The 70,191-nt window shown below is 46.3% G+C and overlaps 1 protein-coding gene across 1 annotated transcript; it reads left to right on the forward strand.

Annotated features, from left to right (window-relative positions):
- Positions 1-14,569: 14,569 nt before the first annotated feature.
- On the forward strand, positions 14,570-44,623 carry ATP6V1B2 (ATPase H+ transporting V1 subunit B2). The gene is made up of 14 exons (XM_077262133.1): positions 14,570-14,759; positions 28,436-28,491; positions 29,217-29,315; positions 29,417-29,510; positions 29,600-29,677; positions 29,770-29,909; positions 30,017-30,118; positions 39,219-39,316; positions 39,420-39,543; positions 39,926-40,076; positions 40,152-40,234; positions 40,320-40,424; positions 41,359-41,488; positions 43,699-44,623. Exons 1-14 carry the CDS (start codon positions 14,636-14,638, stop codon positions 43,839-43,841), a joined length of 1,527 nt encoding a protein of 508 aa, XP_077118248.1. The 5' UTR covers positions 14,570-14,635; the 3' UTR covers positions 43,842-44,623.
- Positions 44,624-70,191: the final 25,568 nt, after the last annotated feature.

Below are 70,191 nucleotides of genomic sequence, written 5' to 3' on the forward strand. Positions count from 1 at the left end.
GGTTTTCACAGATAGCACTCGTACATATGATATTCTACAGGGCTGTGCGCACGTCCAATTTTTTTCTCGGACTGAGTGGCAACAGAAAATATTGGAAACACGTTTGATTTTGATCCAAGTGTTGGAGTGTTGGATAACAATCGGGGATGCAAAAAAAAAATGGACTGCACTCAGATGACGTCCGAGTGCAGTTCAATTTTAATAGACTGACAGAATGGTGATGCTGGAGACACTTTTTTTTTCCTCTCAACATCCGAAAAAAAAACTGATGCCGCTCTGATCAAACTCCGAGTAATCGGATAGTTTTGCCCAAAGGTGGAGAAAACAATGGTGTGACCGTACTCTGAGCCCGAGCGCTGAAACACAGAGACTTCTGCTTTATTGGACTTAGCACCAGGGTCGGCGTTTGGGGCAGGCAGACCAGGCAGACACCTGGGGCCTCCACCTATAAAGGGGGCCCCCTGCGTCTGCAGCCCCTTTATGAAATGCCCAAAGGGTGTACAGCAGTGAATGATGCTGTGCATTGCTCTGTAGTCCCGGAGCGTCTCTCGCAAACCCCCCTTGACTGTGGTCCTGGAGCTCTGTGCTGATTGCTGTAGGATCAGGTTTCACAGTCACATACATCAGCATTGGCTCTGACCAGTCACTAAATCATTGCTTGTAATCTGACAGGGCAACCTCCTGTCACTACTGTCTGGATGACACAAGACAGGAATATTGTCTGCTGAATCAGGGCATTTATTATATAGAAATAAATGAATTCCCACGTGAAATAATAAAAGAGTAAACCATACACATATATAGTACAGGTGTGCATAGGAATCAGCGTTTTTGGTGCATTTTTTTTGCAGCCAATGCTTGCTCTCTTGGCAGTAAAAACACCCATTTTTTTAGGGTATGTGCAGAGGATCCGGAAATGGCAGCCCTTTGGATGCAGCGGACATGTGCTGTGTCCAAAGTGCTGCCATCTTTTGAACACAGGTGATTCCGCGTGTGTTCATTGAGACGTGCGGAATCACCGCGTCCTATACATTGCACGGGTGAGATTTCTCTTGTGGAGGCTCGCATCTACGCAAGATGAATTGACATGCTGGGGTCTAGAGAGACGCGCCGCATGTCCATCTCTGCGGGTGAGGTGCGGGTGTCAGTGCACGCATAGTAGAGATGGAATTTCTTGACATCCCATCCACTATACTGTAACATCTGGCCGCTGCAGGTTGGACGCTGTACAATTCCACAGCAGCCGACCCGCAGCGTTTACTGATTGTGGGCACACACCCTTAGAGCTTTTGTAATACAGTGCAGGGTTGAGTATGTCACCACGGAACAGACAGACCAACTGTTGAGGGGAATTTATTAACAGGAGTAAGATTCTCCTCGCAGGGAGTAAACGGGGTTAATCGAGATAAAGCAAACAGTAAACAGTTAAGCAGAATCGAAATGGTTAACGAGTGTTCTTGTAACTTATCAGTCCAGCGAGGTCCTGACTGGAGGGTCCTTATTCCAATGTGGGTACAGCCACCAGCAGCACTTGAGATCCTGAAGTCTCTCCTCTGTCTCCTGGAAACTGGAGACTCCAGGGTTAAGTCTTTGCAGTCTTTTTTCCCAGTGAAGCTGGAAGCAGGAAGTAATTCAGCCACTCTGCTGCAGGAGTCTCTGTATATTAGCCTGGCAGTCTCTCTGCAGTAGCAATGCTACACACACTGAGCAGTTTACTTGTCACACTCAGGGGTCCTGGCTTGTCACTGCGGTCACCGGGGATGCGCGCTCAGGTCACTGTCAGAAAAAGCAAACAGTAAACAGTTAAGCGGAATCGAAATGGTTAAAGGGAACCTGTCACCTCCAAAATCGATGGTGAGGTAAACTCACCGTCATCAGGGGCTTATCTACAGCATTACAGAGTGCTGTAGATAAGTCCCCGATGTGACCTGAAAGAGGAGAAAAAGACGTTAGGTTATACTCACCCAGGGGCAGTCCCGCTGTGGTCCGGATCCGATGGGTGTCTCAGGTCTGGTCCGGAGCCTCCCATCTTCATTCCATAACGTCCTCTTCTGGTCTTCACGCCGCAGCTGTGGTGCAGGCGTACTTTGTCTACCCTGTTGAGGGCAGAGCAAAGTACTGCAGTGCACAGGCGCTGGGCCTCCCTGACCTGTCCCGGCGCCTGCGCACTTCATTACTTTGCTCTGCCCTCAACAGGACAGACAAAGTACGCCTGCGCTGTAGCGTGAAGACCAGAAGAGGACGTCATGGAATGAAGATGGGAGGCGCCGGACCAGACCTGAGACACCCATCCGACCCGGACCGCAGCGGGACCGCCCCTGGGTGAGTATAATCTAACGTCTTTTTCTCCTCTTTCAGGTAACATCGGGGGCTTATCTACATCATTACAGAATGCTGTAGATAAGCCCCTGATGACGGTGGGCTTACCTCACCATCGATTTTGGGGGTGACAGGTTCCCTTTAACGAATGTTCTTGTAACTTATCAGTCCAGGGTGGTCCTGACTGGAGGGTCCTTATTCCAACGTGGGTACAGCCACCAGCAGTGCTTGAGATCCTGAAGTCTCTCCACTGTCTCCTGGGAACTGGAGACTCCGGGGTTAAGTCTTTGCAGTCTTTTCTCCCAGTGAAGCTGGAAGCAGGAAGTAACACAGCCACTCTGCTGCAGGAGTCTCTGTATATTAGCCTGGCAGTCTCTCTGCAGTAGCAATGCTACACACACACACTGAGCAGTTTACTTGTCACACTCAGGGGTCCTGGCTTGTCACTGAGGCCACCGGGGCTGTGCTCTCAGGTCACTGTCAGGGGATACGTCTTCTCTGATTACGGAAGCTTCCAAGTCCACACTCTCACATCCAGCCTCCACTACGGCTGGTATCTCAGCCTCATTGCCCTCACGGGGAGCACTCTCTCTCTGGCGCACTGTCCCCTCTGTCTCCTGCGCTCTGCTCTCCCGCTCTTTTCTGACCACACCCCTCTCTCTTCCTCTTTGCCCCCAGCAGTCACATGGTCCCCTCTGTCCAGGGCAGAAAGTCCTCCCCCAACAACCCAGCTGTCCGACTAAGTGGTTCCAGGTAAGGAGCAGGGAAAGCAACCTCCTTACACTTTTGCTGTTTGTTTGTTTTTTACAGTATGCAATTTTGTCTACAGTACATGCTTAATAAAGTTAGTTTTATTCACCAAAAATGCAGCAAAAAACAATGTTGCAACATTTGCAGCATTTTTTAAACTTTTTCATTGCTGCATGCTGCAGATTTAAAAAACTCTGCAATTGTGAAATTCAGTCAGGAGAAAATAAAAGGGTGTGCAAGAGATTTCTGAAAATCTCAGTTTTTGCTTGTGCTGTAAAATACTGTAAACTTTATTTGCAGAATAAAAAACTGCAAAAATTCTGCATATGAACATGGCGAAAAGCTGCTTTTTAAAGTGCCAGCAAAACATAGGAGATTTCCGAAATCTCCTGCAGGCGCTTGTTTTTTTTCTGACTGAATTTCAGAACTGTAGCGCTTTTTAAATCCGTAGCGTGTCACTTCTTCTTTCAGTGTGTTTTTACAGCGCCCCAGAGTCCTGGTCGTTGCAGTAATGTCACTCTTCCACAAGGGGGAGTGATGTTACGTCTGATGGCACTAAAGGAGTTCACCCTGCCAGGTATCAGTCACACACTACGCTTCACACTCCGGCCACCAGGGGGAGCAAAGGTTCTATGTACTAGGCCACTCCTCACACACGGGTAAAACTGGGGGCTGGATAGGAAGTCAGTCAGAAAGCTACCTGGGTTCGACCCAGGGAAGACCTGTCAGGCAGACAGGGGGAGAAGGAGAAACATCTGAGCTGCAGACAGAGGGTCCCTGTCAGGGGTGGGATCCTGGCAGAGACTGAGCGAGAGATAGAACGTTACTACATTATCTGTACTCAGAGAGTTATCACTGATATCTCTGGTGTTACATAGGACTGCAGGTGACATTTAATACATTATCTGTACTCAGAGAGTTATCACTGTGTTATCTGTGGTGTTACATAGGACTGCAGGTGACATCTACTACATTATCTGTACTCAGAGAGTTATCACTGATATCTCTGGTGTTACATAGGACTGCATGTGACATTTAATACATTATCTGTACTCAGAGAGTTGTCACTGTGTTATCTGTGGTGTTACATTGGACTGCAGGTGACATCTACTACATTATCTGTACTCAGAGAGTTATCACTGATATCTCTGGTGTTACATAGGACTGCAGGTGACATTTAATACATTATCTGTACTCAGAGAATTATCACTGTGTTATCTGTGGTGTTACATAGGACTGCAGGTGACATCTACTACATTATCTGTACTCAGAGAGTTATCACTGATATCTTTGGTGTTACATAGGACTGCAGGTGACATTTAATACATTATCTGTACTCAGAGAGTTATCACTGTGTTATCTGTGGTGTTACATAGGACTGCAGGTGACATCTACTACATTATCTGTACTCAGAGAGTTATCACTGATATCTCTGGTGTTACATAGGACTGCAGGTGACATTTAATACATTATCTGTACTCAGAGAGTTATCACTGTGTTATCTACAGTGTTAAAAAAAATAAGGGGTTGGGGGGCAACTCTTTGTCTTGGGCCCCCAATCTTTTCTGACCCTAGCAACGCCCCTGCGTACAGCTAATAGTGGAGGACCCGTTGGCTCATTATAAAGCCCCTAAATATGGGGGCCACAGTGCGAGCACTGGCTCCAGGCCCCTCCACCAAATGTATCTGCATCCTGCTCATGTAATGTAACCTAAATGTTTGTGTGATTTTACAATGTTAACATTTGGGGCCCCACTTTGTCTAAAACTGGCCCTGCTTGGCACTACCATGTCTTATATGGTTACCCGTTCATTTGAATGAGAGCCATGTAAGACTATATTTCACAAAAGTCTGCTTAAAGGGAATCTGCCACCAGACTCACCCTTTAATAAGGATTACCGTACATGCTCCTAGTACTGTGTTTCCATGTGTTTTAATGCACCTGCTTATGATCTACCTAAAATCCTATTGGGGGCTCCATTTAAAATTCTGGGCTGTAAGGACATCCATTGGCTCCCACAATAATTGGTAGAGGGGCTCCGCTTGGTCTTGGCACCATCTCCTTGTGGTACACAAAGTCCTCTCCGCTGTATTCTTTTATTGCTCCTATTAGCCAGCTGGCCCTTACATGGGGCATAAGTTTCAGATGACAAATGTGCTTTTCTTTTGATTGATTTACCATATTTTTGCGCTACGAGTTGTACTTTTTAAAGGGTTTTTTTGGTGTTCCTAGCTTCAGGAGCGTACCACTTCCACCTTCTTGTAATTGTCCAAAATCACACCTGAGCAATGCCTGCGACTAGTTTCTCCATACAAGAGGCATCTAGAAGCTGTCTGTCATGGTTCCCAATGGCAAGGGAACGTCAGAGAACTTAAATAACAGACTAGCTCTTGGGTGATGGAATCTCGAGCTGACCGTGAGCTAAACCTACCACACAACTAACAGTGGCCGGGTGACGTACCTACGTTTTATCCCTAGACGCCCAGCGCCAGCCGGAGAACTAACTAACCCTAATAGAGGAAAAAACAGACCTGGCTTACCTCTAGGGAAATTCCCCCAAAAAGGAGACAGAAGCCCCCCACATATATTGACGGTGAGTTCAGAGGAAAAGACATACGCAGTATGAAGGTAGGTTCAGCAAAACGAGGTCCGCTTACTAGATAGTAAGAAGATACAATAGGGAACTTCACGGTCAGCTGAAAACCCTATTAAAATACCATCCAGAAATTACTTTAAGACTCATGTGTCAACTCATGACACCGGAGTGGTAATTTCGGCCCACAAGAGCTTCCAGCTACAGAAATATAACATAACTGTGAACTGGAACAAAAATGCAAACAAACTTAGGACTAAGAGTCCAACTTAGCTGATAGTAGTCTAGAAGCAGGAACATGCAACAGAAAGGCTCTGGTTACATTGATGGCCGGCACTAGAATAACTGAGCAGCAAGGCTAAATAGGATACTCCCACATCCTGATGGAAACAGGTGAACAGAGAAAGTGAAGCACACAAGTCCAGTACCACCAGCGACCACCGGGGGAGCCCAAAAACCAAATTCACAACAGTACCCCCCCCTCAAGGAGGGGGCACCGAACCCTCACAAGAACCACCAGGGCGATCAGGATGAGCCCTATGAAAGGCACGGACCAAATCAGAGGCATGAACATCAGAGGCTGTCACCCAAGAATTATCCTCCTGACCGTAGCCCTTCCACTTGACCAGATACTGAAGTTTCCGTCTGGAAACACGGGAGTCCAAGATCTTCTCCACAACGTACTCCAATTCACCCTCAACCAACACCGGAGCGGGAGGCTCAACGGAAGGCACAACCGGTACCTCATACCTGCGCAATAATGACCGATGGAAGACATTATGGATAGAAAAAGATGCCGGGAGGTCCAATCGAAAGGACACAGGGTTAAGAATCTCCAAAATCTTATACGGGCCGATGAACCGAGGCTTAAACTTAGGAGAAGAAACCCTCATAGGGACAAAACGAGAAGACAACCACACCAAGTCCCCAACACGAAGACGAGGACCAACACGACGACGGCGGTTAGCAAAATGCCGAGTCTTCTCCTGGGACAACTCCAAATTGTCCACCACCTGTCCCCAAATCCGATGCAACCTATCCACCACAGTATCCACTCCAGGACAATCCGAAGACTCCACCTGACCAGAAGAAAAGCGAGGATGAAACCCCGAATTGCAAAAGAACGGAGAAACCAAAGTGGCAGAACTAGCCCGATTATTGAGGGCAAACTCCGCCAACGGCAAAAAGGCAACCCAGTCATCCTGATCCGCAGACACAAAACACCTCAAATAAGTCTCCAAGGTCTGATTAGTTCGCTCAGTCTGGCCATTAGTCTGAGGATGGAACGCAGACGAAAAAGACAAATCAATGCCCATCCTAGCACAGAACGCCCGCCAAAATCTAGACACGAACTGGGTCCCCCTGTCAGAAACGATATTCTCCGGAATACCATGCAAGCGAACCACATTTTGAAAAAACAGAGGAACCAACTCGGAAGAGGACGGCAACTTAGGCAAGGGCACCAAATGAACCATCTTTGAAAAACGGTCACACACCACCCAGATGACAGACATTTTCTGAGAAACAGGGAGATCAGAAATAAAATCCATAGAGATGTGAGTCCAAGGCCTCTTTGGAATAGGCAAAGATAACAACAATCCGCTAGCCCGGGAACAACAAGGTTTGGCCCGAGCACAAACATCACAAGACTGCACAAAAACTCGTACATCTCGAGACAGAGAAGGCCACCAGAAGGACCTAGCCACCAAATCCCTGGTACCAAAGATCCCGGGATGACCTGCCAATGCAGAAGAATGAACCTCCGAGATGACTCTACTGGTCCAATCATCAGGAACAAACAGTCTACCAGGCGGGCAACGATCAGGTCTATCCGCCTGAAACTCCTGCAAAGCCCGTCGCAGGTCTGGGGAAACAGCAGATAATATCACCCCATCCTTAAGGATACCTGTAGGTTCAGAATCACCAGGGAAATCAGGCTCAAAACTCCTAGAAAGGGCATCCGCCTTCACATTTTTAGAACCTGGTAAGTATGAGACCACAAAATTAAACCGAGAGAAAAACAACGACCAGCGCGCCTGTCTAGGATTCAGGCGCCTGGCAGACTCAAGATAAATCAAATTCTTGTGATCGGTCAATACCACCACCTGATGTCTAGCCCCCTCAAGCCACTGACGCCACTCCTCAAAAGCCCACTTCATAGCCAAAAGCTCCCGATTACCAATATCATAATTTCGCTCGGCGGGCGAAAATTTTCGAGAAAAGAACGCACAAGGTCTCATCACGGAGCAATCGGAACTTTTCTGCGACAAGACCGCCCCAGCTCCGATCTCGGAAGCATCGACCTCAACCTGAAAAGGAAGAGTAACATCAGGCTGACGCAACACAGGGGCGGAAGAAAAGCGGCCCTTAAGCTCCCGAAAGGCCTCCACAGCAGCAGGGGACCAATCAGCAACATCAGCACCCTTTTTGGTCAAATCAGTCAAAGGTTTAGCAACATCAGAAAAACCAGTTATAAATTGACGATAAAAATTAGCAAAGCCCAAAAATTTCTGAAGGCTCTTAAGCGAAGAAGGTTGCGTCCAATCACAAATAGCCCGAACCTTGACAGGATCCATCTCAATGGAAGAGGGGGGGAAAAATGTACCCCAAAAAAGAAATCTTTTGAACCCCAAAAATACACTTAGAACCCTTCACACACAAGGAATTAGCCCGCAAAACCTGAAAAACCCTCCTGACCTGTTGGACATGAGAATCCCAGTCATCCGAAAAAATCAAAATATCATCCAGATACACGATCATGAATTTATCCAAATATTCCCGGAAAATGTCCTGCATAAAGGACTGAAAGACTGAAGGGGCATTTGAAAGACCAAAAGGCATTACTAAATACTCAAAATGGCCCTCGGGTGTATTAAATGCGGTTTTCCACTCATCCCCCTGCTTAATTCGCACCAAATTATACGCCCCACGGAGATCAATCTTAGAGAACCACTTAGCCCCTTTTATTCGAGCAAACAAATCAGTCAGCAGTGGCAGAGGATACTGATATCTGACTGTAATTTTATTCAAGAGTCGATAATCAATACACGGCCTCAAAGAGCCATCTTTTTTAGATACAAAGAAAAAACCGGCTCCTAAGGGAGATGAAGAAGGACGAATATGTCCCTTTTCCAGGGACTCCTTAATATATTCTCGCATAGCAGCATGTTCAGGTACAGATAGATTAAATAAACGACCCTTTGGAAATTTACTGCCCGGAATCAGATCTATGGCACAATCGCAATCTGTGAGGAGGTAGTGAACCAAGCTTAGGCTCCTCAAAAACATCACGATAATCAGATAAAAATTCCGGAATCTCAGAGGGAATAGATGACGAAATGGAAACCAAAGGTACGTCCCCATGAGCCCCCTGACATCCCCAGCTTAACACAGACATTGCTTTCCAGTCAAGAACTGGGTTATGAGATTGTAACCATGGCAATCCGAGCACCAAAACATCATGTAGATTGTACAACACAAGGAAACGAATCGTCTCCTGATGGTCTGGATTCATACGCATAGTCACTTGTGTCCAGTATTGTGGTTTATTACTAGCCAATGGTGTAGAGTCAATACCCTTCAGAGGTATAGGAACTTCCAGAGGCTCTAGATCAAACCCACAGCGCCTGGCAAAGGACCAATCCATGAGACTCAAAGCGGCGCCAGAGTCGACATAGGCATCCGCGGTAATTGACGATAATGAACAAATCAAGGTCACAGACAAAATAAACTTAGACTGTAAAGTGCCAATTGAAATAGACTTATCAACCTTTTTTGTACGTTTAGAGCATGCTGATATAACATGAGTTGAATCACCACAATAGAAGCACAACCCATTTTTTCGCCTAAAATTCTGCCGTTCGCTTCTGGACAGAATTCTATCACATTGCATATTTTCTGGAGCCTTCTCAGAAGACACTGCCAAATGGTGCACAGGTTTGCGCTCCCGCAAACGCCGATCAATCTGAATAGCCATTGTCATGGACTCATTCAGACCTGTAGGTGCAGGGAACCCCACCATAACATCTTTAATGGCATCAGAGAGACCCTCTCTGAAATTCGCCGCCAGGGCGCACTCATTCCACTGAGTAAGCACAGACCATTTACGAAATTTTTGGCAGTATATTTCAGCTTCATCTTGCCCTTGAGATAGGGCCATCAAGGTCTTTTCAGCCTGAATCTCTAAATTAGGTTCCTCATAAAGCAACCCCAAAGCCAGAAAAAACGCATCCACATTGAGCAACGCAGGATCCCCGGGTGCCAATGCAAATGCCCAGTCTTGAGGGTCACCCCGCAGCAAGGAAATTACTATCCTAACCTGCTGTGCGGGATCTCCAGCGGAGCGAGATCTCAGGGAAAGAAATAATTTACAATTATATTTGAAATTCAGGAAACGAGATCTATCTCCGGAGAAAAATTCTGGTATAGGAATTCTAGGTTCAGATATAGGAGCATGAATAACAAAATCCTGTAAATTTTGAACCTTCGTAGCAAGATTATTCAAACCTGTAGCCAAACTCTGAGGATCCATTTTAATCAGGTGAGATCAGAGCCATTCAAGGATTAGAAGGAGAGAGAGAGGCAAAGGCTGCAATTAGAACAGAAATGCAACTGAGTCAACTATAGAGCAAGCTCAGAAGAAAAAAAAAAAAAAAAAATCTGCAGACTTCTTTTTCTCTCCTTTCTTCTGCCAACGGTTTTAACCCTCGGCCGGCCATACTGTCATGGTTCCCAATGGCAAGGGAACGTCAGAGAACTTAAATAACAGACTAGCTCTTGGGTGATGGAATCTCGAGCTGACCGTGAGCTAAACCTACCACACAACTAACAGTGGCCGGGTGACGTACCTACGTTTTATCCCTAGACGCCCAGCGCCAGCCGGAGAACTAACTAACCCTAATAGAGGAAAAAACAGACCTGGCTTACCTCTAGGGAAATTCCCCCAAAAAGGAGACAGAAGCCCCCTACATATATTGACGGTGAGTTCAGAGGAAAAGACATACGCAGTATGAAGGTAGGTTCAGCAAAGCGAGGTCCGCTTACTAGATAGTAAGAAGATACAATAGGGAACTTCACGGTCAGCTGAAAACCCTATTAAAATACCATCCAGAAATTACTTTAAGACTCATGTGTCAACTCATGACACCGGAGTGGTAATTTCGGCCCACAAGAGCTTCCAGCTACAGAAATATAACATAACTGTGAACTGGAACAAAAATGCAAAACAACTTAGGACTAAGAGTCCAACTTAGCTGATAGTAGTCTAGAAGCAGGAACATGCAACAGAAAGGCTCTGGTTACATTGATGGCCGGCACTAGAATAACTGAGCAGCAAGGCTAAATAGGATACACCCATATCCAGATGGAAACAGGTGAACAGAGAAAGTGAAGCACACAAGTCCAGTACCACCAGTGACCACCGGGGGAGCCCAAAAACCAAATTCACAACAGCTGTCATCACCAACAGCTTTTGTACAAAGTATTAAATACATTTCAGTAAGCGTGTTCAAAATTTTTTCCTGTGTCATTTCTCATCATTACACATAACCTAATTTATGGTGTGATTTCTTTGCCTGTGTGGATTGGATGGGTTGTTACCGACATCTGGTGAGACTTTCATGTCAATAGCCCCTTTAGAAATATATTTACTTAGAAAGTTGGTGACTTGTTTAATACTTATTCACGCACTCTATTGTTTCCTAAGTTTGCACTTGATGATTTTTTTCTTGACTTTTTACATTCATTTACGGTATATACAATACATATAATGTTATTTCTCAGCACTGGAAATGTGGGTTTTTACCAGGCATGTCTGGAATACTGTTTGCACACACAGAGCCGGCTGAGACTACCTCTATACCTGCTTATCTTCTACAAGCTGACCTCCATGTAATGTAAGTGCAGCAATGTATCTCTATGTACATAGCGGACCATACACAGGAGCGCTCGCTCTTATCATTCAGAACTGTGAATGCAGATTCTTATTTCCCCAGAAATTATGTGTCAGAGTAGAGCAGGGAGGCCCCATACACATTAAATTATTCAATGAGCCCCCAGATATTGGCTGTCCCAACAAACATGCTCTCCATGCATGTGGTGTGACTGTCACACAGCCGTCACACTCTTCAGTAACTCTGCAGTGTGTCTGCGGTCTTCAATAACTCTGCAGTCTGCCTGCGGTCTTCAGTAACTCTGCAGTCTGCCTGCGGTCTTCAGTAACTCTGCAGTCTGTCTGCGGTCTTCAGTAACTCTTTAGTCTGTCTGCGGTCTTCAGTAACTCTGCAGTCTGCCTGCGGTCTTCAATAACTCTGCAGTCTGCCTGCGGTCTTCAGTAACTCTGCAGTCTGCCTGCGGTCTTCAGTAACTCTGCAGTCTGCCTGCGGTCTTCAGTAACTCTGCAGTCTGCCTGCGGTCTTCAGTAACTCTTTAGTCTGTCTGCGGTCTTCAGTAACTCTTTAGTCTGCCTGCGGTCTTCAATAACTCTGCAGTCTGCCTGCGGTCTTCAGTAACTCTGCAGTCTGCCTGCGGTCTTCAGTAACTCTGCAGTCTGCCTGCGGTCTTCAGTAACTCTGCAGTCTGCCTGCGGTCTTCAGTAACTCTTTAAGGTACCGTCACATTAAGCGACGCTGCAGCGATAGCGACAGCAATGCCGATCGCTGCAGCGTCGCTGTTTGGTCGCTGGAGAGCTGTCACACAGACCGCTCTCCAGCGACCAACGATGCCGAGGTCCCCGGGTAACCAGGGTAAGCATCGGGTTGCTAAGCGCAGGGCCACGCTTAGTAACCCGATGTTTACCCTGGTTACCAGCGTAAAAGTTAAAAAAACAAACAGCACATACTCACCAGCGCGTCCCCCAGCCTCTGCTTCCTGACACTGACTGAGCTCCGGCCCTAACAGCACAGCGGTGACGTCACCGCTGTGCTTTCACTTTCAGTTTAGGGCCGGCGCTCAGTCAGTGTCAGGAAGCAGAGGCTGGGGGACGCGCTGGTGAGTATGTGCTGTTTGTTTTTTTAACTTTTACGCTGGTAACCAGGGTAAACATCGGGTTACTAAGCGCGGCCCTGCGCTTAGTAACCCGATGTTTACCCTGGTTACCAGTGTAAAATATCGCTGGTATCCTTGCTTTTGCTGTCAAACACGGCGATACACGGCGACCTAGCGACCAAATAAAGTGCAGACCTTCTAGCAGCGACCAGCAATTTCACAGCGGGATCCAGATCGCTGCTGCGTGTCAAATACAGCGATATCGCTATCCAGGTCGCTGCAACGTCACGGATCGCTGGCGATATCGCCTAGTGTGACGGTACCTTTAGTCTGTCTGCAGTCTTCAGTAACTCTTTAGCCTGTCTGCATTTTCCAGTAACTCTGCAGTCTGCCTGCGGTCTTCAGTAACTCTTTAGCCTGTCTGCAGTCTTCAGTAACTCTTTGTCTGCGGTCTTCAGTAACTCTTTAGTCTACCTGCATTCTTCATGCAACTCTGCAGTCTGCCTGCGGTTTTCAGTAACTCTGCAGTCTGCCTGCATTCTTCATGCAACTCTGCAGTCTGCCTGCGGTCTTCAGTAACTCTGCAGTCTGTCTGCGGTCTTCAGTAACTCTGCAGTCTGTCTGCTGTCTTCAATAACTCTGCAGTCTGCCTGTGGTCTTCAATAACTCTGCAGTCTGCCTGCGGTCTTCAATAACTCTGCAGTCTGCCTGCGGTCTTCAATAACTCTGCAGTCTGCCTGTGGTCTTCAATAACTCTGCAGTCTGCCTTCAGCAACTCTTTGTCTGCGGTCTTCAGAAACTCTGCAGTCTGCCTGCATTCTCCAGTAACTCTGTACTCTACCTGCATTCTTCAGTAACTCTTTAGTCTGCCTGCGGTCTCCTGCACATCTCCAATCTGCCTGCTGCTAATAGTAAATCTGCTACCTGTCTGTGGCTTCCAGTCCCTGAATTACCTGTCTGCGATCTTCAGTACCTCTGCTAATTGTCCCGTCTGCTACCTGTGTCCTACATGTCTCACCCGGGACCTTGGGCTTAGAGGATCCACCACACCCAATGAGACTCCTTTCTGTAAAAGGTAACGAGACACAATTCCCCAGTACGTGAAGTCATCAGGATCGGAGATGTCTATTGCAGCCATCTTCCCCAGGGCGATAATGCTGTGTCCCCCCTCAACATATGTCCATCCTGGGGGCTCAAAGGGCTTTTTTGGTCCTTTAAGACAGGAGATCAGTAGGGGTCTGACGGTCCACACCCCCAAGGGTCAGCCCGAAGATTCCTATCCTATGAGTATCATGGCGTCAGCCCGGTTCTCTCTGCTGGACTTCAGCCTTCTACATACGGTATATGCATTCTCTACCATATAGGGGCGGTGGAAGGATCCCTGTGCTCCTGCATCACTTATATGAAGGTAGCCCCTATAAGAGATGGTGCAATAATGGGGGCTGCAGATGTTACATCCTCCAGAAGGAAATGTAGATACATTGGGCAGCCATGAGATGGGTGAATCTCCACCCTGAAGGGGGAGTATGGGACTGGTCTCTACTGTGTCCTGAGCCATTAATCTCTAACATATAGCTGTCTGTGGTATTTGCGGATTTTCTTTTTTTAATGCATTTTATACATAAAATAATAATTAAAAAATATCAGCACCAAGGACAAGACCCCAGACCGGAAGTCCGCCATTTTGCTACACCCTCATTCTGAAGCCACCGGAAGTAGTAATCACACCCTTCATCTGACAGCACAGGTATTACAGTCCCTGTTTATTATAAGCAGTAGATTACACCTCTCCTTCCTCCCCCTATACACTTCTACACTTCTCCTTTCCCTCAGCCAGTCACTGTTTCCCTGCCGCCAGGTTGGGTGACGTTGGAACGCATAGCCCCGCCCCTCTTATCCGGGGCACGTCGCAGTGTACGTGCTGACGTCACGGAGGTATTAAGAAGCTGCTGACAGGCGATTCCCCGGCTAGTGTCACTGCGGAGAAGATGGCGGTGAGAGTGATGCGCGGAGGAGACCCCGGGGGCCGTGGAGGACTGGGGGGCCCGGCGGCCGGGGCCCGGGAGCACGTCCAGGCGGTCAGCAGGGACTACCTGTCCCAGCCGCGGCTCAGTGAGTACAGGGTGGTCATGTGACCAGGAAATGGCCATCTAGCCCCCTTAGTATATATGTATAGGGGTCAGTGACACCTGTAAGGAGCTGCCCCCCCATATATGTGGCTGCTGAAGGGGGCAGTAGTGGACATTCCCTTTAAGAGATGTGCCTGATGGAAATCAATGGGCAGCCCTGAGATCTGTGACCCTCCACCCTGAAGTGGGGGCAGGGAGTTGCCTTATTGGTAGTTGTCTTCTAGGATCTTCATATTGGGAGATTCCTATTAGCAGCTGTTTAATAAGAATCATACGGTGTGGTTGCAGAACTACATCTCCCAGCATGCTCACAACTGTCACAGACTATCTTGGCTTGCTGGGAGATGTAGTTCTGCAAGCACTGGGGCTACAGGTGGCAGATCAGTATATTGAATGGCCGTCAGTTCCTCCTTAGCGGTGCATGTTGTGGGTACAGGCAGCGCGGTGCCCTCCGGCGGCTGATTTTTTTTTCTTATGCTGTTTTCAGTGACAACACGAAGTAACAGGCGTGTGTTATGTGCACACAGATCCCACACTGCAGGCAGGATGTACGGTCATGTGATAGCCTGCAATGTCTGCCATCATGTGACCTGCACCCCCATCCTCCGCCTCGTCCACCCTCCCCCATACGTCCTCATTCCTGCACCGAGACGCTGGAGAATTCCTCTTCTCGCCAGTGTGCGACGTTTACTCATTATTTTCATCCATTTATCATATTAACTCGTTGATATAATTTGCAGCAGTGTAAGAAATGTTTATATCTTTTCGTTAGATTCTTGCAGGATAAGTTTTGGGGTTTTTTTGTTTTGTTTTTTTACAGATTTTTATTATTTTAATTCCCTTTTGTTCCCTTACTGTTTTATTTTATTACTTTTACCAACTTCCCGTTTGACGCTTCTTTTGAGCTCAGTGCATGCTGGGATAGTGAAAAGTCGTCATCCGGGGGCAGAGGTTGTGGTCACTGCCGCAGCCTCTGTCCCTACCTTTAAACAAAGCGTTATCAGTGATGTCCACCTCAGTGGCTGACTAGTCCCTGCTCTACGGAGCATGCGTCGGTTGTCAATTCTGACGGATGGTCAGTCCATTCTTGTCACTCTGCAAGATGCATAGTGACCGTGCTCTCTCTCGATGTCTCTGGTGATAAGTAATGAGCTGGCGAGAGAGCGCACTGTCAGTGAGTGGTGTTAGATGATCACCCAGTGTGCAGTAAAGGCAGAGACCAGCCCTGCACCCGCCTGAGTACTGACCGTGCCCTCTCTTCCCGACTCATCGCTTCTCACCATAGCTGGCGAGTGAGCACACTGTCACTGTTCATATTACGTGCTGAGCATACGTCACAATTAATAACGGACGTATGCTCAGTAGAGCAGGGACTATCCCAGCTTCTGAAATGGATGTCACTGATGGCGCTTTGTTTCTGGGAGGAGACAGAGGTCGTGACACTGACCACTTGTGTGAGTATCCCAGCATGCACTGGGGATTCTCAAATAAAGGAACATCAAAGAGGAAGTAGTGAAGAAAGTAAAAACATTAATGAAAGGGCGTAGAAAAAGATTTGACATTAAATAGGAATTGAGGATTAAAGTGAATTTTAGTTCACTGGACGGCCCTTCGGGTGCAGGCGGTGCGTTCCCCCCCCCCCTTCCTCGGGTGCAGGCGGTGCGTCCCCCCCCTTCCTCGGGTGCAGGCGGTGCGTCCCCCCCCCTTCCTCAGGTGCAGGCGGTGCGTCCCCCCCCCCCCTTCCTCGGGTGCAGGCGGTGCCCCCCCCCCCTTCCTCGGGTGCAAGCGGTGCGTCCCCCCCCCCCCCTCGGGTGCAGGCGGTGTGGCCCCCCTCGGGTGCAGGCAGTGTGGCCCCCCTCGGGTGCAGGCGGTACAGCTGTGTCTGCAGTAAATCATAGGTCTTCCAGCAGTTTACTGAGCGATGCTTTGTGCACACATTGATTTTTCAGTATCCGAAACCTTAGTGTTGGCCAGAAACCTGCTGAGTAAAATGTGAATTTCAGACCCTTTTTTTATCATTCAGTTGAAAAAAAACCCTGAAAGAATTGATGTACTGCAGATTATAAATGATTTTATGATTCAAATGCACAAGGAAAAATAAGCAGCAAATGCTCGAGGTTTCCGAAATCTGCGCCACTTTCACCGTGCTGTAAAGAGAAACACAGCGTGTGAATAAGCTTTACGGCTGAGTTCACATGTCGCATATTTTACTCACAAATTACTAACACAGGTGACTGAGCTTGGGGTTAATCAGTTTGGAAAAACACAGCTTTATTACAATGTACAAATATGAGGGGGCAGTACAGAGATCTTTCTAATAATCTTTTCATACATAGGTCTGTGACGGTGACAAGGTGACGTCTAGAGGAATGCGGGTTTAATCATAATAACAGTGATTCTTTACTGTAACAGCAGTGAGACTATGGATTCTTTACTGTCAGAGCAGTGAGACTCTAGATTCTTTACTGTAACAGCAGTGAGACTATGGATTCTTTACTGTCAGAGCAGTGAGACTATGGATTCTTTACTGTCAGAGCAGTGAGACTATGGATTCTTTACTGTAAGAGCAGTGAGACTATGGATTCTTTACTGTAAGAGCAGTGAGACTATGGATTCTTTACTGTAACAGCAGTGAGACTGGATTCTTTACTGTAACAGCAGTGAGACTCTGGATTCTTTACTGTAACAGCAGTGAGACTGGATTCTTTACTGTAACAGCAGTGAGACTCTGGATTCTTTACTGTAAGAGCAGTGAGACTATGGATTCTTTACTGTCAGAGCAGTGAGACTATGGATTCTTTACTGTAAGAGCAGTGAGACTCTGGATTCTTTACTGTAAGAGCAGTGAGACTATGGATTCTTTACTGTCAGAGCAGTGAGACTATGGATTCTTTACTGAAAGAGCAGTGAGACTGTGGATTCTTTACTGTTTAAAGGGAACCTGTCACCACGTTTTTGGAAGATGGGATAAAAATAGCGTTAAATAGGGGCAGAGGTGGGCGTTACATTAGTGTGTTTGTTATGCGTTTATTACCCACCTAAGTTGCCGAAATACCTTTGCAAAGTCTCCGTTTTCGCCTGTCAATCAGGCTGGTCTGGTCAAAAGGGCGTTGTCTTCCCCCAGATTTTGCGTAGTTTTCCGTTGGTGGCGTAGTGGTGTGCGCATGCCCAAGGTCCCGAATCCTCTGCCAGGGGATTTAAAAGAGCGCGCTGTTCGTTATTTCATTGGTGATCGGTGGGCGCGGCCATCTTCCTTTGGCCGCGCGTGCGCAGAAGCGGCGCTCTGCTGGCCGCGGCTTCAGGAAAATGGCCGCCGCGATCTCCATCTGCGCACGCGCGGCATCCCGCGGCCATTTTCCTGAAGCCGCAGCCAGCAGAGCGCCGCTTCTGCGCACGCGCGGCCAAAGGAAGATGGCCGCGCCCACCGATCACCAATGAAATAACGAACAGCGCGCTCTTTTAAATCCCCTGGCAGAGGATTCGGGACCTTGGGCATGCGCACACCACTACGCCACCAACGGAAAACTACGCAAAATCTGGGGGAAGACAACGCCCTTTTGACCAGACCAGCCTGATTGACAGGCGAAAACGGAGACTTTGCAAAGGTATTTCGGCAACTTAGGTGGGTAATAAACGCATAACAAACACACTAATGTAACGCCCACCTCTGCCCCTATTTAACGCTATTTTTATCCCATCTTCCAAAAACGTGGTGACAGGTTCCCTTTAAAGCAGGGAGACTATGGATTCTTTTCTGTCAGAGCAGTGAGACTATGGATTCTTTACTGTAACAGCAGTGAGACTATGGATTATTTACTGAAAGAGCAGTGAGACTATGGATTCTTTACTGTCAGAGCAATGAGATTATGGATTCTTTCTGTAACAGCAGTGAGATTATGAATTCTTTACTGTAACAGCAGTGAGACTATGGATTATTTACTGAAAGAGCAGTGAGACTATGGATTCTTTACTGTCAGAGCAGTGAGACTATGGATACTTTACTGTCAGAGCAGTGAGATTATGGATTCTTTACTGTCCGAGCAGCTAGACTATGGATTCTTTACTGTCAGAGCAGTGAGACTATGGATTCTTTACTGTCAGAGCAGTGAGACTATGGATTCTTTACTGTCAGAGCAGTGAGACTATGGATTCTTTACTGTAAGAGCAGTGAGACTATGGATTCTTTACTGTCAGAGCAGTGAGACTATGGATTCTTTACTGTAAGAGCAGTGAGACTATGGATTCTTTACTGTAAGAGCAGTGAGACTATGGATTCTTTACTGTAAGAGCAGTGAGACTATGGATTCTTTACTGTAAGAGCAGTGAGACTATGGATTCTTTACTGTAAGAGCAGTGAGACTATGGATTCTTTACTGTCAGAGCAGTGAGATTATGGATTCTTTCTGTAACAGCAGTGAGATTATGAATTCTTTACTTTAACAGCAGTGAGACTATGGATTATTTACTGTAAGAGCAGTGAGACTATGGATTCTTTACTGTCGGAGTAATGAGACTATGGAACACAACTTGTGAACATAGCCTTAAGCTGGGTTCACATTACGTTAGTGGCGTCCGTTAGACGGACTACGTTACACAGCGGCATAGCGCGGTGTAACGTAGTCTAACGTCGCCGTTGACTCCAATGTAGGACTCATCACTAGCGCACGCCCACAATGGGCGTGCGCTAGGGATGTGACGGACCCTGAGATGCGGGCTGCAGCGTTTCCGGGTCCGTCACTGCTAGCGCAGATAGAGCTAGCAGATGCTCTATCTGCGCTAGCGTGCTGCCATACCGGCACCTGCGTTTACAGCAGCCTGTTACCGTATGTGTTGAACGGGCTGCTGTAAACGCAATGTGAACCGAGCCTTACAGATTGTTTGTACTGGATTCTGTGATGAAACGTTGATCCGGGGAACTAATCTGATTGTTGTGTGTGAGTTGGGAATTTGTCCCCTAATGTGGAGCAATTCCTGTCTGCCCCATGGGGTTTTTCCTTCTTCTGGATCAACATGTTGGGCTATAGGATGAACTCCATGGACTTATGTCTATCTTCATCCTTAAAACCAAATGTCTGGGGCAGCAATGATTGGGCAAAGGGGTTGTCCACTCTCAGGACAGAAGTGACTGCAGACTACTGAATCGTGGTGGCCAGCGGTGTGCCGATTTCATGATCCCCCATCACATGCCAACCGGGCACCTCGGGAGTGATCGCCTTCAGATGCTCGATCGCTAGGATCAGCAAGTTGTCTCCCATCCTATAGATAAAGGGATAATGTTATTCTTTTGGGAATCCATCTTTAACTAACATCTTCAGAAACGCCCCAGTCCGCCTAGTACCTTGTCATGTACCAGTCCCCCATCTGATCACATAGGAGAACCTATCTCAAGCTTCTGGGTGCAGGGCTGCCAGATCTTGGTGCCTCCAGGCTCTTCCCAGAATGGCCTCGACGTGTCGGGTTATAGGATGAACTCGATGCACTTTTCTACCTCAAACTATGAAACCACAGATGTGATGTAAACAGAACATTTCCGATAAGTTGCAGGTCCTCATTTTTGTCACCTGTAATGGCCAGAATTAGCCGCTCGGAGGCTTGTCGTGCCTGATGGGCGTTTATACTAGCTGGAATAAGTATGCGTTGGATATAATATCGGTGAGCAAATGCAAGAAGTGATAAATCTCATTTCTAAAGGGCAACCTGTTGTATCTGGAAATGTGATTTACCTGCAGCTATAGGGTTAATTTGCAGGTGAATAACATTAAAATCCTTACTATAACAGCAGCTGCAGGGAGAACATGATCTTATATCTTCCCTGCACCTTATCCAAGCTTGTTCGCTCATCACTAGTCTCTTCCTATTAGCGAGAAAATCTGACTCATATTTTTCATTTTACAAAGGGTCAAACATTGGCCTATTAAAGGGTCTTTGACTCCAACAGATGACCCTACAGGCAGTCTTCTTCTAGAAAAGCTCATGTGCTTCCCCACTAGGCACCATTTCCTGGCTTATAAGACTGCATACATCATCTGGTGGGGTCTGTAAGGAAAGCCTCTACCTCTGGGGTCTCTTTCTAGACTTGTCAGGAGGGTGATGAATTGTTAAAGGGATTGTACAGGGTTACGAGTACAGAACCCTTTGCCAGTTGTTTGGTGTTTGCTGTTCATGCAGGTTTCTGATGGCTCTCTGAGCACCGCTGCCCGCACGAGGACATGGTGTCTCTGCGATCCGTTGTCGTGGTATACACAGATCTAGAGATAGTCAGGACGTGGTTTGTCACGTGTCACGGTCCCGTGGTCGGGTTCCTGGAAAAATGAGGATTTTGTGTGTGGTGACACAATGGCCAGAGAAGAGGAAATAGAGGCGCGGATGACTGCAGCATGGAGACACTGCGGGGGGAAGCAGAGCCCGCTTCCCTTTTCTGAGGTTCTTGCTTACATTCTTGCCATGTTATGTGCCAGGCTGGGGCATGGTCGCCCTCAGGGCTGTATTTTGCCCCAGAAATCGATGCATTTGACGACCTAAAACCTACAACCGCCGCACTTATGGCTGGGAAGCCTCCGATTTCCACCTCCCTGACCTTAGGGGAAGGGTTGGGGTGCAAAATTTCATTTGTCAATGGCGCTAGCAGGTTAACGGAGTTACTACAGAACTACAGAGTCTTTCCCCCGCACCCCACTCCCAGGTCTACGGTGTAAATCCCAGAGGACAGTCTGGCACATTGGTGCTGAGTGCCTGATGCTCCCTACAGTCGGCCCGGTCATACCATCCCGTCTCTGCTGTCTGTCCTTATGGCTTCCTCAGATCGGTCATCAGATTTCACAGTACCGCTCAGACCTGATGAGGCCGGTGTACATGCTTTGAAAATCCGCATCAGAATGGCCGTGTAACCCTTTGTGAAAGTTTCCCTGCCTAATGGTAAAATTGGCCTATTATGAGTTCATATTTATTTCAACCCTTTAAATTGATTGTGTGTGGGCACAGGAGCTGCGCCACTTCCACACGTGGCATCTGCTCACTATATAGTCAGCATCTATGTCTAACAGCAGTGGCGCTTAAATGGTATGCTCCGCTAACATCGGCTCCCCGCACCACAGTCGCAGGGCACTGATCGGCTACCTTGCTGGCCTGGCACCTGCTGGAGGCCCCAGAAGATCAAAATGTTTACTGTGTACTGCGATACTATATAGTACATGATCAGACAAGGGACATAAAAAAAATTAACAAATAATAAACATTTAATAATAATAAACATTTGAATCCACCTCCCTTTTCCTTTCCCCTCATCGAAGATAAAGAAATATAAAAAATAAATCCTCATGTCCATAAAAGTCTGGTCTATCAAAATTAACCAGAAACGAGAAAAAAATCAAAATGTCTGAACGGTTTTTCTTTCTAATCGCAACCCCTCCCTAAATATATATATATATACTAGACTGTGGCCCGATTCTAACGCATCGGGTATTCTAGAATATGCATGTCCCCGTAGTATATGGACAATGATGATTCCAGAATTCGCGACAGACTGTGCCCGTCGCTGATTTGTCGAGGCAACCTTTGACATCATCGTCGCCATGGCAACCATTATGACATCTACGTCGATACTGTGCCCGTCGCTGATTGGTCGAGGCCGCCAGGCCAGGATTTCCAGGCCAGGATTTCCAGGCCAGGATTTCCGTTATGCTATGCTATGTTGTGAGGTGAAATTTTAACCCCGCGCTTTCCAATTCACCAAACAATTTTGCCCCTATCTACATAATGGGGAAAAAATGAAAGGAAAAGTGTTGGAGGCAAATTAACAGCTGCCAGATGTGAACAAGGGGGATTTAAAGAATGAGGGGGATGGGGCCAAAGAGTATATACTGTACAGTTGCTAAGGTGGGGCCCCAACATGGGATAATCACCACACCACCACGGGGATATGAACACACACACAAAATGCGCCACACACTACCACGTGCTCGAACACATATACCACCCTCAGCGCACATTTCACCACACATACACCAACCTCGCCACATAAAAGTCGAAACACAAAAGTCGCCGCTCAAAACTCGATACACGCAAAACTCTCCACATGCAAAACTCGCCACACGTGCAAAACTCACCTCATGGAAAACTCGCCACAGGCAAAACTTGCACACGCGGAAAAATTGCCACATGCACAAAAGTTGCAACACATGCAAAAGTTGCCTCACACAAAACTTGCACATACTCAAAAGGCACCACACATAAAACTCGCCACGCGCAAAACTCGCCATGCGCAAAACTTGCTGCACACAACTTGCTACACTAACCTGTCACATGCAACTCGACACACAAAAAGTTGCTACACGCATGTCGCCACACAAAACTCATCTCACAAAAGTCGCTACATGCATGTCGCCACACGCAACTCAACACACACAACTTGACACACGAAACTCGCCCTAAAACACACACAAGTCTGGTATTATCCTTCAAAAATAAAAATCTGATTAATAAGCAGACAAACTACAAGAGCAACAAATGTACCATATAGGAATCCGGCAGCTGTCAGTCACATGACCTGTCTATTATGTGTATGTGTGAGCTAATATATACTGCCAGGGGGTGGGCTTACTGTTGGCTGGGGATTTATCAGGCTGCCAATTTAGCTTACAAATACTGAGGTAAAAATACTGACCAAATAATGTGTGAACGAGGTCTAATACAGGAGGAGATGACATACAGATATATACTATATACAGGAGGAGATGACACACAAGTATATACTATTTACAGGGGAGATGACACACAGGTATATACTATATACAGGAGACATGACACACAGATATATACTATATACAGGAGAGATGACATACAGGTACATACTATATAGAGGAGGAGATGACATACAGGTACATACTACATACAGGAGGAGATGACATACAGGTATATACTATATACAGGATGAGATGACACACAGGTATATACTATATACAGGAGCAGATTACCTACAGGTATATAGTATATACAGGAGGAGATGACATACAGGTATATGCTATGTATAGGAGGAGATGACATACAGGTATATACTATATACAGGAGGAGATGACACACAGATATATACTATATATAGGTGAGATGACACACAGGTATATACTGTATACAGGAGGAGATTACATACAGGTATATTCTATATATAGGAGGAGATGACATACAGGTATATACTATATACAGGAGAGATGTCACACAGATATATACTATATACAGCAGGAGATGACATACAGGTATATACTATATAGAGGAGGAGATGACATACAGGTACATACTACATACAGGAGGAGATGACATACAGGTATATACTATATACAGGAAGAGATGACATACAGGTATATACTATATACAGGAGGAGATGACACACAGATATATACTATATATAGGTGAGATGACACACAGGTATATACTATTTACAGGAGGAGATTACATACAGGTATATACTATATATAGGAGGAGATGACATACTGGTATATACTATATACAGGGGAGATGACACAGCAGGTATATACTATACACAAGGGAGATGAGATACAGGTATATACTATATACAGGAGATGACATACAGGTGTATACTATATATAAGGGAGATGACAAACATGTATATACTGAGGTGAAAATGAGAGGTGTGAAGTGAAAATGAAAAGGTGTGAGTGCAAAATGAGAGGAGTGAGGGAAAATAGTGGAGTGATCGGAAAATGACAGATGTGAGGTCGAAATGACAAGTGTTAGGGGGGAATGAGAGGTGTGAGGGAGAAAATGAAAGATGTGAGGGGGAAAATGAAAGATGTGATGGGGAAAATGAGAGGCGTGATGGGAAAATAAGAGAAGTGAGGTGCTATAAATAACCACAGATATTTACCATGCCCAGGCAACGCCGGGCTCTTCAGCTAGTGTGTGTATATGTGTATATATATATGTATATATATATATATATATATATATATATATATATATATATATATATATACATATACATATACATATACATATACATATACATATACATATACATATACATATACATATATATATATATATATATATATATATATATATATATATACAAATATATATACAAAGGTAAAACACTCGGGGTCTATCAAAATGGCAACACAAGCCACAATTTATTTATTTATTGTTTTTCATTTATGAAGTTCCAAATTTTTTTTTCTTTCCACTTAAATAAAACCTATAAAATCGATGCAAGTTTGATACTGTCGTCATTGTACGGGCTTGGAGGATCACCGTTCCGGGTCTTTTTTTTTCCCACAGAATGAATGGCCTTAAAACAAACCCCATCCTAAATGACATGGTGGCATTGCATTTTTTTTTCAATTTCATCCCCCTTTAATTATTTTTTTCCTGTTTTCCAATGCGCCACTTGTTAAGAATGATCAGTGTCTTTCCCACTACAACTCGTCCTGCAGGAAAAGAAAAAAAAAAAGCCGCCATATCGACCGTAAAACAAAGTAAAAAAGTTACGGCTCTTGGAAGAAGGGAAGGAAAAAGTTGAAGCACAAAATATAAAAACAATATTTCTTGTTCCTTTTGGGGAATCTGGATTAGACAGACATGCTGACATGCCTTTTTCAAAGTAAGCCCACCAGTCTCATCAGGTCTAAGATGTATTTGATAATGTATACAGGAATAAGTGACAGTAATGTTCTCCAACCTCCGACACGCTACTCAGAAATGCCCCAAATTCTGTGAGGTGCGTGTATTGGGGGCGTGTTCATGATCATGTATGCAGACACTCCCCCATTGCACTTCCAGGCTAATTTGCATGCAGCTTTAAAGCTTTTTCTCAACGCTGGAACATCGGATTACGACGAGACGGGTATCGCTTTTCTTCTTGTATCAGGACCACTGCAGACCACCCAGTAATTTCTGGAGTCAGATAATCCTGGCTGGCTTCCCTGTGAAGACTCACCAGCCTTATACTGAAACTTGCGTGTATGTTTTACAGAAATACATCTGAAGCTCTACAACATGAGAATACAGCTGACTATAATCACAGGCAGATCATGGGCACACTCCTGATGTGTTAATGCAGCCCCCGGACTCTGGGAGCCCCTTACAGACCATTAGACCTGCGGATGAACCAGACCAGAGGGTGTAACACAAGAAATGCTCCTGAAATTGTTTCTTCTGTATATAGAGGTGTTATCAGTCATTGTACAGGAGGAGGAGGAGGTGAGCTGTGACATCACCTATTGTGAATGGTGGATCCTGTATTATCTACTGTATATAGAGGTGTTATCAGTCATTGTACAGGAGGAGGAGGTGAGCTGTGACATCACCTATTGTGAATGGTGGATCCTGTGTTATCTACTGTATATAGAGGTGTTATCAGTCATTGTACAGGAGGAGGTGAGCTGTGACATCACCTATTGTGAATGGTGGATCCTGTGTTATCTACTGTGTATAGAGGTGTTATCAGTCATTGTACAGGAGGAGGAGGTGAGCTGTGACATCACCTATTGTGAATGGTGGATCCTATGTTATCTACTGTGTATAGAGGTGTTATCAGTCATTGTACAGGAGGAGGAGGTGAGCTGTGACACCACCTATTGTGAATGGTGGATCCTATGTTATCTACTGTGTATAGAGGTATTATCAGTCATTGTACAGGAGGAGGAGGTGAGCTGTGACACCACCTATTGTGAATGGTGGATCCTATGTTATCTACTGTATATAGAGGTGTTATCAGTCATTGTACAGGAGGAGGAGGTGAGCTGTGACATTACCTATTGTGAATGGTGGATCCTGTGTTATCTACTGTGTATAGAGGTGTTATCACTCATTGTACAGGAGGAGGAGGAGGTGAGCTGTGACATCACCTATTGTGAATGGTGGATCCTGTATTATCTACTGTATATAGAGGTGTTATCAGTCATTGTACAGGAGGAGGAGGTGAGCTGTGACATCACCTATTGTGAATGGTGGATCCTGTGTTATCTACTGTATATAGAGGTGTTATCAGTCATTGTACAGGAGGAGGAGGTGAGCTGTGACATCACCTATTGTGAATGGTGGATCCTATGTTATCTACTGTGTATAGAGGTGTTATCAGTCATTGTACAGGAGGAGGAGGTGAGCTGTGACACCACCTATTGTGAATGGTGGATCCTATGTTATCTACTGTATATAGAGGTGTTATCAGTCATTGTACAGGAGGAGGAGGTGAGCTGTGACACCACCTATTGTGAATGGTGGATCCTATGTTATCTACTGTATATAGAGGTGTTATCAGTCATTGTACAGGAGGAGGAGGTGAGCTGTGACACCACCTATTGTGAATGGTGGATCCTATGTTATCTACTGTATATAGAGGTGTTATCAGTCATTGTACAGGAGGAGGAGGTGAGCTGTGACATCACCTGTTGTGAATGGTGGATTCTGGGTTGCCTAGAGGTAATAGTTGTCATTGTAATCCTGTCTGTGATGATAATGAGACTGCTGAAGTCTTCTATACAGAACAGGAAGGAAACAGCTCAATATTAAAGCTTGTGTTCGGTGTGAATCCTGTAAGATTTTATGATATTTTTTAAGTTGCATGAAAACAAAAAGCACCAAAAATGTATAAAGTGTCAGCACAGATCTGCTGTAAGCGATGTGTCCTCAGTCGGTGCACTGCCCCCGCTTGTCACCGTGTAGACTCCTCAATGTGAAATCCTAGGTTGGTCAGACGCTCTCCTCCCATAAACATGCATCTCCTCTAGTGTGTGATAATTGCAGCAATGCACGGACCGGCCGCAGGTCTCCTGAGCCAAAATCAACAACCCCCATATGTCTGAGACTGATGAGTTGGGGCATGAGTCCGTACATCGGACAGCGAGAGACAAATGTATGAATCCGGCCATTATCCGCCTGGCTGTGGTCATCGTAGGGAAAGAGTTTTAGTTTTTAGCCACCAGGTGTCGCTGTTAGTTTTCATAACTGGGTGCACAGATGTGAGTGCACCCGCCCCGTGTGCCCGGAGAATGCAGAGTAAAGGGCCGGACGTATTGTGAATCAATCCATTGTGTATCCTTAGAGGAGCAGAACGGCACGGGATGAGGAACGTGGCATCATGTCTTTATCTGTGTCCGGACCACTCATTTCTTGGTTTGTGGGCTTCTTGAGGACAATGCTCCATAGTGTGATCAGTCCTAGGCAGAAAGACCAACCGGATATTAAAAAATGTACGACTATGTAATTAGCCGGTTCACTGACTGTAGGGGTTCACCGAAGACGACCTATAGGCGCGGCTGCCATTTATTTAATGAATTTGTTGACCCGGGGTTGGTACTTGGCTTAGAAACCCAGTTATACCGCAATACAAGCCCACCCTGAAGATTAGGCGGCATTAACACATCACCACTCAGTCCTACACTTGTGGCCCACTGGACCCCTTACATTACCTGCTGTTGTATTACAGGGTGCAGCCAGCAATGTGAGAATTTCCGAACTTTGGCGGACCCTCATATTGTGCCCCCATGTTGGGCAGATTATCGAAGTCATGTCCTGTTGGTTGTCTTCCATCCAACTATCAATCTGAATTTCTGTCCTCGTTCTTGGTGATACTGGTGTGTTTCTCGCCCTCTTTGCTCTCCACATTAATCTGCCCTCCACATTAATCTGCCTGTCTTTGCTTTGCAGCTTATCGGACGGTATCTGGAGTCAACGGACCTCTCGTCATCTTGGACAATGTCAAGGTAATCCAATCTCGAGCTCTTGGCTTTATTATGGGGCCTCAGAGATGAGCAGAATTCGTAGCCCCCTTCTCTTCAGCCTCTTCACAGGAGGCTTAAAAGGATTCCATGCATTTAGTTATGGTCCTAAAGGCTTTGTAGCAAGGTGGCAAGTTATCTCCTATACACAGGGTTGTTGGTAACTTACTCATAGCTGGTGGTCTTTCTGCTGTGCACCTCACCGATCCTAAAATTGGGGCTCTGCACTAAACCATGCGGACCTCTGCTCTATTGTCTATGGGACTTATGGACATTACAGTATGGGGCTCGGCTAACTCTAGCAGTGCCACTGGCAATGAAAGGCGCCGAGTCGGATTCATCCAACTTCAGTCCCTTGTGCTCCTCTGGAACAGCAGAAGCGAAGCTGTCTGTGCTGGCGGCATCCAAGAGTGCACAGTCCACGTCAGCGACTCTGCCGTGCTACCAACCCAAATGGTCAGACATCAGGAGCCAAGCAGAGAGCGGAGAGGAAGGGGGAGCAGTGCGCTCCTGAAGACATAAGACAACCCCCTTAAATCTGCTAAGAAGCCTCAGTGCCGCCCCCCTTGTGACTCTCTGCCTCCTTCCCCCTCGTGACCCTCCGTCCTCATACTTGGGTTCTGCATTATTTTGGCATTAAGCCTTTGTGTTAGGTTTTGACCATTTTCCCTTTTGCTGTGGTTGATGTCGCTCCTGTGTCTTTTTCTCAGTTTCCCAGATATTCCGAGATCGTGTACTTGACCCTTCCTGATGGCACAAAAAGAAGCGGTCAGGTCCTGGAGGTCAGCGGCTCCAAGGCTGTGGTACAGGTAAGGCCAGGAGATCAGGCCGCTATCCTGCAGATCCCAGGTGTCTGCCCATTGTGCCCTCTTTGTCCTCCAATGTCTTATTCACCCTTTTCCTCCTGCAGGTATTTGAGGGAACTTCCGGTATAGATGCCAAGAAGACGTCTTGTGAGTTTTCTGGAGATATCCTGCGGACCCCTGTGTCGGAGGACATGCTGGGTATGTGTGCCCCATAACACCACGTATAGACGTATTCTGGGTTGTGGTCGGATTGGATTTTGCTGAGATATTCAGTTCTGGTTCTCCAGGTCGTGTATTTAACGGCTCCGGGAAGCCCATTGACCGCGGGCCTATGGTACTGGCTGAAGATTACCTGGACATCATGGGTAAGGCTGAGGACCCTGGAGAAGTCTCGAGTCATCTGATATGTTCATTATTTTTATGTTTTCTATCTAAACTTTCTGTATGTTCCTTGCAGGACAGCCCATTAATCCTCAGTGCCGAATTTACCCCGAGGAGATGATCCAGACGGGCATATCTGCCATCGATGGCATGAACAGTATTGCCCGTGGGCAGAAGATCCCGATCTTCTCTGCCGCCGGTCTGCCCCATAATGAGGTGAGGTGGACACTTGGTGCATTAGTATGAGTGTCAGGGGGTTGTATATACGTATGGGCCCGTCACGTAGTATATCCTTATATACTGTATATATCCGCTCCTGTCAGATTGCGGCACAGATCTGTCGTCAGGCCGGGCTAGTAAAGAAATCCAAAGATGTTATGGATTACTCCGAGGATAACTTCGCCATTGTGTTTGCTGCTATGGGGGTAAGTGAATATTGGTGAAGTGCGGCCGACTACGAATTGGACTTACCAATATTTTGTAAATTCTTGTCTTTGTCATCACCTAGTCAGCAGATCCTTCTAACCAGTAGGGATTGTTCCAAGTACCTTCCTGCAGTCACCTTTAACCCCTTTCTGACATCGGACGTACTATCCCGTCGAGGTGGGGTGGGCCCCCATGACCACGGACGGAATAGTACGTCCAGCGCGATCGGCGGCGCTCATGGGGGGGGGCGTGGCCGATCGCGGCCGGGTGTCAGCTGCCTATCGCAGCTGACATCCGGCATTATGTGCCAGGAGCGGTCACGGACCGCTCCTGGCACATTAACCCCCGGCACACCGCGATCAAACATGATCGCGATGTGCCGGCGGTGCAGGGAAGCATCGCGCAGGGAGGGGGCTCCCTGCGGGCTTCCCTGAGCCCCCCGCAGCAACGCGATGTGATCGCGTTGCTGCGAGGGTCTTACCTCCCTCCCTGCCTGCTCCAGACCCGGATCCAAGATGGCCGCGGATCCGGGTCCTGCAGGGAGGGAGGTGGCTTCACAGAAGCCTGCTCAGAGCAGGCACTGTGAAGCAGCCTGCGCTTCTCTCAGATCGGTGATCTGTCAGAGTGCTATGCAAACTGGCAGATCACCGATCTGTATTGTCCCCCCCTGGGGCAAAGAAAAAAAAAGAATATTTCCAAATGTGTAAAAAAAAAAAAAAATAAATTCCAAAATAATGAAAAAAAAAAAATTATATTATTCCCATAAATACATTTCTTTATCTAAATAATAATAAAAAAACAAAAGTACACATATTTAGTATCGCCGTGTCCGTAACGACCCGAACTATAAAACTGGCCCACTAGTTAACCCCTTCAGTAAACACCGTAAGAAAAAAAAAAAAAAACGAGGCAAAAAACAACGCTTTATTATCATACCGCCGAACAAAAAGTGGAATAACACGCGATCAAAAAGACAGATATAAATAACCATGGTACTGCTGAAAGCATCATCTTGTCCCGCAAATAACGAGCCGCCATACAGCATGATCAGCAAAAAAATAAAAAAGTTATAGTCCTGAGAATAAAGCGATGCAAAAATAATTATTTTTTCCATAAAATAGTTTTTATCGTATAAAAGCGCCAAAACATAAAAAAATAATATAAATGAGGTATCGCTGTAATCGTAGTGACCCGAAGAATAAAACTGCTTTATCAATTTTACCAAATGCGGAACGGTATAAACGCCTCCCCCAAAAGAAATTCATGAATAGCTGGTTTTTGGTCATTCTGCCTCACAAAAATCGGAATAAAAGGCGATCAAAAAATGTGACGTGCCCAAAAATGTTACCAATAAAAACGTCAACTCGTCCCGCAAAAAACAAGACCTCACATGACTCTGTGGACCAAAATATGGAAAATTTATAGCTCTCAAAATGTGGTAACGCAAAAAATATTTTTTGCAATAAAAAGCGTCTTTCAGTGTGTGACGGCTGCCAATCATAAAAATCCGCTAAAAAAACTCGCTATAAAAGTAAATCAAACCCCCCTTCATCACCCCCTTAGTTAGGGAAAAATAAAAAAAATGTATTTCCATTTTCCCATTAGGGTTAGGGTTAGGGTTGGGGCTAGGGTTAGGGCTAAGGTTAGGGTTAGGTCTAGGGTTAGGTCTAGGGTTGGGGCTAGGGTTGGGGCTAGGGTTGGGGCTAGGGTTGGGGCTAGGGTTGGGGCTAGGGTTAGGGCTAGGGTTGGGGCTAGGGTTGGGGCTAGGGTTAGGGCTAGGGTTAGGGCTAGGGTTAGGGCTAGGGTTAGGGCTAGGGTTAGGGCTAGGGCTAGGGTTAGGGCTAGGGTTAGGGCAAGGGTTGGGGCTAGGGTTAAGGCTACAGTTAGGGTTGGGGCTAAAGTTAGGGTTAGGGTTGGGGCTAAAGTTACGGTTAGGGTTTAGATTACATTTACGGTTGGGAATAGGGTTGGGATTAGGGTTAGGGGTGTGTCAGGGTTAGAGGTGTGGTTAGGGTTACTGTTGGGATTAGGGTTAGGGGTGTGTTTGGATTAGGGTTTCAGTTATAATTGGGGGTTTTCCACTGTTTCGGCACATCAGGGGCTCTCCAAACGCGACATGGCGTCCGATCTCAATTCCAGCCAATTCTGCGTTGAAAAAGTAAAACAGTGCTCCTTCCCTTCCGAGCTCTCCCGTGTGCCCAAACAGGGGTTTACCCCAACATATGGGGTATCAGCGTACTCAGGACAAATAGGACAACAACCTTTGCGGTCCAATTTCTCCTGTTACCCCTGGGAAAATACAAAACTGGGGGCTAAAAAATAATTTTTGTGGGAAAAATTTTTTTTTTTATTTTCACGGCTCTGCGTTATAAACTGTAGTGAAACACTTGGGGGTTCAAAGTTCTTACAACACACCTAGATAAGTTCCTTGGGGGGTCTAGTTTCCAAAATGGGGTCACTTGTGCGGGGCTTCTACTGTTTAGGTACATTAGGGGCTCTGCAAACGCAATGTGACGCCTGCAGACCATTCCATCTAAGTCTGCTTTCCAAATGGCGCTCCTTCCCTTCCGAGCCCTTCCATGCGTCCAAACGGTGGTTCCCCCCCACATATGGGGTATCAGCGCACTCAGGACAAATTGGACAACAACTTTTGGGGTCCAATTAATCCTGTTACCCTCGGGAAAATACCAAACTGGGGGCTAAAAAATAATTTTTGTGGGAAAAAATTTTTGTTTTATTTTTACGGCTCTGCATTATAAACTTCTGTGAAGCCCTTGGTGGGTCAAAGCGCTCAAAACACATCTAGATAAGTTCCTTAGGGGGTCTACTTTCCAAAATGGTGTCACTTGTGGGGGGTTTCAATGTTTAGGCACATCAGTGGCTCTCCAAACGCAACATGGCGTCCCATCTCAATTCCTGTCAATTTTGCATTGAAAAGTCAAACGGCGCTCCTTCCCTTCCGAGGTCTCCCATGCGCCCAAACAGTGGTTTACTCCCACATATGGGGTATCAGCGTACTCAGGACAAATTGTACAACAACTTTTGGGGTCCAATTTCTTCTCTTACCCTTGGAAAAATGGGGTCACTTGTGCGGGGCTTCTACTGTTTAGGTACATTAGGGGCTCTGCAAACGCAATGTGACGCCTGCAGACCATTCCATCTAAGTCTGCTTTCCAAATGGCGCTCCTTCCCTTCCGAGCCCTTCCATGCGTCCAAACGGTGGTTCCCCCCCACATATGGGGTATCAGCGCACTCAGGACAAATTGGACAACAACTTTTGGGGTCCAATTAATCCTGTTACCCTCGGGAAAATACCAAACTGGGGGCTAAAAAATAATTTTTGTGGGAAAAAATTTTTGTTTTATTTTTACGGCTCTGCATTATAAACTTCTGTGAAGCCCTTGGTGGGTCAAAGCGCTCAAAACACATCTAGATAAGTTCCTTAGGGGGTCTACTTTCCAAAATGGTGTCACTTGTGGGGGGTTTCAATGTTTAGGCACATCAGTGGCTCTCCAAATGCAACATGGCGTCCCATCTCAATTCCTTCAATTTTGCATTGAAAAAGTCAAACGGCGCTCCTTCCCTTCCGAGGTCTCCCATGCGCCCAAACAGTGGTTTACTCCCACATATGGGGTATCAGCGTACTCAGGACAAATTGTACAACAACTTTTGGGGTCCAATTTCTTCTCTTACCCTTGGAAAAATAAAAAATTGGGGGTGAAAACATAATTTTTGTGAAAAAATATGATTTTTTATTTTTACGGTTCTGCATTATAAACTTCTGTGAAGCACTTGGTGGGTCAAAGTCCTCACCACACCTCTAGATAAGTTCCTTAGGGGGTCTACTTTCCAAAATGGTGTCACTTGTGGGGGGTTTCAATGTTTAGGCACATCAGGGGCTCCCCAAACGCAACATGGCGTCCCATCTCAATTCCAGTCAATTTTGCATTGAAAAGTCAAATGGCGCTCCTTCGCTTCCGAGCTCTGTCATGCGCCCAAACAGTGGTTTACCCCTACATATGGAGTATCGGCGTACTCAGGACAAATTGTATAACATCTTTTGGTGTCCATTTTCTCCTGTTACCCTTGGTAAAATAAAACAAATTGGAGCTGAAGTAAATTTTTTGTGAAAAAAAGTTAAATGTTCATTTTTATTTAAACATTCCAAAAATTCCTGTGAAGCACCAGAAGGGTTAATAAACTTCTTGAATATGGTTTTGAGCACCTTGAGGGGTGCAGTTTTTAGAATGGTGTCACACTTGGGTATTTTCTATCATATAGACCCCTCAAAATGACTTCAAATGAGATATGGTCCCTAAAAAAAAAAATGGTGTTTTAAAAATGAGAAATTGCTGGTCAACTTTTAACCCTTATAACTCCCTAACAAAAAAAAATTTTGGTTCCAAAATTGTGCTGATGTAAAGTAGACATGTGGGAAATGTTACTTATTAAGTATTTTGTGTGACATATCTCTGTGATTTGATTGCATAAAAATTCAAAGTTGGAAAATTGCGAAATTTTCAAAATTTTCGCCAAATTTCCGTTTTTTTCACAAATAAACGCAGGTACTATCACAGAATTTTTACCACTATCATGAAGTACAATATGTCACGAGAAAACAATGTCAGAATCACCAGGATCCGTTGAAGCGTTCCAGAGTTATAACCTCATAAAGGGACAGTGGTCAGAATTGTAAAAATTGGCCCGGTCATTAACGTGCAAACCACCCTTGGGGGTGAAGGGGTTAATATGTAGGGAAAACCTGGACATAAAGCACCGATTCATTGGTTTTTGAAGTTGCACAAAATTTTAGCTAATTTATGCCAGTCCCAAATATCATCTTTGACAAAACATCGCCAAAGTCTTATTATGGAGAAATCCGTGTTTTCCTTAATATGTAAATAAGCTGTTAAGATCTATGGGCCCGACATAGATCTCCCTAATAATCTGCCTCCAGAGCTTAAAGGAGGTGTTGTAATGACTGACAGTCTGCTCTTCTGATCTATGTTTCACACTAGTAACTCCCCCTTTTATTTACAATAAACAGATTCTCTGGGAGATCTATGTCCGGCCCATAGATCTTAACAGCTCATTTACATATTAAGAGAAACATGGATTTCTCTGGAATAAGACCATCATATTGCAGACATCAAGGTATCCTTTTATTCAGCTTCCCTTGACCTACGTGCCCATATAGACGGCTTAGGAGGGATGATCCTACTGACATGGTCTCTTTAAAGAATTGGGGGCATGTGGCTTCATTAAGACCGGCTTGCAAATTGCCAGCTTTGATCAATTGGGGCTTTAGTGTTGAAATTCCCTGCAGCACCTCCACAGGCGAAATTGAGTATTACACTGCCAATTCAATTTGCAGAACACATCTTCCAGATGGAGAGACTTTACAGCGCAGAATTTTCTGATGAGGTGTATATACATTTACTAACTTGTACAATCCCTTTATCAGACATTGATTAATGGGACATGTCTCCAGGGTCTGAGTGCGAGGTCCTCACGAAATGGCGACGTTTATCCAATAGGTTAAGACCATTGGCCACAACAGTAATCTGTGTCCTCTGTAGGGGGGCTGTGAGAACTGCCTCTTACCTGACAGCATTCATGGCGCTCTAGATTATCCAGCCTCATCAAAAGCCAAGCCAAAGGTGCTGTCGGGTAGGAGAATGTGTTTGCGGTTCCCTTCCAGCGGCCGCAGCTTACAGTTGTGGGCCGAATACAGCGACTCGATTCTCACCAACTGTAGGGAAGAATCAGCCACCATTGGTAAAAGGAGTGAAATTAAAAAAATTGTGGAGCTATTGCTGGCAGAAAGCGGCCATGTTTTTCTCATGTAACCCCTTCCAGTGTATGGAGCATGTTCAGGAGCTGAGCCTGCACTACACAGCCGGATCTTCCTGTGATAGTAGCCTTCGGAATCAGCTAAAATTGCTGCTATTTAACCATTTAAATGAAGCGGTCAGCAGTATTTAATTTCCAGTGATCGCATACATTGGCTCCCTTCGGTCCTCTTGCCGGCGTGCCCTTGGGCTCTCATGGCAGCTGGGGATCTGCTGAGGGCTCCCATGTCTGCCATGTTAGTCCTTCTCTGCGCTGGGCTTCATAAATTTTCATTTTGATGATCTACTGCAATATAGTACAGCGATTGCAAGCGATCCACCAAAGGAGAGTAAAACACACACAAAAAAGGCAAACTGGACATTACTGGACACAAATCCTCCAAAGTGGGCTGGACAAAATTGTTGGCACTTTTTAAAAAAAAAATAAATAAAATTTGGTTTGACAACTTTGTTTCAAGCAAGTGATGCTCATTTAAACTCACCTGTGGCAAGTAACAGATGTGGGGAATATGAAAATCACACCTGAAACCAGATAAAAAGGGGACATACGGACTCAATCTTTGCATTGTGTGTGTCACTCTAAGCATGGAGAACAGAAGGAAGAGCAGAGAGGCTGTCTGAGGACTTGAGAACCAAAATGGTTGAAAAATATCAACAATTTCAAGATAAGTCCATCTCCAGAGATCTTGATGCTCCTTTGTCCACAGTGCGCAACATAATCAAGAAGTTAACAACCCATGGCACTGTAGCTAATCTCCCTGTACGGCAGAGAAGAAATGATGAAAGGCTGCACCGCAGGATGATGGATAAGCAGTCCCAACTAAGTTCCAAAGAAACTCCATTTGTCCTGCAGGCTCAGGGTGCATCAGTGTCAGCGCAAACTACCTGACAGCGAGAGCAGGCGCCACTGATGTGAGCATTCATCAGCCTGCGCAAAGTTTTTTTTTTTAACCAGCATGGCAAAACTGACAGCTGTGCACTGCAACTCTCCGCTGTCATCTTTATTATGGCTAGTTATCAAGAATAGAGGGGTCCCCACGCTGTTTTTTAAATTATTTAAATAAAGAATTTAAAAAACTGCATTAGGTCTCCCCCATTTTTGACTACTAGCCAAGCTAAAGCAAACAGCTGGGGGCTGGTATTCTCAGGCTGCTTAAGGGGCCATTGATATTGATTAGCCCAGCTCTTCCCACTTGCCCTGTAGCGGTGACAAGTGGGATTAATATTTGTATTGTCAGGTGACATCAAGCCCACGGGTTAGCTACGGAGAGGCGTCTATAAGACACCTATCCATTACTAACCCTGTAGTTGTATGGTAAACACACAGCCAGAATAAAGTCCTTTATTTGAAATAAAAATACACACCATTTTACTTTATTTAAAATTAAAAACAGGAGAGTATAACTCCCATTCAATTGAAGCCCTCGTCTCCTGTAAAAAAACAAAAATAAAAAAAACAACCATATCCCTCACCTTTCCGACATACTGTCCCACGCTTTAATCCATGTCTGCGATAAGTGGTTTTCAACCTGGACGGTGCAAGGATGCGACCGTCTAGGAGAATGAGCTGCTGCGAGCATAGCATCAGTAACTAGTGGTGACGTCATTGAGGTTACCGCAGGTCACAGAGGCTGCAATCCCATCTCACTTTGCTCTGAGCCTGGCCGATAAACTGCAGTGACATCAGTGAGATCACCGCTAGCACTGTGAGAAAGTCTCATGGTGCAGCGCTGAGCTCAGTGAGTTCACAGTAAGAAATTTCTCCAATTTCTGAGCTTAGCGCTTCACCGAGATTTTTACTCATGGTGCTAGCGGTGATCTCACTGATGTCACCGCAGTTAATCAGTTCGGCTCACAGCGAAGTGTGGCGCCGGCTGATGAATACTCCATCAGCGGCGCCTGCTCTCTCGGTTATTAAAAAATAAATTAAAAAACAGACAAACATAATTATAAAATACCTTGCAGTAAATAAATAAATGGCATAGTGCATGAAAATATAGGTTACTAGGTTATAGGTTAAGCCGTCCCACCACTTCAGTGACCCTAACTGAGACGTTCCTAACTCTAATGTTAAAAACCTTACCGTTTATTGATGTTACTCATTCTGTAATACAGATGACAGAGTGGGAAACACCTGATGTTCAGGGTGCCGAACCCAATCGGTAACACTGACATCCTGGAGAAGTAGGTGAGCTTTACTGTTCGGGTTCGCCCATCCCTATACGTGAGTAAGCCGAAATCCTTCTGGGAAAGTGTTTTGTGGACAGATGAGACCAAGATAGAGCTTTTTGGGTAAAGCACATCATTCTACTGTTTTCTGAAAACAGAATGAGGCCTACAAAGAAAAGAACACAGTACCTACAGTCAAATATGTTGGAGGTTCAAAGATGTTTTGGGGTTGAATTTCTGTCTCTGGCACTGGGTGCCTTGACTGTGTGCGAAGAATCATGAAATCTGAAGATTACCGAAGGATTTTGAGTCGCAATGCAGTGCCCAGTGTCAGAATGCTGGGTTTGCATCCTAGGTCATTGGTCTTCAAGCAGGACAGTGACCCCAACCATATCTGCTGAAACACCCAAAAAATGGATGGAAACAAAGCGTTGGGGAGTTCTGAAGTGGCAGCAATGAGTCCGGATTAAATCCCATTGATCACCTGTGGAGAGATCTTAAAATTGCTGTTGGGAGAAGACTCCTTCAAATCCGAGAGACCTGGAGCAGATCACAAGAATGGTCCAAAATCCTAGTAGAGAGGTGTAACAAGCTTGTTGATGGTTACAGGAAGTGATTGATTGCAGTTACATATTCCAAAGGGCGCCAACAATTTTGTTTGGCCCATTTTGGGTTAAATTTTGTCCAGTGGTTATTTTCTCAGCGTTTTTTGTTGTTGTTCCAATATAAACAAAATAAATAAACATGTGTGATTGCCGTCATTTTCTGGGAGAAATACCCCTTTTTATGGAACAACGTCAAGGGTGCCAATACTTTCGGCTGTGAGTGTGTGTATATTATGTGGATGGATATATTTATTACCGGTCCGATCTATCAAAATGTAAAATTAACACCTACAGTAAACACCATGATGGAAAAAGTTGCCGTTCTACAGTCTGAGTCCCTTTTAAAAAAAAGAAAACAAAAACATAAGTGTTCAAAATGTCATAAGTTACCCAGTATGGAATTAATAAAAAGGTCACCTCGGCACGCAAAACAGGCCCTACACTAAGGAAAAAAAGTATTTTTACTATTTAAGGTGAACATGGAGACTGCTCGGTTCTTCAAATCCGATTTTGAGGAGAACGGCTCCATGGACAACGTGTGTCTCTTCTTGAACTTGGCCAATGACCCCACGTAAGTACGGGATGATTGCTAGCTGATGGGGCTGATCTATGATCACCGCCTGCTGCCTGCTGTGCCCCCCGGTGTCTGACCGGCCATGATTTGTCCCCCGCAGCATCGAGCGTATCATCACTCCTCGGCTCGCCCTCACCTCGGCAGAGTTCCTGGCCTATCAGTGTGAGAAGCACGTGCTGGTCATCCTGACGGACATGAGCTCCTATGCTGAAGCCTTGAGAGAGGTGATGTGTGTATACCAGGGCCATGACGCAGATTATTGGGGAGGGCATTACTGTTGAATTCGGGGTTGGTTTGATCACTGCAACGCACGACGATCGCAAGAATGGGGTCCTCCGTTACCCTGCCTGAGCAAGAAGACCATTGCAAGGAGGAGTTTAAGGAAACGCTCCCATCCTACTACTCCATCCATAGTTTATGGCACCATCTGAGATGTACAGTCGGTTCTGACGTAGACGGGATATTAATTAGACTCTGCTTGACCGAGCATGATCAGTTGGCCACTGCATGGACTTGCCACTATGTTGTCCTACTGGACAATCTGTCTGCTGGATTTTTTTTGTAGGTTCCTAAAACAATCTTGATATACCTTGTTCTGTGCACCAGGTGTCCGCAGCTCGAGAAGAGGTGCCGGGTAGAAGAGGCTTCCCGGGTTACATGTACACTGACTTGGCCACCATCTACGAGCGAGCGGGCAGAGTGGAAGGAAGGAATGGCTCCATCACACAGATCCCTATCCTCACTATGCCCAACGACGGTCAGTGTGTGCCCATAAATTGGCCACATATTGTTCACACACTTGCTTGATCTCATCTTCCCTGGTTTCTTGCAGACATCACTCATCCCATCCCTGACTTGACGGGATACATCACAGAGGGGCAGATCTATGTAGAACGGCAGCTACACAACAGACAGGTTGGTGATGGATATCTGTTGGGTAGGACCATCCGTCCAGGTTCTAGTTGTCCACTCCATGACATTTGATACCTCTCCTCCTCAGATCTATCCTCCCATTAACGTGCTGCCCTCACTGTCCCGTCTGATGAAGTCGGCCATCGGTGAAGGCATGACCAGGAAGGATCACTCGGACGTGTCCAACCAGCTGGTACGAAATCTGTGGCGTTTCTTTCTAATGATCCATGTAACATTTCCTAAAAGCAGCTTTTGTGGCGCAGACCACTATTTATTTGAAAATTATTAAAGGGATGTTCTGGCTGCGATTGCTTCCGCATTGCCAGATGAGAATGGCTAGGGATATAGCTACTGATGCCTTCCGAGATGTGTGCAATCGGCCGGTATTGTGCACCAATACGACTTGATTATTCTGAGGTCATTGTCATTTAGAGAAAATCACCTTGATAAAGCGGTTCTCTGGTTTGGACAGTCCCTACTTGGGAAGACAATGAACCGACTGTTTTCCCACCTCCTGGGACCCACAATGATCATCTGTGATCTGTGGTGAAATCTGGCAATAGGTGCTCAGTTTCTCAGCAGCACTCCCACAGGGGAAATTAGGTATTGCATGCAGTGCACATGATCAACTACAAAACAAGTCCTCCAGGGGGAAGAGAAGCTTTGTTCAGGATCCCCATCTCCGGGTATGAGTGAGGAGCTGGTACCTAGGATGCCCCTCTATTAATTTTCAGTTCCCACGTAAGTTAGATGAGAATGGAAACTGATGAGCACACACGTGTCTTGCAACCATCCCTGCAGGTAAAACATCCTATTAAAAGTGGTCATTCGGGTCAAAAGCAGTCTTGATTGTTGCACTATGTCCTTCAAAGCAGAAGCTGCTGGTTGATAATGGAAGGGGGGTGGTTCCTGAGCAGGAGACTTAGGTTATTCTGGTAGGATGCACCCTTTAAAGGGATTTCCAGTACTTTGGTGTTGATAGTCCTAACTCCACCATCATCTGTGATTTTTCCCTAGTCCTGGAACATCAGGCATCTTCGTGTCATGTGTTCTGCTTTCTGGCAAGAAACCCTGTGGCCCCCGACCCTGGTCATATTACCTCTCTCTCCACTGTTGTCTTTCCTCAGTACGCCTGCTACGCTATAGGAAAGGACGTACAAGCCATGAAAGCTGTGGTGGGTGAAGAAGCTCTGACGTCTGATGATCTTCTCTACTTGGAGTTCCTTCAGAAGTTTGAGAAGAACTTTATTGCCCAGGGTGAGTGGGAATGTCGCATACGAGCCAAAGGGACACATTTGCGTTAGAAATGAGGCGTTGTAAGTCGCCTTGCTGTTCATGATTAGCTCACCAGATGGCGCCATTTCTCCGTAACTCTATAGATGCTTCACTGGAGACTTACTTGTGCCGTTCGCACTGGTCCGGACACAACACAGAGGCATCTGGTCTCACTAGGTGCATTGTTGCATTAGGTCACAACAGATTCCTTATATAAACCTATAATTGTGTAGGTCACAGCCAATTACGAGAGCTATGGCTATTGTGCCATCTGGGTTTCAAAGTGTATGTATGTATGTATATATATATATATATATATATATATATATATATATATATATATATATATATATATATATATATATATATATATATATATATATATATATATATATATATATATATATATATATATATATATATATATATATATATAGGCATGCAAGTGTCCATGACTGCTGATGGACCCGCAGAAAAGCATGGATGAGGTTGTTCCGAGCACCAAATTTTGAGAAGGCACAACATTTTGATCCAGGTAGGGCAGGTCCAGTGCATAGGCATAGTTCAGTGAGTGAGCTATATAGCTGCCAAATGGGGAAGGATACTGACTTATGATATTCTAGGGACTAAGTATATAATTCCCCATTTGGAAACTACAAACTGGTGACATACTAGGGACTATGTAGCTTCCAAATGGGGAAGAATACTGACTGGTGACTTACTAGGGATTATATAGTTGCCAGATGGGAAAGGATACTGACTGGTGACTTACTAGGGATTATATAGTTGCCAGATGGGAAAGGATACTGACTGGTGACTTACTAGGGATTATATAGTTGCCAGATGGGAAAGGATACTGACTGGTGACTTACTAGGGATTATATAGTTGCCAGATGGGAAAGGATACTGACTGGTGACTTACTAGGGATTATATAGTTGCCAGATGGGGGAAGGATACTGACTGGTGACTTACTAGGGATTATATAGTTGCCAGATGGGAAAGAATACTGACTGGTGACTTACTAGGGATTATATAGTTGCCAGATGGGGGAAGGATACTGACTGGTGACTTACTAGGGATTATATAGTTGCCAGATGGGAAAGGATACTGACTGGTGACTTACTAGGGATTATATAGTTGCCAGATGGGAAAGGATACTGACTGGTGACTTACTAGGGATTATATAGTTGCCAGATGGGGGAAGGATACTGACTGGTGACTTAGGTGGGATTATATAGTTGCCAGATGGGGAAGGATATACTGACTGTTGATTTACTAAAGACAATATAGTTGCCAGGTGGGGAAGGATACTGACTGATGTGGTACAGAGAGTATATGGAAGACAAAGGAGATTTGTAGAACTATATTTTGGAGTGGCAGTGTAAGAGCAGGTAATATGCGCTTGGCACTGTGTGTGATTGTGTATGGACTCTGGGGTTAATCCTAGTTATCGTGTACCTGTTATAAGATTATGGAGTTCTGTAGGGAGTTGTAGTGGTGGTCCGTCTGTCCAGCGCCTTATGTATAGATGCACTCCAGCGATGAGGCTCCAGATGACTATATAATGCGTGCAAGATGTCATACCGCCAGAGTGCAAAACCTGACATAATGCCGTCTGTAGTGGCACTACAAGTCTCAGCATGCGGCATCACTCCTGCAGTTTCCTTGCACTAAGCACATACATGTAAATCTGATCTTGCACGGCAGTCCATGAGTTAAGTGCGGCTTGGCAGCGGGGCGGTTCCGGGTGCTTGCGAGCCGTCACCCGTTATCACTGCGGATCCCGCTGTTCAGCCCTCCTTTAAATAGCTTGCGAAGGACTGTCACATGGGGATGTGTGCGCGTGTGGGCGGCAGGCAGTTACCTTAGCAACTACTGGCTCGTTTAAGGGATAATAGCAGCTTTTGGTACACATGGATGGGGAGCAGTGAGGGCACCAGGGGGGTCTGACGTGGCCCAGCGTTAACCCCGTTTATTCCAGGTAGGAGCATAGGTTCTTTGCCGCTTTTCCTGCAGAACAGATGATGCGGTTCTCACTTGCAGCCACATGGTGGCAGCACAGAGCAGGTTCTATGTTATGCAATGATCAGTGGGTGAATCTGGGAGTCATTGGTGCAGATTGTGGCCCGTCCCCGGTGTCTGACCCGGACCGATCCCATCCTGCACCCTAACACTCTTCTCCTCTCTGTAGGTCCATACGACAACCGCACAGTGTACGAGACCTTGGACATCGGCTGGCAGCTGCTTCGAATCTTCCCCAAGGAGATGCTGAAGAGGATCCCCGCCAGCACCCTGGCAGAGTTCTACCCCCGAGACTCCTCAGCCAAGCACTGAGACCCTCCGTCATTCCTCAGCTCCACTTCCCTCCATGTGTTTGTCAGGGACCCCTGGGAATGAGCAGTGCAGAAATGACCTTTTTTTTCTGCATTCCCTTTATGAAGAGAATTGTATTTTTCCAGGTGATACCGAGGCGCGTGCGTCATGTGCCGTCAGAACAGGCGCCATCGTGTATGCGGCTTCTATGTAATAGTCGACAACGTGCGGTACCCCCAGCTGTTGTGAAACTACCCTTCCCATCATGCGCTGACAGCCTGGGCCAGCCAGGAAATGATGGCAGTTATAGTTCGACAATGGCTGGCGTTCCCTGTGTTGTAGGCGTCATGTATAAAGCAGCGCTCTGGGGTCTGCACCCTCCTGACGTGTGTATGTATAGTGCCGTCGTGTGCATCTGATGTGCTGGTAATACAATAGCGCTTTGTGAGCCTAGACATGCAGCTGTCACTCTGTACTACAACTCCCAGCATGTCATGCCACATACATGCGAGCAGGACATACTGCGGCAGGCAGACAGCCGACCTATGTATTAGTCTGTTCTGGCCTCTGTCGGTCTATCTCCGCACTATACCTCGCCCCGTTGTCCCCCCATCAGTCCCTAATATTAATTTATCTTCTCCTTTTGGCGCCAGCCCTCTTCTCCGCAGGTTCGAACTCCTTTTTCTTTTAGGGCTGATTTTGATGTCTGTGAATATTGGTGCGCTCGTCGTCCATTCCGTCTGTATCTGGTGTATACATTTATTGAAGAGCATCATATCTGAATAAATATTCGTGTACGATTAGGAACGCAGCGGGTGTGTCGTCTTCTTCGCGCCTGCAGGCCACCCCTGCGTCTTATGGGGGTCAGGCTGGCAGAGAGTTGTGCTCTGAAGGGACGCTGGTGGTGAAGGCAGCACACGGCAATAGAAAAGAAAGAACTAGTCTGTGATGAGCAAAATCCCCCCTACGTCTTCACATGGTGCCCCCAATTGTCATAGTCCAGCTCCAATAGAAGGTGACCTTTCACGAGGGGATAGAGCTAGAGGGGGTAGAGCCGGGGGGGAATAGAGCTAGAGGGGGTAGAGCTGGGGGGGGGGGTAGAGCTGGGGGGGGGTAGAGCTGGGGGGGGTAGAGCTAGAGGGGGGTAGAGCTAGAGGGGGTAGGTCCAAGAAGTGAGGAATTGGCATGGAGTATATGGCCCAATCATGCCCACTGTTACCCTCTTGCAGTAGTTAAAGGGATTCTCTCCTTTCAGAAAATCCTGGTCCCAGGATGCAGTGTCTTACACAACAAACAACTTTTCTCCGTCTTTAGGTCCACCATCGCTTCTGGTGCTTGATAATAGCTGCAGTACAGGTGTGATGGCGCTGCAGCCAGTCGGTGAGCTCTGCGTCTGAGTGGGGTGATCGACTACATGTACAGAGCCACTGAGCTCAGTGATTGGCGGTCTGTCTGTCAACTTTGTGTCAGGGGAAGAGATTCAGTGGTGGACCTGGGGACAGTGAGTAAGGAATTTTATTATTTTAAAACTGGACCAAGGGACTGGAATCTTCAGAAAGGGGACAACCTTTTATTGCACTTAGACAAGCCGATAATGGTGGACGTGCATTCATTACAAAGCTCGTTCTGTAAACACCAGCAATCTCCCAACTAATGAGAAAAGCGCCCATTTGTCAGGTGATGGGTATGGGACACACGGCACATTGAGGCGATTTACTTCCATCATGGTCTTCGGACTTACAACTTTTTGGTTAGATCGTTAAATATAGTTTCGGCACAGTCCAGAACTTTTTTTTTATTATTTGTGCGCAAACCCTTTAAGCCGTGCCTCCTGCCATTGCAAGCAAATGAAGGGCCAACTCCAAGAAGGATCCTCTGCCTGAAGTGAGCTCGGAAATTAAAAGGAAGCGATCATTATCGCTGTGTTGATCTACCAATCACACCATGCGATATCACAGCTCCTTCTCCCAGCACAATGACCATTGCACACGCTCATTAGATGCATCAATACAAAACCCATTCTATTGCTGCTAATATACATGTAGATTTCCAGAAAGAGGAAAGAGTTGAACACCCCCAGTGTGCAGCGTGAAAATTGCAAGATTGTTTATTACCAATTATGTACATGTGAATCTTCTGAAAGAAAGGGTAAGAATCTAACAAAGTGTTGGCCAGTGTGGGACTTTCAAAGTTTGCTAAAATTGAATGCAGTGACCTAAAAATGGTGTCCAGTATAAGAGCCACATGTATGATGCTCTAGTAGCCACAGCTGTAATACACCCTCTCGGTTACCTCTCCAGGAACAACAGTCTCACCATCACAGCGGGTTATCAGGCCACAATCCTTACGTCACGATCTCACGTCATATACAGCTCTGGCAAAAATTAAGAGGCCACAGCAAAATGTTCATTTTGTCTGATTTTGCTCTTTATAGGTATATTTTTGAGTAAAATGTAAATTCTTTTAATCTATAAACTTTTGGCAACATGTCTCTGAATTTCCAAGCAATAAATTTTGTATTGTTTTTCTGAAAATGAGAAATGGTCAAAATAACAAAAAAATGCAGTGCTTGCAGACCTCAAATAATGCAAAGAAAACAAGTTCATAATCATTTAGAAACAACAATACTAATATTTTAACTCGGGAAGAGTTCAGAAATCAATATTTTGTGGAATAACCAGGATTTTTAATCACATCTTTCATGCATCTTGGCATGTTTTCTACTAGTCTTTCAAACTGCTTCTGGTACAAAAATGTAAGCAGTTCTTCTTTGTTTGATGGCTTGTAACTATCCATCATCCTCTTGATTACATTCCAGAGGTTTTCAATGGGTTCAGGTCTGGAGATTGGGCTGGCCATGACAGGGATTTGATGTGGTGGTCCTTCATCCACACCTCGATTGACCTAGCTGTGTGGCATGGCGCATTGTCCTGCTGGAAAAAACAGTCCTCAGAGTTGGGGAACATTGCCTGAGCAGAAGGAATCTGCTGTTTTTCCAGGATCTGCATCCGGGGCCGCTCATTAACTTCTGGCGGTATTTACTGCACTCGGCAGTTTTTGGCTTTTTCTGACAGTGTTGGTGCCGTGACATTAGCGTGAAGTTAATGAGCGGCCCTGGAAGCAGATGTGGCCGGGAGACAGCGGGATGGGAGGACGCGTCGCTAGACAGGCAAGTATAATTATAATGTCCATTATTTTATAGGCCCTGGACCTGAACTGTAACACAGGTTTCCCATGGAAATCTGTGTTCAGTACAGGTCCAGAACTTTACAGTTCGGGTTCGCCCATCCCTATCGTTTTCGCCCTCTGCCGGTCTGTAGCTTTGTTGTCCCCAATGTCTGCTGCTTGACCTTGTTGTAATGGACTGCCGTCTTAGAAATATTAAGGATGGAGGCAACATGACACTCACTGTGTCCTTCTGCTAGTAAAGCTGGAATTGATCCCTTCTTTTCCTCACTCAAGACTTCTCTTTTCAACTCCTTTGGCATGGGTAAAAGTTCTTTTTCATTCCTATTACTTTTGGGATATTACTAGCACTTGTTTGCCATCCAGCTTGTCCTATTGCAAGAGGATTGTGAACACCACAGCAGGGTTTTTTATACTTTCCTTCATTAAATAAGATTTGGTTCATGTGATCACCTAATCAGAAGCACATTAAGTAGAATGAGGTGTACGCTGGTTAGAATTCAACTGACACTGGAATGGAATGGCTGTCAGACATGTAGAGAAACTGATTTTTATAAAACTGTGCAGTGGTCTCTGTTTTGCCAGAGCTGTATGTGTTGTCTCCTCTGCTCTACTGATATGAACCAGTATTACACTTCATATTAACACTTTGATTTTCTTATACCAGTTTGATGGGTGTCATGATTGTGTTGCCTCTGTCAAGACGCAGCCTTACCAAAAAAATCTGTTAACCATCTAGCTTGGCCACTTTGGTAAAGATGTGTGGGGATGGTGCCCTTTTCTGAAGCCACAGAGCTGAAGCTTATTTGTACAGCCGATCACTTGTAAGGTGGTGTATTCATTGGTTCCTCACACTGGAGATGTCCTGTAGTGTTACATTCACCTTAGAATACCCTGACCCGATGAGCTCTTCAATTTGTGCAAACCCTCCTGGTGCCCATCACCTATTGGGGAAAGTCGGCATTTTGAATTGTAGCCTAAGAACTCTCAGATTCTATAACATCCCACAGTTTTCGGTCTTGTTTCATACTGGTGGTGGACCAGTCATGTTCACAGCACCAAGTGCTCGTCTGGACAGCGGCTGCCTACGATTTACATGTGCATGTCTGGCTGGAGCAGTGATTTCTTCCACACACTCGCCCTTGGGCTGACCCAAGGTTTGTGTGGTAATTGACCTGCAGGCTAATGCACATGGACAACACACTGACCTAAAATATGCATGTCTGAATTTAAAGGGGTTACCTAGCGGTGTCCTGATCCACTCACTTCTGTAGTACCAATGACGTACCAACCTGCTGAGATGCTTCCATAATCGACAGATATTGGCCATGTGTCGTTCAAGATTCTTTAACCATCGGCACCACTCTCTTCTGATTCAGAAGTGAGCAGCTCTGGACAACTCCAGGTAACTCTCTTAACTCATCAGATGCCACCCAACGCGTAACCTCTACTAATGACTATCTGTTCTGATCACAATCTCTCATACAAGATTTCTCACGAGCTTCCCCCTTCTTGAATTTCCTTCCTCACTGCATCCCAAATTCCCCAACCCTCCAAAAGCCTCATGAAAGCTTCATCTGCCAACAATTGGACTAGAGAGTCTTCAACCGGTATTCCGTTATCACCTGACCAATCTATCACAATTCCCCGACCTCTTGTAGTCTGTGGGTTCATGTTCCTCAGGCTTTTGCCCATCGTATCTAGCAGTCTGTCTTCCGTAATTCCAATGTGTAGTCTTAATTTTCTGCTTTACACAAGTTGATGGCTCCATATAAATTACTTTTTGTAAGAAAATCGTGACAACCACAAAATTGACCAAGTCTATCAGAATTGATAATGGTGGGATTGTCTAAGACGGCTGTCTCCGTCCTTATTTCTATGGCCAGTGTACAAGACGCTGGTACATGAGTCCTGAACTTTCTGGGGTGGTTTACTTAGAAGATCCTGTTCGCAGTTGCGTTGCCGCCTCTCACCCGGCTTTTGCCATCTGTTTGTATTGGTGTTTGGCAAAGCGTCAGGGCTGGTAAACAACGCGAGTGTGCAGAAAATGAGCCATGCTTCTCAGCACAGAAGGTGCCGCTACCTGCCAACGTTCCTAGAGGCGACGTCAGCCATTTCTTGTTCCTCCCACATAGCCTTTTTCTAGCTGGCTGCTATCCTTATTGCACCTCGAGGGCAAATCTATATCGAGAAGTGAAAAATCAGCATTTACATCTATATGCTAAAACATAGGAGCGGGATTCAATATACCAATGCAAAAGTCTACAACCCTACGGATTCCTCCGAGCAGAGAAATGCGCTTTACCTGAGATATGAGTCCTGACTCCATACACTCGTCTCACTTTTCAGTCATTGGGATCAATGCATGCGCAGGCCAAAGTGAACTATTCTTCCCACACAAGGGCATGCCCCAGTTTGCATGCAGCATGGGGTTAATGTAGGTATCATTCAAGTCAATATACACCCAGTGGACACTTCAGCCTCCATGTGCATTTGGCACAAAAAGACTTTATAAGGTATAAAGGGCTACCGCTGACAGGTATCAAATGGTGGGGAGAAGGGTTTATAGATGTAAATCTTGCTGACAGGTTCCCTCAAGACAGCATGACGTTTTCTCCTCGGGACGGCAGCTGCATTTTGACTGCTGTCGGTCGCTTACTTTCTTATTACTCTGCAAGCGGGCCCACACAGCGTTCACTACAGGATGCTGCGGCGCATGCAATGGAAGATTGTCAGTCAAGACGTACTCTGTGCTCCTGTCCCACAGACAGCTGCAGCAGAGTCTGCAGCGATGCGTATGCCCCAGCCCACTGCCTCCGGTGGCGTGTATGCCACATCCCAGTGCCTTCAGGGATGCGTATGCCCCAGTCCAGTGCATCCAAAGATGCGTATGCCACAACCCTGCTACGTCCGGTGATATGCATCCCTCAGTCTGGTGCTTCCTGTCATGTCTATGCCCCAGCCCTGGTACCTCCGGCGATGCGTATGCTCCAGCCCTGGTGCCTCCTGTCATGTCTATGCCCCAGCCCTGGTGCCTCCTGGGATGTGTATGCCCCAGCCATGGTACCTCTGGAGATGCGTATGCTCCAGCCCTGGTGCCTCCTTTCGTGTTTATGCCCCATCCCCGCTACCTCCAGGGATGCGCATGCCCCAGCCCTGGTACCTGTGGTGATGCGTATGCTCCAGTGCCTCCAGGGATGCGTATGCTTCAGCCCCAGTGCTTTCTGTCATGTGTATACCCCAGCCCTGGTACCTCTGGCGATGCGTATGCCTCAGCCCTGGTGCCTCCTGTCATGTCTATGCCCCAGCCCTGGTACCTCCAGGGATGTGTATGCTCCAGCCCTGGTGCCTCCTGTCTTGTCTATGCCCCAGTGCCTCCAGGGATGCTTATGCCCCAGCCCTGGAACCTCCGGTGATGCATTTGCCCTGGTGCCAACAGGGATGCGTATGCCACAGCCCTGGTACCTCTGGCGATGCGTATGCCCCAGCCCCGGTGCCTCCTGTCATGTCTATGCCCCAGCCCCGGTGCCTCTTGTCATGTCTTTGCCCCAACACCGGTGCCTCCTGTCATGTCTATGCCCCAGCCTAGATGCCTCCAGGGATGCGTAGGCCATAGCCCTGGTACCTCCAGCGATGCATATGCCCCAGCCCTGGTGCCTCCTGTCATGTCTATGCCCCAGCCTAGTGCCTCCAGGGATGCGTATGCCATAGCCTTGCTACCTCTGGCGATGCGTATGCCCCAGCCCCGGTGCCTCCTGTCATGTCTATGCCCCAGCCCCGGTGCCTCCAGGGATGCGTATGCCATAGCCCTGGTACCTCCGGCGATGCATATACCCCAGCCCCGGTGCCTCTTGTCATGTCTATGCCTTCTGTGTGTATATTGCGTTTTCAAGACCCACAGCGTGCATATATAGATCAGGAGTGTCAGACCACAGTCGTAATCCAGGTGAAATGCGGCAAATTTTAGGCTGATAAATGTGCTGCTTCTTGGGCTTCTCCTAAAACAGAAATTAACATCTTCCCCTGCTATAAACCAAGAAATATTTATATAGATTATATTTTCCATGCCTTTTTTTCATAATTTATAAGAAATATATCCAGTGGTGGCCCTGCCAACTTTTCGTTAACCTCTCAAAGTTTTCTCAAAATTTTCTAAAAGAGAGGAAATTTCAGATGTGGCATGGGTCAAAATTTGCTATATTTTTTTTTTTGCACCACACAAGGGGTGCAAATCACTTAGGCCCCCCACCCCCTCCTGTAATGTTTTCAGTATATTTTACTGCATCTGCTTGGGTCTAAGTGATCCAAGAGGTTCGGTAATTGATGTCACCTTGCTACGCTCCTAGCAGAGGTGACATCTTAATTAGGAGGGTTTTTTTTCTTAATTTACGCTTGACAAACTGAATCGTTTAGCAAAGTGATTAAGGAGAGAGACAAAAGTGAGAGTAATTATCCGCTGGTGAGATATATGCAGGCCGCGCATGTATTAATGTATAATGAACGGCTAGAGCCATTACCTGAACCTACCAAGTGGACGGACAGCCATCGTCTACACACAGTAGCCACCCCGACCCCAGGCAGTCCGACTCCTGACTATTGTCCTAAATGCCCCCGATTCATTTTTTCCTATCAGGGTGTACGCCTTTCAATACATTTAGTACAAATCACTCCTCTTATCTCCTTTCTGGGACCACCATAAGCCAGGATCGGTGATGACGTATTGGTCGGCAGAGGTCTGACCGCTGGGACCCACACCAATCGGCAGAATGAGTCAGCAGTGCACATGCTCGGCCGCTGCTCCATTCATTCTCTACGAGGATGATGAGCACGGTGCTTGGCTTATTCCAGCAGCCCCATAGAGAATGAATAGAGGGGCGGTTGGATGTCCTACCTGCCACTCCATTTTGTAACCAGGAAAAAAGTACCCCATTTTGTATCAATTCCCATTCTGTCAATCGGTGCAGGTCCCTGCGGTCAGACATCAGCGATCAGTAACTTATCACCTACCCAATGGAAAACTTCAGTCATATGACCCCTACTCTTCACTGTGATCTCAATACAGTCATTTATCAAGGTAAAGAACTCCATATTTAGGTATCAATACTTTACTAAGCTATTTTATTTACATATATCTGTATGTGGGGGCTTTTGTGACATATCTTATATAATTCTGGCTACTGACAGTCACCACTAGGGGGAGCCAACTGTACATGGAATTCATTACAAGCTGTACACATCTCTATGCAAGGAGCTCCCCCTAGTGAGTAAGATGGGAAGCTGTTCAGTGTTCCACCTGTTTCCAGCACAGGCTCTATTCCAGCTGTTATGTAATGCTGCCTTTGCATCTGTGAGATGCCTAAACAACGTAGTCGTGGGCGAGCTTTTGTTCCACTCGCTTAGGAATCCTATAGACATCTCATGTCCCAGTCCCGGTGTACTGCGGTGTGTGAGGTGCATCGCACTTACTTTAGGGCTGCAGGCCTCTTCTTCTTCTGAGTCCAGGAATCCCTCTTCTAGGACCAGGAGACAAGGTTCATGAAAACAACCAAACTTTAACTTGGTGAGTAGCAGTATTTACAGGGAGATGTAGAGGATAAGGCCCAACAGGTTGTCATCTTTCCCGCAGGTACCGGATACAACTTCAGCCCCAATTCTCGGTATAGGTAGAATGTCCCTCTCGCTGGCTTCTCTAACCCTAGGGAGTCTTCTCCACCACTAGCAGTATATTTGGATTGCAATACTTTCCGCCCCATGTAGTCTGAGTCCATCTTTCCCTATAGTTTCACAGGCTGAGTTTGCCCCAGGCCCCCAATGTCCATTTTGAGGTTAACCCCGGCCATTAGACAGAATTTCACAGAAGGATATTTTCGGCAATCCAGAGCCCTAAGTATTGTTCCCACGCTGTCCGTAGCAGCCTTTTAACTTAGGCCTGCTACTTCACATACTGCTCCTCACACACTGACTGGCCCTGTCACTTCCTGGACTTGTCCCAAACTGTTTCCCCTCTCAAACTGGGCCGGCCATTACAGTTAACCTTGGCTCATCTAACTGCAGCCCCTGTGGGTATCATCCTTTTATAACATACATAAACATCAAATGTATTTAACCCTTGAAGTGTCAGGGAGTGAACCACCAACCCCCACCACTGCTCAATTTCCCCACACTTTAATTATGGTCGTCCTTGACCATGTCAGAATTTAAGAGTTAGTGCAGAGATAAGGCCTTATAAAATTCAATCAAATATTATAAAACATCAGACTGCAGGCTGGTCCCAAGATTTCCTCTTTGTGTAGGTCCGGCCCTTTTTGGTTAAGGGCCCCAGAACAGCAAGTGTGACCGCTCATAATCACAAAGCTATTCAGTAGTACCGGTCCTTCTCGGTAAGGACCCGGGAAACAAAGTGTTCATGTCCATTTTATCAATAGGGCCCGTAGGCCAACACAGCAGTAATCTTCCATTGAAACACAGTCCAGAAACATACAGTATCGGTTGTGGAGGATCTCAAGAACCCTCCCAGAGTACCAGCGTCTGACCTTCCAGCAGAAAAAGCACAAGTGCAACAAAAAGAAAAAGCAAACCTACACTGGTACAACCGAACACAGATGCTTCAGGCCTTTTCGGCCTCACAGGAAAAGCCAGCAACAGTCCTTAACAACTTCCTCTTGGCAATGTCCGCAACAATGAAACTCACACTTCAGAAACCTTGGACGTGGAATCCTGAATTTCTTCAAGGCCTTGCCCAGGCCTTCCTTCTCTCCTCCATGAAGGCGGCCTAAGCAGTGGGAGATGGTGGCCTCCTCCTTCTTTAAGGCTGATCAGGAAATTTAACCTGGCCTCCTCGATTGTTGTCATGCTCCCACAACTCACTTGTGTAGGGTCATAGCTGGTGACCCTAATTTTTTGAGCTAACTAAATCCTGGCCTCATGGGGTTTACCTCCCCAGCCCACAATTCTAGCAAGCTGGATAGTGGCACCCCCTTGAGAGATTCAGCAGTTCCACGGCCCTCTGAGGGATTGTGATCAGCACCCTCCAGCCCTTCAGGAGACCCTTCGGGGGTTATCTTTCCCCCTCTAGGATGCCAATTCTGCGAGGACTGGTCCAGCTCCCCCTTGGCGCGCCTCTCTCTCAGCTCTCCGCTTGAAGACTTCCTGATCCTACTCTAGGATGTCTTCCCAGGTATCTCAAGGCTGCTGCATACCAGCCCCGCTGACTCATTTAATAAATTCCACGATTTCCCCTGGATGTAGATTGTGTAATCGTGAGGGTAAATACTTCCTCTTCACCACGTTGCAGCTGATGTAGGCTTCATCGCCGGACCATTCCTCCTCAAGGAATCCATATCCCCTCCTGATGTCGAACTCGACAACTCATCCGTGGGTCTTGGGACACCTCGACTGATTCTCGTCGAGCTGCGTTACTCTATTTCTGCTGCTCCAATAAACTCATGGGGGAAACACTCAGCCAGCCACTGCAGTTTGTAGTTGTGGTGACTCTCGACCGGTTTCGTACTCATAAAGTCCCACTCTGTCTCCCTCCAGTTAATTAACGGAGCCTTCCTCTGGCTGGATCTCACCTCAGGCTCAACCCACCTGCCACTTCTCCTTCTGGAACCTTTTCAACAAGAGCCGAAACCGGGATTGACCATGACTGTGTGCACTAGATGTCTTTCCTTGGATGCGCTGCTCTCGCACCCTCTGGGGTATTCTCTCCTTTAGCCGAGGAAGTCTCGCCCTTCGGCATCCGGCTCCAGCACATTACCCACAGGTCATATGCCAAGAGGCTCACAGGTTGCGGCACCGTTGTCCACTGGACCAGCAGCGGTGGCGGTAGCTACGGCTCCTGAGCAGCTCCCGCTGCATGATAGCTTCCTGTTGCAGTCCTGGGGGTGACAATCTCCGGCATCCCCTCCTCACTGCCATATTGCAGAGGACTTGTTGCTACACACCTCACTCATGTGTCACAGAGAAAAAGAGAAAGTTACGCGCTTCCCGCAGGTCTGGCTCTGTCTCTTCCTGGGCCAAACTTCTGAGGTGACCGCCGCATCACACTTCACTCTCGGCGACTCTGCCTTCAGCCATGCCCCCTTCCATCGCAATGTTCCGCTCAGTGGGCCACACCTCACACTGCACCACGTCCTCTTCCGAAACATACCTCCCATTTTAGGTTAACCTCTGGTTCACTGGGCCCATCCATGCCCACGATAGGCGGCGTTTCTTTTCTGCACTGCTGCCGCTGCCATTTTGGACCGCATGTATTCCGGCGCTCTTCAATCTGTGCCATGAGCCATATCTTTGTGCAAGACACTCGCATCCTGCTGGCTGCATCAAATGTAAGATGACCACGCAAGGTACTTGTGGGTGAGCTTCTGTTCCCACTTGCTTTGGCATCCTATAGACATCTCGTGTCCCAATCCCAGTGTGTTTGTGTGTGAGGTGCATCACACTTACTTTAGGGCTGCAGGCCTCTTCTTCTTCTGAGTCCAGGAATTCCTCTTCTGGAACCACGGCAGCAATTAATCCAGGAGACACGAGGTTCATAAAAACAATCAAACTTTTACTTGGTAAATAGCAGTATTTATGTAATAGGGTGCAGGGTTGAGTATGTCACCATGGAACAGACAGACCAACTGTTGAGGGGGATTTATTAACAGGAGTAAAGCCCCCGTCTCACATAGCGAGATCGCTAGCGATATCGCTGCTGAGTCACAAGTTTTGTGACGCAACAGCGACCTCAGTAGCGATCTCGCTATGTGTGACACGTACCAGCGATCAGGCCCCTGCTGTGAGATCGCTGGTCGTGTCGGAATGGCCTGGACCTTTTTTTGGTCGCTGAGGTCCCGCTGACATCGCTGAATCGGTGTGTGTGACACCGATCCAGCGATGTCTTCACTGGTAACCAGGGTAAACATCGGGTTACTAAGCGCAGGGCCGCGCTTAGTAACCCGATGTTTACCCTGGTTACCAGCGTAAATGTAAAAAAAAAAAAACACTACATACTCACCATCTGATGTCCGTCAGGTCCCTTGCCGTCTGCTTCCTGCTCTGACTGAGATCCGGCCGTACAGCGAGAGCAGAGCGCAGCAGTGACGTCACCGCCGCGCTCTCGCTGTACGGCTGCTCAGTCAGAGCAGGAAGCAGACGGCAAGGGACCTGACGGACATCAGATGGCAAGTATGTACTGTTTGTTTTTTTTACATTTACGCTGGTAACCAGGGTAAACATCGGGTTACTAAGTGCGGCCCTGCGCTTAGTAACCCGATGTTTACCCTGGTTACCCGGGTGCTGCAGGGGGACTTCGGCATCGTTGAAGACAGTTTCAACGATGCCGAAGTCGTTCCCCTGATCGTTGGTCGCTGGAGAGCGGTCTGTGTGACAGCTCCCCAGCGACCACACAGCGACTTACCAACGATCACGGCCAGGTCGTATCGCTGGTCGTGATCGTTGGTAAATCGCTATGTGAGACGGGGCCTTTAGATTCTCCTTAGAGATAAAGCAAACAGTATAACAATACACAGCAAGCTAACTGAAGCTATGAAACAGTTAAGTGCAATAGAAATGTTTACCGAGTGTTCTTGTAACATATCAGTCCAATGAGGTCCTGACTGGAGGGTCCTTATTCCAATGCGGGTACAGTCACCAGCAGCACTTGAAGATTCTGAAGTCTCTCCTCTGTCTCCTGGGAACTGGAGACTCCAGGGTTAAATCTTTGCAGTCTTTTTCTCAGGGCTCATTTCCACATGCGAGGCACACGTCCGTATCTCGCATGTGGAAACCAAGCTGTGGAGCCGGAACTCCAGAGCGGAGCGTGCGGCCGCATAGGAACACATGGAGCTGCACAGCTCCGCTCCAAAGTGTCGGCGCCAGAGCTTGGTTTCCACATGCGAGATACGGACGTGTGCCTCGCATGTGGAAATGAGCCCTCAGAGTGAAACTGGAAGCAGGAAATAGCACAGCCATACTGCTGCAGGAGTCTCTGTATGTTAGACTGGCAGCCTCTCTGCAGTAGGAATCTTTCACACACACTGGGCAGCTACTTATCACACTCAGGGATCTTGGCTTGTCACCGGGGCTGCGTGCTCAGGTCACTGTCTCTGCAATGTCAGGGGAAAAGTCTTCTCTGATTACGGAGACTTCCGAGTCCACACCCTCACATATGGCCTTCACTATGGTGGGTATTTCAGCCTCAGTGCCCTCATGGGGAGCACTCTCTCGTGGGGAGCGCGGCGCTGCAGCCTGCTTTCTCTCTGGCGCACTGTCCCCTCTGTCTCACACACTCTGCTCTCCTGCTCTTTTCTGACCACACTCTTCTCCCTCTCCGCCACCAGCAGTCCCATGGTCTCCTCTGTCCAGGGCAGAATGTCCTCCCACCAACAACCCAGCTGTCTGACTAAGTGGTTCCAGGTAAGGAGCAGGGAAAGCAACCTCCTTTGGGCTCGTCTTCCTCTTCACCCCCTTACATTTACATTATTTACATGCAGTTTTAGAGGATAAGGCGCAATAGAATGTAATCTTTCCCACAGGTAACGGATACAACTTCATCCCTGTTTCTCGGTACAGGTAGAATGTCCCTCTGACTGGCTTCTCTAGCCCTAGGGAGTCTTCTCCACCACTAGCAGTATATTTGGTTTGCAATAACTTCCGCCCCATGTAGTCTGGGTCCATTTTTCCCTGTAGTTTCACAGGCTGAGTTCGCCTCAGGCCCCCAACGTCCATCTTGAAGTTGCCCAAGGCCGTTAGACGGAATCACACAGAAAGGTATTTTCGGCAATCCACTGCCCTGAGTATTAGGCCCACGCTGTCCCCAGCTTGACTTTAGGCCTGACACTTCATACACTGTTTTCCACACTCTCACTGGCCCTGTCACTTCCTTGACTTGCCACTAACTCTCAGTTCCCTCTCCCAAACTGGGCCGACCATTACAGTTAACCCTGTCTCGGCTAACTGCAGCCCCAGTGGGTATCATCCTTTTGTAACATACATAAACATCAAATGCATTTAACCCTTGGAGTGTCAGAGAGCGAACCTCCAGCCCCCACCACTGTTACACATCCAATAATGCTTTGTTGCTTCTTCCACCAAGCAAAAGAAAGGTGTTACTAAAAGAAAAGTTTCCCAAAGAAGCTGTTTTAGGTGGCAGACCTGGATGATGGGGAGAGCGGTAATGACCAGGACTTGCCGATCTGTATCCCTGTCTGCTTCATCTTTCCTCACCCTATCAGAGAAAGTTGGCTTTAGTAGGTCCTGCTGAGTCATGTAATGGTATTTATTTGGGGTCTGGTTTGGGATTGTGTTTCTTTTAAATGTTCTCATCTGGTTGTGTAAATACACAAAGTGTCACAAAGTGAAAGTGAAAGCACAGCGGTGACGTCACCGCTGTGCCCTGCTACTGCCGGCGCTCACACAGTGCAGGAAGCGGACGCCGGGGGACGCATGTAAGTAGGTACTGTTTGTTTTTTTTTACATTTTACGCTGGTAACCAGGGTAAACATCGGGTTACTAAGCACGGCCCTGCGCTTAGCAACCCGATGTTTACCCTGGTTACCCGGGGACCTCGGCATCGTTGGTCGCTGGAGAGCGGTCTGTGTGACAGCTCTCCAGCGACCAAACAGTGACGCTGCAGCGATCGGCATCGTTGTCGCTATCGCTGCAACGTCGCTTCGTGTGAAGGTACCTTAACTCTTCTGAGGCCTGTATAAATTTAGAGAGTCTCTATTAGAGGGGCTGATTTGGGGGTCTGTCTCTATTTAGGTGGTCTGATCTTTGGACTAAATTCATTTTCGGGTAGGATAAGTGAGAAAAGAAAAGTATTTACAGAGACTTAAGGTACCTTCACACGAAACGACTTTGTAACGATATCGCTAGCGATCCGTGACGTTGCAGCGTCCTGGCTAGCGATATCGTTTAGTTTGACACGCAGCAGCGATCAGGATCCTGCTGTGATGTCGCTGGTCGCTGAATAAAGTTCAGAACTTTATTTGGTCATCCGATCGCCGTGTATCGTTGTGTTTGACAGCAAAAGCAACGATACCAGCGATATTTTACACTAGTAACCAGGGTAAACATCGGGTTACTAAGCGCAGGGCCGCGCTTAGTAACCCGATGTTTACCCTGGCTACCAGCGTAAAATGTAAAAAAAACAAACAGTACATACTTACATTCGCGTCCCCAGGCGTCCGCTTCCCACACTGACTGAGCGCCGCAAAGTGAAAGTGAAAGTACAGCACAGCGGTGACGTCACCGCTGTGCCCTGCTACTGCCGGCGCTCACACAGTGCAGGAAGCGGACACCGGGGGACGCATGTAAGTATGTACTGTTTGTTTTTTTTACATTTTACGCTGGTAACCAGGGTAAACATCAGGTTACTAAGCGCGGCCCTGCGCTTAGCAACCCGATGTTTACCCTGGTTACCCGGGGACCTCGGCATCGTTGGTCGCTGGAGAGCGGTCTGTGTGACAGCTCTCCAGCGACCAAACAGCGACGCTGCAGCGATCGGCATCGTTGTCGCTATCACTGCAGCGTCGCTTCGTGTGAAGGTACCTTAAGGGTCCTTTTTTTAGGGGTTTGGTCTGTGGTCTGTTTTGATGGGATCTAATCTGGGGTCGGTGTTTATTTTGGGGTCTGATTAGGGGGGCTTACAAACTGCAGGAGAGAATATTTTCAGCCTATTCGTTTTGGGTCTGTACTTTTAGACGACATATTAAGGGGTTTGGTTTGTGGGGGTCTGTATCCTGGGGTGTGATAAGTGAAATGAATAAGCGCAAATGAGTTTGGTTTGTGGCCTTTATTTTATAAATGTTTATGGAGCGCCCCCCACTGCCGCAGGGCCGAGGGGTACCTGGTACCGGGCCTCTGAGTCTCTTGTTCTGGGGTTGTCACGGTGGCTAGACCCGGTCCGTGGCCCTGCCTGCCAGGGGGACGTCCGGTGAAAGAGTGGTGGATGATGGTGTAGTTGTGAAGTGCCGGTCGCAGTAAATAACGAGGACACCAGGTTGCAGTCTCTTTACCTCTTTACTGAAGATCTCTGGGTCCTCAGTCCGGAATACGGTTAACCAGGCTGCGCAAGTCCGGCCAGTCCGATGGCACCTCCAGAGTTCTCTTTGCAGGTGGAAATCTGTGCCTTTCTGCTAGCGCTAGGTGTTGCGGTCCTCCCCTGCTGTGCTTACGGAAAGTCCCCACAACTGTTGTGTCTGTTTCTCGTGTTCCCTCACAACTCAATTAGATGATGTTCTGCTAATCCGTCCCTCCCGGTGTTATGGTTGGGACGCACCCGTATGACAGGTAGGCTCGGAGCTCTTCCGGGACCCTAGAGTCGCCCCTCTCCACAGGTTGCCCCCTATGTCTTCTTAGGTGATTTAGGTGAGACAGCCCGCCTATGACTGACTGTCCTGCCGTTGGTTTGAAGTATTGCCTGAAGCTGTATAAAGAAATACTTCCTCGGCGTTCCGGCCGCCGGCTGTGCGCCTCAGTAGCATGTTGCCTCGGTCTTACAGCACGACTCCTACTGGTATTCTCCTTCTTGCTTTGATCTCGTTTCTCACTCAGCACAATATATCTCGCTTCTGATCCTTTCTTAGGGCACCGCCGCTATGCTGAGCAGGCACGGTCCCGTGACGTTCTCTCTCGTTGCCAGGCCTCTGTCAGGGTCCCAAACCTGACAGGGACCCTACCGAATCTTCCCCCACAACACCCTCTGCCACAAGGTGTTGCCTGGTTCCAACCCAGTCAGCTTTCTGTCTAACTTCCTGCCTGACCCCCAGTTTTACCCACAATGGTGAGGAGTGGCCTAATAAATAGCACCCTTAGCTCCCCCTGGAGGCCCGACTGTGAAATGTATTGGTGTATGTGATACCTGGTCAGATGAACTCCTTCAGTGCCATCAGACGTACCATAGCTCCCCTTAGCGGCAGAGCATCAGTACTGCAACGACCAGGACTCTGGGGCGCTGCATTTATATTTGTTTAGAAGTATAGTTTGGGATCTGTATTTAAGTTGTTTTTTTTTTTCTGTGGGCTTGTATTCATTTTGATGTGTGATCCATGGGGACTGCAAGCTAAATGAGAGGAAATTGTTTGTAAAGTTTGTTTTGCCGCCTGTATTTTAATAAGGTTTATATTTTATTTAGAGTTCTGGGCTTGGGTCTATATTGAAGGGGTATGGTCAGGGCTCTGAATTCATTTTGAGTTTTGGTATGTGCGGACTGCGAGCTGCAGCAGAGAATAGTATGTGCAGTTTGGATTGGGGTTCAGCATTTTAATAAGGTTTATATTTGCTTATGGTTATGGTCTGGGGTCTGTAGTGAAGGGCTTTGGTCTTGGGTCTATATCAAAGGGGCATGGTCTGGGGTCTGTATCGAAGGGGTATGGTCTAGGGTCTATATCAAGGGGGCCTGGTCTGGTTTTTGGTCTGGTTTTTGGTCTGTATTTGATCGAAGGAATGTGGTCTGGTGTTTGGGCTGTATCAAAGGAGTAAGGTCTGGGGTCTGTATTCACTTTGGGGTGTGATATGTGAGGACTGCAAGCTGCAGGAGAGGAGTACTTGCAGTTGGATTGGGATTTTGTATTTTTAGGGGGTCTGTATTTAGAGGTTCGGTCTAGGTCTGTTTTGAGTGGTCTGGTCTGGGGGCCATATTAACACATTTTCTCTTTATTCATGATCTAACTGACACTAGGAAGAAGAACGATGACTCTAATGTACAGAAAGGACAGCACCACTTAGTGGGATGCTGGAAGACCCTTCTGTAGTCGGATGCGATAAGAACGTCCCGGTAAACACAGGATACATGATGTCTGGAGGCAGCTGAACGCTGTATTCCACCCTCATCCCGTACACGACGCTCGCTGGTGGGTGATTTTTAGCTGCTTGGCAACAACATCAGGACCTGGATGAGTCACAGCCATTGAAAGAACAATGAATTCTGTATTGTACCAGCAATTTCTACAGAAAAAGTCATGGGATCCAGCCTTAAGCTGATACTTAATAGGTCGCTCAAGTAGACGAAATGTATTATTTCTAAATCTATAGAACATAGGCTTGAAATGTATGAACAAGGTCCGTGATACTTCAATTAACCCACTCGCGGTCACACTAAAGAACGAAAACCTATAATTTGTGTATATTGACCCTTTGGATCGGGTCAGGGTAGCCCAGATAATGCTGTCATGTCGGACGCTGTTCAGACCAGGTCGTCCGACAGACAGCGGTAGTTCCGCTTTTGACCACTATTTGCTCATTGGCGTCGGCTAGATTTTGTCTAGCTGTTCCGGGGTTAATTTACCTGATCCTTGGATTGGAAGCTGCCCATTGCCTTTGAATAGTTCTCCTGATCATTGGGCGTCGCCGATTATAGCTTCTGTCTTGTGCGTTGTTATCTCGGTCTGGAGTGGAGAGCTGGTTGTTGGAGATTCCTTGCTGGTGGTGTATTTTCCTTTGTCTTATTTACTCCTTCCTATATTTGTATTTATTTTGCCCTGCACATTTATAGTGTACTCCTGAGTGTCTGCGGCGTGGTGTATATTTTCCTTTATCCTTGTCTGTGCTAACTGTGGGTATTGGTGTATTGCATTCACTGGGTGGAGGGCGGAGGTTTTCAGCTTAGGGTTGAAACAGGAGGCAGGGTGAGGTTCGAGGCCTGGACATGCACACCATCAGTGTAAACTTCAGGTAGAGGGTCAGTCAGTATTTCCCTAGTCTGAGGGAAATTGCAGGGGCCCGGGTTATTAGCTCTCGCCCACCTAGTCTCCCCGTGACAAATGCCCACTGGGACACTACTGATGACTAGCACAAGGGACCCCAATCTTCTCACCTACATGATCATGGTGAATAGAGTTTGTATAGAATGACGGTATGTATGCCGCCACTACATACACCTTTTTGGTAGCTGTGAAAATGGTTGGGGATTTAATTGGGGTCCCAGAGGTAAAACGTCCACAAACACATTGTATGCTGCAATGTAAGGCTTGTTGGACATAGGGATGAGCGGACCCATGGAAATTCGGGTTCTGGTACCCTACCCGAAGTTTATTCCAAAGTTTGATTCAGGTCCCAGAACCCAAACTCCATTAAAAACAATGAGATCCTGAACTTTTTGGCTGGAAAGAATTCCGGGAGAAGTCAGTGTTCGGCGTTTATCCCCAGATTCTAACAGTCCGGTACAAACTCGGAACTTTTAAGTTCGGGTCTAATTATCCCTAGTTAGACTATATGCTATATACCTTTAGGCCACGTTCACACGTTCAGTATTTGGTGAGTTCTTTACCTTTTTATTTGTAAGCCACAAAAAATACTCAACCTGTGCATGTGACCTAAAGGTTCATTAGCCTTGAGCGAAAGTTGGCCGTAAAGGGATTGTCCACCATTTTTTTTATCATCGAGGTCCAAAAGAATGTCTCTGCATAGTGGTTGGCGGTGTGGTCATTATGTAGTAGTATTATGTTTTTGTACTGTATTGTGCTATTTTATAGGCCTAGTATGCTGTAACATTTTTGGCTGAATTGTTTATAGACCTAGTATGCTGTAACATTTTCGGCTGAGTTGTTTATAGGCCTAGTATGCTGTAACATTTTTGGCTGAATTGTATGTCAGAATCCAGCTATAAATGTCTGAGCCTACTGATACTGTATAGTTCTTCCATATAGCATTCAACCAGCTAAGACTCATGAAGGTATAGAAAAACCGAAAAACGGCCGACATAAGATAATAAGCGGCATAAAAGGTGGTGCCCATAGTTTATATTGGGAAAACCTGGTGCCAGGTTCCCTTTAATGGAGCTAATTGGTTAAAAAACAGAGGGCTGAATTGTTTTATTAAACTCCATGGGCTCAACTGATTGTTTGTGGGGGTTTTTAAGTTGACTTTTCTGTCTAGTGGTATTTGTTGTAGTTTCTTTGCACCAATTTCTTCAAAATGGCATGTGCACATTGATGAGATTTGCGCAAAAGAAAATATTTTCTACCTTTATTCCAACTTTTACCTTTTTTGTGCCCTTTGAGAGCGAAAAGTGGCACAATCCTTAAAAATGCAATACACAACTCTAACTTTCTCAAAAAATATCTGTTAAATAAATCTCACCCAAAGGTAGACTGGAGTACATTTGGGCAAAAATTTACTGATCTTTTTTTGTTAAAAGTCGCAAATAGTGAATCAGACGCAAACATCTGAGTTACAAAAGCCACATCCACAGCAGCGAATAGACAAAAAAACAAAGAGATGAAAGGAAGAAAATTGACTTCAAAATAGGTGCAACTTAAGAGGAATTTGGCGCAAGATTAAAAAAAAAACTGAAGTGGATAAAAACGCAAATGCAATAAGAAATCGGGCCCAATATGTCTGTGTGACGTCAATTTTATAAATGGGCAACACCAAGGATGAAAAAGGCTGTTGTGTGATTGTGCCCTAAGAAATAAGCCGATGTGGTCCAGAGGCACCGTAAGGGGGCACACCAAGACCCTACAATGTCACCATACAGGCTCCATACGCATGGGTTGCTGTGTGAGTGAATCCTAACACATTATGCACTGATGTGGAAATCCTATTCTGCTTTAAGGTCATTTAACACCAAATTAGGCTGAAAATTATTATGATTATTATCATCATTACTATTATTATTTTCATATCATGCTCTAAAAGGTATACGTGTTGGGGTAGTAATATAACAGGACTATCAATTAAGTTAGGGTTCACACAGTGCAATTTAGCATTTCTTTTTCTTAGCTAAAACTGGGAATCAATCCAAACGTAGAAAAATAAACCTTTCCTTTTATACCATTCTCCGCCCTATGAATCCAATCCCAGCGACTTGAATAATTTCTCTTTTTTGTTTAGCTCAGTGGCTTCTTTTCAGTTCAGCTCCATTAAAGTACAATGTAACTGATTTGTCTTAAAGGAATCGAAAACAGCCCAAACCGATTTCACCCTCTATCGCACAAGTTGCTACTCTGTTCTTCAGGAACGAAAAGCTCAATTCAGAGAAGCGCTATTGATATGTCATCTAAAGGTTCTCAAATGTCTATTTTTATAATAAGCTGACAGTCATGATTTAGATTTTTTTCAGACTGTCTCCAAATCCCAAGAATTGGGCATCCATACCTTTTCAGTGGAAAAAACCTCAGTGGGAGTCAAATAAAGGGCCCGAGGTACAATGACTATACATGAGAAATATATGGTCACTTTTCAGTCTGAGGGTGGCAGGTGACTTTAATAAGTGGATACCATTTTCCACTGCAGAAGGTATAAGATAGAGGAAGTGCAAGCAAGGTTACACCTCCACAGTAGAGATAAACATACAGTTGTAGGGGCTGGTCAGTATTCCATGGCCGCTGGATGAGAGATGTTAGGCTCACCTTGTGAATTTGATTCACTAACCCTCATTTCAGGTTGGACACATGGACCCCTGTGCGTGGGCATACCAGGCTGTCTGGAACGAACAGGACTCGGAAAACTAGGAACGTAAGACTGGCTAGAAGCCAGAGGCATCAAGACAAAACAGGAACTGAGGACTTGGATAGGTGTGTGTGGAGCAGCTGCTAGGGTCATGGGGTACTCGGGCCGGGTCTGACGGTTCTTAAGGGGGTGGTCACGGCATCAGTGACCCGGTCAATGGCCCTGGGTGTCCAATAAAAATGGGAATGAAGGGGAAAATAAAGTTTATAGGGGATTTGTTTGTGATGCCACCCATGGTGCTCGGCAATAGGGAAATGGCCGACGCTGCGGTTCAGGTCCTCTGGGGCAGATGATGACGCAGCAGAGATGTTTCAGCTCTCCACGGGTAGAGCCAGGCCCCAGGGCAGTTATAGGGTTAAAGGTGATGGTAATGGTGGATGTTGTAGTGCGGGGCAGGTGGTGCAGTAATAATTTAGAGGGCACAGCAGGGTGCAGTTTCCACACTTTACTAACAGTTCTTATGTGCAGTCCCCATTCGGGGTGCTGTGTCCTCCAGTCCTGTGATCCAGCCAGCTCCCAGGTAATTTGGGGTCCACTTTGCCAGAACCCCCTTCTTATATTCCTTTCCTGGCCATCTCACTGCACTGGCTCCTGCCTCTCCTGCCCTCTTCACATACAGCGTTCCAAAGCCAGCAGCCTCGGATCCTGTTGGGCAACGTCCTCCTGGTCCCCTTGATCCTATGTGATTGCCTTTTCAGCGAATATGTGTGGTTGTGGCTGTGGCACATACAATTACCACACTCTTTGGTTTCCTAGCTGAGCATTGTAGTTCTCCACTAGTCTGGGGCCGATCCCCTACTGTGACCTGGTCCCTCCACCCAACTACAGACGGTGTGGATATGGGCACCACGGGTGGATTCCTCACTACTCGTGCCCCTAGGACCCCTTCTCTTCTTTCTGTCAGGAGCTTCTCTGTATCCTCCTTGTTCTCTCTCTTTGTCCTCTGGTGCTGGGATGAGCTCCTCACTGCTCAAGTCCCCAGCTCCAACTGTTCATTCCTCTTGTCACTGACTCCTCCCCTCTCTACTTCCTCCACCCACACCTTCTACCTAGTTCCCTCCAGGCCTATAGAGGTCTGGTGTTGGATGCAAGAGTGTGAGTCTTGGGTAGTGTCCCCTCCTTACCCGAGAGCGGAGTACCACACCTCTGGCTGAGGTGCAGTACCTCTGTGGTGACTGGACCCTCAGGGGCGCCACATGTGACCAAAACAAATGTCTGTATGACCTGCAGTACTTCTAGTTTAACGTTCAGATGCAGGAGTGTGTCCAAATAAGGCCTAGGTAGATGATGTCATGGAGGCACGCTGAACTACATTGCAAAACACAACGTGGAGCTCAGCAAAAAGCATTAGCCATAGGGGAAGGAGGAGGAACCCTGCAAGTAGAGACAGGGGTGTAACAGGAGCCCTTAAAACATCCTTCTGACCTGCCTGGCTCCTATTTTGATTAGCCAGCCTGGCACAATGTCATGTGTGCATTATGCCGAAATTATGATGTCGCATAAGGTAGCTAATCAAGACTAAATGGGGCTTGTGACAGGTAAGAGATGGTTCTCAGGACTCCTTTCCAGTGGCCCCGAAATACTGATCTGGATGCCATGAGGGTCCTGTAAATTGATTTGCCCATCTGTATTTAATAGCATTTAACAGATGCCAGGAATTATTGCAATATTTTATCCACAGTACCAGGAATAATGATCCCTAACAGGTCACAGTTATTCCTAATCAGATTTTACACTGCATTAAAGGCGAGGCTTTTGTGGATTGCGGCCTATCATGGAGTGCACAGGGTTAGTTAGGTTTAAGTAGCAGGATGTTCTATCAGACTCCAATCTCAAACCCCCTCTTTTCTTTATGTAATGAGTTCTGGGATAATTTCTCTGAAGAACAATTATAGCTCATTAGCATCTTCATCTGCTGTGTGTGGGCTGCAAGAAGCAGAGCACACGGCGAACATTGCTCTCTGCTATAAAACTCATCTGTAGGTTAATATACGTCTGTATACATCAATGCACCTGTGTACTCAGATGTTTTCTATAAAAAGGAAACTACATACGTAAAGAACCTCTACATGCCACTTAGTAATACAGTTGAAAAGTACCTGCCGCGACTTGAGCTGTTAACAGGTCAACCGCTTAGGTGCTGCAGACAATAGTGATCATGATATCTAAGCAGTTAGACACAGAGTATGGGATGACATGGCCTTCAAGAGTCTAATGAAGACCCCTGTTGTTGCTATGTTAGTACTCCTAATGGACATCTCAAACAGGACAATACAATGCAATATAGAAGTATTCTAAAATAATGCATAGTATGGTACCGAAGACCCAGCGTTTCCTGGTTTAAGTCCATTAATGGGACAAAAAAAAAAAGTAGAGTTCCATTAATCCACCCAATACCATCCGTAAGGTAGCTGCGATCACAGTAGATTACCTCTTATAGACTTAGCGACTGCAACATCTAAACGATTGGCTTGGAATAGGGCAGGTTTTATATAAACCCCACCCAAAAGTGGGCATGACACAGATGCAGCACACACATCTGCCCTGCATGTCGCAAATTGAAACCTAGACAGAGTTCGACCCCCAGGTCCCTTTGGCTTTGGTTATTGCTTAGGGGTCACCGTGTGCTGGCTGTAGTTTGCCTGATTGCTATATTCTCCTTTTGACATAATAGTGTCACTCAAAATATTGCCTTATACCTAGTGCCCCAGCATTAGTGTAGTCATTAGTGGTTGGACAGGCCTCAGAATCCTTTAAAAGCAAATTGATGTACAGTAGGAACCCATTGGAGGTGTCCTGTTTTGGTTATGTACAGCCATAAAATTGTATAAGATCGCAATGAGGGTTTTCAAGAACAACTGAAATAAGTATAGAAATGTTCAATTAAAATGTAAAATACTAAATCTGTATAGAAACAGATTAAAAATGACATAAAATCTATAAATTAAATTTCATAATACCTGGTCAACCTCTTTTTAAAATAAGCACTCAGCTCTGACGTTGGCAGCACAGCTCACTTGGCGTAACAATATTACGAGAGCCTCGATAGACACTGCGCTGGCATCGATGGAATGACGCCACTGTGGGAGTAAGTATATGTTATTTATATTTTGTAAGGATAGTACTTACGGTATTTATAAAAAGTCCACCACCTGGCCAACACCTTAATGGAAATTACTTTTCAAAGTGGTCCCAAAGATGGTGGTTTCTCTTCACTTGTGCACTCTATAGATGTGTGTTGACTTCAGTGTCTGGAACCTGTTAAATGTCATCCATTAATGTATGTTAATAATTAATATAAATCCCTCTGGATGTGGTCTACGTACCCAGATCTTGTTATTCTATTGATCCGATGCCCAGCATGGTAGCTCATAATTAGTCAAGGCTTTGATAAGTCTTTAGCTATGTCTTATCTGACCTTCAAACTTTTAGTCTTGTGTTTATTGGCCCTGACATCCAGTTTATTTCACTTGTGATTGCCTTCTCCTTGGCTAGAGTATGTTCTTGGTAAGTTCTTGCTAATCCTTCTGGTATCATATTGGTTTCATCCTGGTATCTTGGTTTCTGCTGGTATCTTGGTTTAATCTTGAGCTTTATTCCAGTCAGTTGTCTTCTTCTGGATGACAACTATCTCTTCTCCATCAATGGTCCATACTGCTTTTGGTGTGTCATGGCAGTGTCCACTTGCTGGTGATTAGTTTGGGAACCACAAATTCAGGTCAACCTCAAGCAAAGTCTAGATCTTCTGGCAAGGCTTAAAGTAAAAGCTTTGACGAGAATACCTCGTTTTAAAATCTTGTTTCTTTAACTCCCAACAATTAGCTGTTGTCACCTCCTGTCTATACATTTCTAACTGAATGTAGCATTACCTGACAAGTTTTCAAATCAATGACCTACCATGCAATGTATGGACGGCTATATCTGGCGAATCAATGACATCTTATCTTATTCCCTAATGTGGCACGTGGTCAGAGTTCCTCTTTATTAGACAGTCCCATTAAGGTGCCCCAATTTAGTCTGCAAAAATGTAAAAAAATCATGTAAAGTATGAAAAGGCAAGGACTGCCTCCTCGATTACATTAGTTACGCTTTAGGTCATATAGTCATGGGGCGTCCTTATGAGACAATCAATTTCAGAATGACTTCAGATCTTAGAACACGTGCCTCCAGCTTCGTAGGGCCACTACTTCTCTAATAACAGTGGTTCAAAAGGGAAAAAAAAAGTTTGTGGTGGTCAGTTGTACATATCCCAAAAGGAAAGGGTGTCATTGTTATTTTATTAGGACCCACATCTACTGGTGGTCTCCAAATACTTGCAGTTGTTAACCCTACCTCTATAGTGTTGCATTTTTAACAAGGACATCAACTTCTCTACCAACATGTCAGCCTGGATTTCTTTGAACTGGTATTGATGATGGTAGTCTTTACAAAAGACCTTGATATTCTGAAATTCTTCAAACCTTGTAATACACAGAATAGGTCATACATGTATGATCACTGGTGGGTACGGCCCACCAACCACGAGAACAGGGTACCGGACTCCCGTGTGTGAATGCAGTAGGAGTGAGTATGTGCAACCACTGCTCCATTCATTGTCTATAGGAGTGGTGGTCACTACCGCACCAGTCACAAAGGGGAATTTGGGCTGTATCCCCAGTGCTCATGAATTTATCATCTATCCTGTGAGACCTGCATGATAGGAACCTAGAAATTTGGGTTTCCTGGTTTCATGGAACGCAAAGCTAGA

This window comes from Ranitomeya variabilis, chromosome 5 (genome assembly GCF_051348905.1).
Source record: "Ranitomeya variabilis isolate aRanVar5 chromosome 5, aRanVar5.hap1, whole genome shotgun sequence".
Lineage (NCBI taxonomy): Eukaryota > Metazoa > Chordata > Amphibia > Anura > Dendrobatidae > Ranitomeya > Ranitomeya variabilis.

Excerpts from the sequence above, each read along its gene's own strand:
- ATP6V1B2 (XM_077262133.1), top strand. The coding sequence starts at position 14,636 with ATGGCGGTGAGAGTGATGCGCGGAGGAGACCCCGGGGGCCGTGGAGGA. Across the intron at positions 29,678-29,769 it reads AGATTACCTGGACATCATGG|GACAGCCCATTAATCCTCAG; the intron begins GTAAGGCTGAGG and ends TGTTCCTTGCAG. Across the intron at positions 29,910-30,016 it reads CCGGTCTGCCCCATAATGAG|ATTGCGGCACAGATCTGTCG; the intron begins GTGAGGTGGACA and ends CGCTCCTGTCAG.